At 31.8% G+C, this 72,089-nt stretch overlaps 2 protein-coding genes and 1 pseudogene across 2 annotated transcripts in view; all 3 read left to right on the top strand.

Moving 5' to 3' along the window:
• Positions 1-11,560, top strand: part of LOC124355994 — a 22,120-nt gene extending 10,560 nt beyond the window's left edge. The window contains 7 exon segments of the mRNA XM_046807140.1: positions 4,407-4,575; positions 7,696-7,797; positions 8,591-8,743; positions 10,002-10,187; positions 10,322-10,513; positions 11,090-11,271; positions 11,365-11,560. Of these exon segments, the coding sequence (XP_046663096.1) occupies positions 4,407-4,575; positions 7,696-7,797; positions 8,591-8,743; positions 10,002-10,187; positions 10,322-10,513; positions 11,090-11,271; positions 11,365-11,560 (1,180 nt within the window).
• An 8,349-nt stretch (positions 11,561-19,909) lies between these two features.
• LOC124355993 (procathepsin L-like) lies at positions 19,910-57,267 on the top strand. Its single transcript, XM_046807139.1, has 8 exons — positions 19,910-19,993; positions 26,936-27,037; positions 29,627-29,779; positions 51,006-51,191; positions 51,333-51,524; positions 51,889-52,054; positions 52,149-52,352; positions 57,263-57,267. Exons 1-8 carry the CDS (start codon positions 19,910-19,912, stop codon positions 57,265-57,267), a joined length of 1,092 nt encoding a protein of 363 aa, XP_046663095.1.
• A 10,870-nt stretch (positions 57,268-68,137) lies between these two features.
• The window catches only part of LOC124355992, a 4,186-nt pseudogene continuing 234 nt past the window's right edge, over positions 68,138-72,089 (top strand).

Here is a 72,089-nt window from a genome sequence, read left to right as displayed (position 1 = left end):
TTTATTTTCAATCTCAGACGTTATAAGCATGTGACTCCATTTTTCAAACAGCTATCGCTTCTTAAAACTTCATCAACTACGCCAACTTCAAATTCTTTCAACTCTACATTCAGTTATAAAAAAAAGTCACCTGTTTACCTATCCGAAAATTTCAAATTTATTTCCGATATAAGTGAGCGACCTACGAGAGAAGGGGATCCACGTTACTTTCAATTCCTGTTCATCGATTCGAACTTCTTCAGTAAGTCGTTCACTGTTCATCAGGCATGTCGCGTCTGGAACTCTCTTCCTGATAATATCCGTATTATAGAAGGTCGAGCTCGTTTTGGGGCGGGGTCAGGGACTTGTTGCTAGGCGGTCTGTAGGGGTGACGGGTGGCGGTGCTCGTGGCGTGCTTGTGGTCAGGCTGTGTGTTTGAGAGAATGAATGTAGCAATAACAAGAAATTCTTTAAAAAGTAAATTGTTAATTATTTAAGTTTTAATTTATCTTTGTTTGAAATTTTTTCTACATATTAAGCTAATAAATTTGATTTTTAATTACTACATAGTAGTATATATTATTTTGGTTAATTTAAAATTTTATTTCAATATGTAATTTGTTATAGTTTTAAGGTCACTAAATTTACATATTATATATATATATATATATATATATATATCTGTATATTATGTTAGGTTGAGTGGTAGAGATGGCTAAATAACATTAACTCCGCCTCTTGAATAAAGGCATATTTCATTTCGTTTCATTTCATTTCATAAATATAGAGCTAATGGTAAAATGTTCTCAATTGTTTCTATGATATTTTTAGCATGTACAATTTTATAAAACTGTGAATCCTTAAAATCCTCTCATAATTAAGTATTTATTACTCAAATAATCCTCAAGAAAGTAGTTAGTTCTGCTGAAAAATACAAAAAAATTCAATCATTAAAAATATTTTTCTACTTAAATTATTAAGTGGTTAAAACTTCTGTCATATTCCAGAATATATACACCTTATTAACCTCAACAAGGGATCTTCATAATTTTTGTCACACATTAGCTTCTTATGTGTGTAATATGCTATTTTTCCTGTGCACGAAGGATATTGTTACTGTTGTTTTTCATACCTCATTATTTATTTCTGCCTACTTAAGCATACTGTAACCAGTCTCGTTCCCCCGACTTGCTGCTCTCCAACGAAATGGCGTCTGTATTAGCGGAGAAAACCTTCTGCATTAATTGCTTCAAAAAAGTAACCGACAGAGGCGTGGTATGTGATAGGGAACTGCAAAAGATGGAGTACAAAAAATTGCCGATAGAGTTTTTAAGACTTGGACATGTGAAAGAATGAATTGTGTTGACAAGCCCTCCGATGAGGGCTCTTAATGATCTCAATGCAAAAGTTACAGCTCTTCTGAATCAATTTCAACAGCTTGCTACAAAAAATTTAATCAATGATGGATGGGATTTCGTCTATCAAGTCGGATATTCAAACTTTGTCTGATATATTAGATGCAATGGAGCCTAGAATTGTTAGGTTTCAGACTAAGACTTTAGAGCTTGAAAAGAAGATCGAGAATCTGAATTTTTGAGTTTCTGATGAGAACGATCTCATTGCAGAAGTCAACGAAGCAACCGAGCTCGAACTATAATCATCTATAACATACCCGAATGCTCTGGCACTTCACCTGACCTAAAGATAAAGCATGATTCAGATAAGCTTAACATAATTTTCAATGATATTGGACTCGGCCTTACGTATGTAAGCTTTTTCCATATTGGTAAACCTTCTGGCTCTTCCCCTCGTCCTATCAAACTGATGTTGTCCTCTAAAAAAGATGAATTCGTTGTCTTCACAAAGTTCTCACAACAAGATGGCACTAAACAAAAGATCATTGGCTTGTGACCGTTTCGCGTGACAGAACTCCTTAGGAACGCAAACATCTAGAGACACTTAACTTGAAGCTAAAGCATAGAATCGCAGCAGGTGAGAAGAACCTCACGATAAAGTTCGTCAATGGTGTACCCCGCATTACTGAAAAATCAAAATACTAAACTTGTCTCACGGTAAACCCACATGTTTAAATGTTTATTAACAAACTGTAGGTGGTCTGCGGATTAAATTGAGATCCTCTTTTGCTACATGTCTGCATGACATTATTATCTTCACTGAGTCTAATTTGACTCCTGAAATCAATAGTGCTGAACTCGGTGCCTCAAACCATAATGTATTTCATAAGGATCGCTCGGTTGAAACTAGTGACAAGCACAGTGACGGAGGAGTACTCATTGCTACTAAGAAATCCTGCCCATTGCATCCAATCTGACTCTTTCGTTACTGAAGACAGTGTCTTCGTTTCCTTAACAGTTGGTCGTGAAAAAAACTGCTTCTGGGTGGAGTCTATCTTCCTCCCGGCCAGTCATCACAACTGTATTCAAGATTCTGTTCAGCTCTAAACGTGGCCGTTGCATCAACTGAATACTCAGAACTCATTGTTTCTGGCGACTTTAACTTGCCGAACCACTCCTGGTCCGAAGCCAATGATTCTAATTCGTCTCCTTCTGCCAGTTAAATTCAGGAAGCTGCTGACTCTTTCTCTCTTAAACAAATAAATACTTTACCCAATTAGAGAAGAGTTCTTCTCGATCTGGTTTATTCTTCTTCCATTGAGATAACCACTGCCCGTTCCCTGGATCCAATATTGCTGGAAGTTCCCCATCATCCAGCATTGGATATTTCTTTGCCCATAGGTGATATTTCTAATTCGTTTAGTTTTGTGCGTAACTACAAGAAATTTGATTTTGAAAAAAGTATTATTAGAACTCCATTCCCTTCCTTTGCACCATGTTTGCAGTACCTATGGTGTTGATGTTAACAGCTGTTTTTAGGGAAATTGGTTGACATGATTGGTGGTTGTGTCTCCAAATTCACACCGTTGAAGAGAGTTGGATTTTTTCCACTTTCTCTCCTGGTTCAGCAAAGAACTTGAAGACTCTATTTTTGAAAAGAAGATACTGCATAGACGCTACAAGGAAACTTTCGATATCAAAACCTACAATCTATTTTCCAGAGCTCGTGCCAGATGTAAAGAACTATCCCAGAAGTGTCTCAATGACTACACCGGCTTTGGTCAGGAAGCCCTGCCTCAAAATCCTAAAGTCTTTTGGAACTATGTGAAAAATGTGAGACGAAGTTCTGACTGGCCGTCAATAATGAAACTGGGGAGCAAATATGCTACAAATCCCAAAAATATGTGCTGTCTTTTTGCAGAATCCTTTTCTTCTGTATTTCCTGGATCTACATCTACTTCTTCGACTTTAATAGCTGGTCCACTAGAATATATTTCTTCGTGTACCTTCTCTCTGCAAGACGTAACTAGTGTTCTGGAATATTTAGATGTGTCCAGGGGATGTGGACCAGACTGCATACCCCCCTTAATGCTAAAGCATTGCTCATCGCTATTGGCTGCACCCTTAAAAAATCTTCAACAGATGCATTGTATGTGGTACTTTTCCTGATGTCCTCAAAGTCAGTTATATTATCCCTATTCATAAGTCTGGATTAACGAGTGATGTCGGAAATTATAGACCCATTGCAACCAACCAGTACTTGCCAAAATATTTAAGCAGCTTGTTCTTTCTAAAATTAATCCTTTCCTGCGGAGAATCATCACGCCAAGTCAGCATGGTTTTATACCCAATAAATCTACTGTAACAAATCTGGTACTCTTTCAGAATTAGATAATACCTTCTTTTAAAACTCAAGCTCAGACCGATGCTGTTTACCTCGATATTTCGAAGGCGTTTGATAAGGTCAGCCATCCGCATCTTTTAAAAAGCTGTAAGCTCGTGGAGTATACGGGCCCCTCTTGGAATGGTTTGGAAGCTATCTGCAGAATCGATAGCTCCGTGTTCAATTTGCTGGTGCATTCTCCGAGGACTTCGTTGCAACATCTGGTGTTCCACAGGGTTCCCATCTTGGCACTACTCTCTTCAACATCTTTGTTAATGACATCTCTGAAGTTATTAAAGTGAACCACTTATTGTTTGCCGATGATATTAAACTGTATACTTCTGTCTCCTCAGTTGACGACTGTCATCTTCTAAAAGAAAGTCTGTCAGCTATCGAGACTTGGTGTGTGGATATTCCCATGATCCTTAACGCTGACAATAATGTGTAACAGTCTCCTTCACAAGACCTCATCAACCGGTTGTGTTTGATTATATACTGCACCAGAAGAAGTTAGAGAGACGTCTGATGGTTAGGAACCTTGGGGTTGTTTTATCCCTTTCCCTAAGCCCAGCTCTTCATGTCGAGCGTGCCTGTGCTTCTGCTTCTCGAAGTCTTGTAATGATTTTCCGCTTCTCAAGAAATCTACACTGTCCCTATGCTCTAAGATCTCTGTATTGTGCTTTTGTCAGGCCCCACCTTGAGTACTGCAGTACTGTCTGGTCACCTCATCAAGAATTCCTTATTGACGACATGGAACGTATCCAGAGGAGATTACTACATCTGGTTGGACTGAAACTTGGGTTTGGATACCGGGATGCTCCGCTCAATGGCATTGCTGCTCTGCTCGGACTGATGACTGTTGGTGTCAGGCGTATCGCTCATGGTGTTCTCTTCCTGTATCGAATTTTGAACGGTTTGGTCAACTGTCCAGAAATCCTTGGTTCGATCAATCTTCGTGTACCGTCTATCACTAGATCAAAGTGACCTGTCTACTAACTACGAGATGAACTCCACGATTAAAAGAATTCAGAGACTTGGGAATCTTGTTGCTGGGAACGTTGACTTCTTTCATGATGGTATCGCCTCCTTTTAAAAGAACTTCCTTGGCCATCCTAGAACAGCGTTACCCTCCTTAACTCATTTTAGCATCAAGTATCATGCTGTTATTTATTAATTTATTTTGTAAAAAATAGTGTATTATTATAAATATTTATATTTTTAATATTGTTATGATATTGCTTCATTTTTATGTTATAACGTTGTTACTATATTATTTATTATTGTATTGTTGTAATATATTAATTATTTTTAATAAGTTGTTGATATGTTATTATTATTACGTCGTCTGCATTTAAATTATTATTACTATGCTATTAATTCAAATTATTCTTGTACTATAATCATAATTATTTTGAACATCTTTACTATTGATTATTCTATTCAGCTTTTTCCCCCAAATTGTGCAATTTGTGTATGTAAAGAGTTTACGGTGAATAAATAAATAAATAAAATCTTTCTTCTTTACGTCAAAATGTTTTTGAGATGTGTGGGTAAACCTACTTGGACAAGCACACTGGGCAAATCTCTCGGAAGCTCCAGACAAAACCAATGTGGGCATTAATGTTTATAGGAATTGTCATATTTTACTAGAAAGAGCTTGGAATCGTCATTGCAAATTAATTGATAATCCGGTGCTATAGCAAGACGTTAATGTTATACCTTTACTTGTTAAAAGTTTTTTATATGTCGCTATGCGCAAGTGCACTTCTAAATCGTAATAAGTAATATATATTCAACACCATGTTTGAGTCTGCCTTGTTTCATCTATCAATTATATATATATATTATATATATATATATATATATATGCACATGTCTGAGAAATCTACTTCTGTCACAAATCGTCTAATATTAGCAATTGTAATTTACTTTCCGGTATAAGGTTGTTTCCGGTGCTATATTTGAGGTTGCTTTGTTGCCCCAATCAAGCCACCATGTACATACAAAGTACTAAGAAGCTTATTTCTGTAAAATATAAACTAACAAGATTGTTTTTATTTCGGTATTAAAATTATATAGAGTACAGGCTAGACAATAACTTTGTCTTTGACATATGTACTGCGTATTAAATGTTCTTAGAAAGTGCGGTTAAAAGTATATTTTTACTGAAAGTTTCCAATATTTTATTATCAGGTGAAAACGTTAAAATAATAATAAGAGTTACTTTAAACCTTACTGTATGGTTTGAAGGCTATAAATAGACACACATTTACAGTTAGCAATATTGAAATTAAACGTACGATAGTGTTTTCATGGTTTAATGTTTAACTTAAATAGAAGAGCCCATTACATTAAACAGTCTCTTAGAATGAATATTTATTATCTTTAGAGACCAAGATTGAATTTTTCGATATAGTAATATTCTTAGTAGAGATCCTAAGAATGATTTTCAGCAGGTCGTTGTATTGTTTAATTGAAGCAATCAAAGAAAAAGTCACTTTAGAATATATAATTTTAATTGAATATCTTCATACTGTAGAGTATATATATATATATATATTATATATATATATATATATATATATGCAAATAAACATGCAATGAAGATGGGATTGAGAACTAAACGTATATATGTTTTATAGTTACAAAAAATAAAAAATAAATACGAATGTTAAAAAGCAGTGTTATATTCTTATTTAATTAGGTCATATTGTGGTAATAATGCTCAAGTTCAAAAAACATTTCTATGTTTATATTTTAGAAGTAAAATATTATGGTTTCATGGAACAACTACAAAACTACAAACCTTGTATCAATATTGAATTGTTATTTAAATAAACTTATATATATATATATATATATATATATATATATATATATATATATATATATACATATATACACATGTTTTAATGTGCAAAAAACAGTATATAGGTTAAAATAAAACTTAAAATACATATTTTCAGATAATCAGAAATTTTTAAGTTACACAAAAAGAAGGACTAATTTCTACAAAAATAATATCTGAGTAATGGTTTGTTGTCAGGTTTTATCATAAATGTTCTGTTGGCTATAATGGTAAAAACCATGAGGAAATAATATATATATATATATATATATAGACAATAAAGAAAATCTTAAATCATGTGTATTTTAAAAATAACGCTTGAGGCATGCCTTAGCAAATCTATAGCGTATTCCCCCCGAGAATCTTGTATTCACAAGATTCAGGGTATAGATATATAGCAAATTGGTGAAGTGCTCTTGACTGATGTATTTTCAACGAACAACTGGGAATGTCCATCGCTCTTAAGATAATGCTTGGAGGCCGTCTGACCCAAACCTGTATATAAAACGGACGCTCGAAAGAATCCATACTACACATCGTTCACACAGTCTGGAGGTCGAGACAGTTAACGGTAAGTGTTGTAGATTTCTTCGTCGTAATATTTATACTGTTACTTTTTTCTAGCATTGTAATTGTTTCATGAAATTTTCGAAAACAAATCTGTATTACCTACTATCTGAGATGGATACATATAATGGTACATTGGTACATTTTGTATTCAGTATTAATTAAATTGCTTGGCGTCTTAAGCATAAACCTCAACAGAATATACTTAATAAAATATGATATTATTACCTTTTATTGTACGAGATATTATCATTAAATTTAAGTTATTCATGTATTTCACAAGAACATACAAGTTGTAGTGACAATGATTTCTAAGTTTTATGATAAATATAAAACTCCTTTGAAACAATTTGGACCCGATTTCAAAATTTAATATTTGCATTCTTAGTTTTAAATACCATTGCCGGTACCAAACGTTTTCAAATTTAACGTTTTAAAAATACATTTATTAAGAAAAAAAGGTTTTCATCACGATAAAAATCGTGTATTATTTAAATCAATGCAATGCGATAATGTAGTGGCTGTTATCTAATAGCAAATTGAAGACCAAACCATTTCTCTAGGTAAGTATGAAAGTCTTACTTCTCTCTGCCCTGGTGGCCGTCGCCCTCTCCCATCCTCTGGAAGTGTCCGAGGAAGATCATGCCCAATGGGAACTGTTCAAGGTAACATAGAACACATTTAGACCACGAAGGTTATGTCGAATTGTCTAGAACGTAGTGAACTCTTCCCGACAGAGCATGATTATGATCTCGTGTTCATAATCAGTAAGAACAAATATCTCGTTGCCGAGAGTTGGACGATATACAGCTGTCTAAAACTGTAGTTAGATTATATTAATAATTTATTAAAGTTCTTAACTATATTACCGTAACAGACCTATCATCAAGAACAGAACAGATTCATTAGATAGATAACACTCTGAAAATCAACTAGGTCAATATAAAATGTTTATGTCTACTAAGAGTAATGAAAACAACTACTAAAATAATAATATTATAGTATTATAGTATGTAGCAAGTAATAATATTAAAAATACTTAGTGACAAATTATGTATTTTTAGGATAAATTATTCTATAAATATATATATATATATATATATATATATATATATATATATATATATATATATATACATATATTACTCAAAATAATCCCCATTTATACACTTTAAATAAAATTAATTAAAGATAATAGCTCATGATACTTGTAATTTTTTTAAATCTACTTTACTTATACAGTTTGTTTCATCAGAATATTGTATTAACTTAATATTTATCTAATTTTTTTAAATGTTATTTTCATTTATAAATGTACGTTTCAAAAAAGCATCAAACATTTATAAAAATGTCAAACTAAGATATTAATTTACTGCTATAGACATTACAAATGGTATATGTATATAATATTACATTGAGACGTTAATATTTCAAATCTAAAAGTAACTTGTAATTTAGGTGGCCCACGAAAGAGAATACGATACACCAGAAGAAGAACTGAAAAGAAAGAATATTTTCCTGGAAAACCTGCAGTTTGTACGAGAGCACAATGAAAAGTTTGAAAATGGCGAAGTTACTTTTGATGTTGAAATCAATAAATATTCCGATTTGGTAAGTAAATAAACGCTCATAGGCTTACAAGAAACAATAATAGGATGCAATATGATATGATGATATCTAGACCTATATGAGACACTATGTTGATTACATTTATCGCACAATGTTGTTCATAATTTTTCAACATATTGACCTGTATTTAAAAATTGTATATACCTGAGATATTTATTTTTAATACTTTTCTAAAAAAAGTAATATTTTTTTAATACCGTGCAGTTGAAGTATTTAGATTTTATAGAAATTTTAAAGTTTCTATGCACGTAACATAAAAAAATGGAATAGAATAAAAAAATTACGTTATTAAATTATATGAAAAATTCTTTTATTAAAGAGGCAAAGATAAGTCTATCAAGTCCTCTACCACTCAAACTCACACGGTACACATTAAACTTACATTAATATCATACATTTGCGGTAAAATTTAACTTATACTTTATATAGCAAATTACAAAATTGCTTATCGTATATTAAATGAAATGAAGTTAAATTAAAAGTCTATGTATAAAATGAATAAAAAACTTAAAATACAAAAGAAAAGTTTCTAAGTATTTCAATAAACACAATACAATTCAATAAGAAGAACAAGAATGAAAGACACACTGAATTACTTCGGAAGGATTTTGAGGGTTACAAGTTTTCTTCAATGGGAGAACCATGGGTGGGTCCAAACATCGGGTAATACAAAAGAACTCAAAGATCACTAAAAAAACAACTATAATAGGCAGTATGATTGGTAAGATGACGTTTAAAATGCGTAGGGGTATGTTATCACTCTTGACGGCTTTGCTAGTCATCCTCGAAAACGCGGCATATACGTCAGCCTCACTCATAGAAGCAAACGAGAACCAACAGACGGCCGCATCCCGACGAGCAGGCCTCAACTCGGTGACATAATTGCGTGCTGAAGATTTATCTGTTGGTAAATTTACAAAATAGTCATTGATTACATTTTTATAAAAAACTTGATTTTCCAATATCTAGGCTCTAAACCTTTTTCCATGTTTTCGATCCAGGACAATTAGGATAATGATCTATCTTATTCTAGTATTTACAGCAAATAACACTTGACTTAAACTTAAAGCCCTTTTCACTAATCAAAAACTCCCACTCAATGCAAGACAAGGTTTTAGATTTTGTAATTATAGACTACCACTCTGAAGTAAAATAGATTAAGTTTTACCAATAGCTAGTATTATTTAACTGTTATTTTGTGCATAATAAACATATATGAATACGTTCATCTCCCACACAGACCACCAAGGAATTCGTGACCATGATGAATGGCTACAAGCGCCCAGAGGGACACCAGAGGCCTGGAGATGCCTTTGACGACTCAGAGAACGTCAGACTGCCTAAGAATGTGGACTGGAGGAAGAAAGGAGCTGTCACTAAAGTCAAGAACCAAGGATTTTGTGGAGCTTGTTGGGCTTTCAGTGCTGTAGGTCTTTAAATGGTCATAAAAAATGTACTCTAAATTATTAGTCATATATTGAAATCTCAGCTGTATGAAAGTAAGCAAGTAGATCTAATTATCTATTAAAAACTGTTTTGAAGTGACGTTGTGTTAAATAGACTGGAAGTCTCGAGGGTCAACAATACCTGAAGTCTAAGAAGCTGGTGTCACTCAGTGAACAGAATCTTGTGGACTGCTCAACTGCTGAAGGAAACAGTGGATGTCACGGTGGTTTCATGAACAGGGCGTTTTCTTACGTGCAAAAGAACAATGGCATTGACACAGAGGCATCTTACCCCTACGAGGGTAACGTACGTAAATAATATTCCTTGCTTCTTTCAATAACTTATATTTTGTCCTGCTAAAAATGCACTCTAATGTTGTGCAAATATCCTTTCTAAAAACTGATAGAATGTGACTGGAATGATTTAACATTTGTTGCTATGTGTCTTAGTTAAAAAATAGCACATTTTGGGCTAATGTTTTTACGTAGTACTTAATTATAACAATGATAGAAAAATTCCAGATCAATTTTGTTGTCATTTTATAGTAAAATATTACGCCAATGTAAAAATTTGTCTATCCTCAAATTTTTTTCATTTTTAATACTGCATTTCAGATACCTCCAGTTACACAGTAAAAAAAGATACGTGTTTTACTTAACAGTGCAAATATGTACTGAAGTATTTTTGCAGTCTTTTATGTCCCATCCTTATGTTAACAGAACATTCCTTCGTTTCAACGACATTTCTTTCCTTCAGTTTGAACACTGGATTGTCAAATGCATCTAGAAAAACATTAAAACAAAACAACGCGCTTTAATTTACAGCAACACACCTGATACCTACAGTTCCACATTTAAAAAATGTACGTATTTTAATTTACAGAGTGGCACTTGCCGCTACAACCCCAAGAACAATGGAGCCACCGACAATGGATATGTTATAATCACCTCAGGCAGCGAGAAGGCTCTGCAGAAGGCTGTGGCCACGATTGGGCCGATCTCAGTCGCCATTGACGATGAGGACGTTGCCTTTCAACACTACAAGAGTGGTAAGTTCATACTGCAGTAACTAACTCCACCTGTGAGTTCAACTCAACTAATCTTGCATTTGTCTTCCTCACGTAATATGCTCTCATTGATTTCAGGAGTGTACCAGAGGGGCGACTGCTCTTCTATATATCTAAACCACGCTGTTCTGGCTGTTGGCTACGGCTCAGCCAAGAACGGCGGTGACTACTGGCTGGTGAAGAACTCCTGGGGACGTAACTGGGGCATGAACGGCTACATCATGATGGCCAGGAACCAAAATAACATGTGCGGTATCGCCACAATGGCCAGCTATCCCAAGGTTTAATAACTTCCTTTGTATATGATATATGGACGAGTTATTAAACTTACCTGAGCATTGAGATCTTAGTTATTTTTTAACCTTATATAAATATGAATAAATTTTTATTGTAATATATATTCAAGCGAAAACTCTTTATAGACATGCAGAATAGTTATGCTTTTTATTTTTTTTGTCAAGGGATAAACATATTATGATGTTTCGTTTTCTTAAAAAACAGTGAAGTTTATAAAAGAAATCATGATTAAAATTAATAATACCAACAATGTATAGTTCTAGTAAATATTTTTGTATTATATATATATATATATATTTTTTTTAAATTGGTAATTTTTGAAATTTTTACACAATGAATACAACACTCACAAAGTTTATATTGAGGATTTTTTGGGTTCAAATACCACAGGGAGTGAATAATATCCTTTAATAAATATTTCATATTCTAAAATATTTGTGTACGCGAAATTAAACAGTAACATGTAATCATCAGAAATATGTGACGGATTTCCCGCAGAACAAGGTAAAGTTGTAAGCAGAGCCGCATCTAAGGGCGGTAGGGGAATTCGTTTGCTCCGGGTGGCAAAATTGTAGGGACGGCAAAATCATAAAAGTTTGAGTCGTTGCATTGCAACCACTGTTATGCATAAGTTTACGCATTTAGTTAGTCTACGCGCGATTCGCTTTACTGTCGGGTCAAAAATACAGATACCCGTGTTTGAACCAACGAGTTAATCGAATTTTAATCACAAAATAACTAGCAGAACTACAATTTCAGGAATTGATTCAAAATTTAGATCGTTATTTTCTGCATTTATAAATATAAAACAAATTATTTACTAGTAATAAATTCCAGTTATATCACTGGAACTGATTTTGGTAGTTACCAACCAAATTAAAACTTTTAAACTTCATAACTGGGAAACTTGAGATCCTCCAATTAAGACCACATTTTCATACAAGATAGGTACAATTAGACCGTTCTTTGCTAAAAAGGCCGTAGACCATCATTTAACTCATTTGTGGGTATATATATTTCCTTAATGGGACAACATATATACATATATAAGACAACAAACACTGGAGATGTCTTCAAGGGATGTAAATTGAAAGGGCCGGAAGTGTATGTTTTTGACTAAAACAGGTTTCTAGGACCTTTATTTGTATGCATTCCCTTGATTGGGATATTGGGAAAGGGACTTGAGAAATGTAGTTTAATTAAACCAAAAATGTATACTTCGACACGCGCAAAACCTAAAATAAATCAGTACAAATTTTGTTTAACTTTTAAATCTCTTAAGCACGGGCATTAAAATAATCATTACCAGATATATGCCTACATTTGAGTGGAAAAATTGTCATAATATTTCATCATTACATTAATATTATTATATTACATTATAAATGATCTCACTAAGTAGAACGCTCTTAGATCTTGAAAATTGCTTGCGAAGTCGCGGGTAACTGCTGTAAAAATATAATAATAATTATTAAATACTTCTGGATTATTTACATGCTGATTTAGATGCAGAAAAAAAATTGGAGTGGTTGAAAAGGGTGGCAAATCTACGGCTTGCCCCCCCCCCCTGGAAAAATGTGTAGCTGCGGCCAAGAAATGGGACCATTACATTGTATCTCAGAAATAGGAAAATTAGGAGACCTCTACAAATTCTACTAGTGACTATTACGAGAGAACAAATCATTAATTTAACAGTAATTAAATCTAAATTTACAAATAACTAAATTTTCAAATCCCCAGCAGGTTACATGATCTTCAAAGAGATAAATAAATAAATAAAGAGATGAAATATAAATTTGGTTATATGTCCCTCACTCAATATCAGTTCTGTTTTTAGTAGGCCTATGTGTGTTTTAATTGTTGAAAAGGTTTTTATTAGTACATGTTTCAATAAATACTTTGTTAATTCTATTTATCACAGCGTAAGGCAGTTTACAAATAATTTGTAGATTAAAAATAACACTATTCGTCTTTTGGAAGTAATTAAATAAAAATGATTTAATCTTTAAATTAAACGTTTAATTGTTGTTTTTTATAATATTCAAAATTTAAATCCGGCTATGAACACTAAATAAAATAAAATTTTACGTATTTAAAACTACATTCCGCATAAATATGGAGCTAATAATAAACTGTTTTCAACTTTGTATATGTTATTTTATCATGTACTATTTTATTAAACTCTGAATCCTTAAATCCACAAATAATTATGTAATACAACTCAAATAACCGTTAAGAAAATAGTTATTTCAACTGAAAAATATAAAAATATTTAATGAATAACAAAAATCATTCTACTAAAATTATGTGGTAAAAGATTACGCTATATTCAAGAACACATATCTCTTATTACCCCCAACATGTGATCTTAATATTCTTGTCATACATTGGCTTCATATGTGTGTAATATTATTGGCTTATTTTTACAGCCATTTACTTTTTTATGTTCAATTTCAGTCTGAATCGGAACTAAACATATCGTGTGACGCTCTTGTTGCGCTTAAGTTTCTAAGAACTTGCAGGTATCTTTTACAGCAATACCATTTATTACCTATTCACTTATAATTTATTCTTTTTTGTGTGGTAATAACCTTAAGGGAAACTTCGTTTAAATGTATCGTGTGGCTTTCATATTGTAAATGAAGAGCTCAACGGTGTCTTAACACAATACCTGTTGAGTCACACCCGCTGTCCACTGATGATAAGAACAAAGTCCATTCCTTATCTGTACCGTTCGGCTCCAGCTCAAATACGACGATGCCAACTGATAAGAGCTTTGACTCTGTTTTTATTGAGAGTTGCGTCAATAAATACTTATCTGGTGAAGAGGTTTTAATCACTTAGTTGCGAAGCTGTCTGAAGTGATGAAGACATTAGTCGAAGCAGCGGTGCATGCGGCTCTCCCAGCTTTAAATTAGGAAATTAAGCAGCTGCGTGACGAGGTAACTAGTCTAAGGGATGAGTTGGCTGATAGAACGGGCGAGCTGGAGCAATACAAACGAAGAAACAATATCAGCATTTTTGGCGTCAAGGAGGCAGAGGGTGAGAGCACCGAGTGCGAGGTGGTGAAGTTCTGCCGAGAAAACCTGGGCATCAAGTTGCCAGCAGAAGGCTGGCAGCCCATCGTGTCGGTAAGCAGCCAGGACCAGCATCGGATGGACGAATATGACATCGGTCCATCATTGTTCGTTTCATTAGCTACAGGGAAACGGACCAACCGGTGGTTGGTGTATGACGCAAAAAAGAAGAACACAGGAGTTACCATTCGCGAGGACTTAACATTTCGTCATCTGAGCTGTACCGGAGGGCTGTGGCTCTGTATGGTGGCAGCACTTGTACTAGAGATCGCAAAGTGGTGGGTTGACGGATCTGTTGGAAGGGGTTCCGTTCTACGACTCGGCTATCGGATCTACCGGCAACAAATCAGCGCACCTCCAATAGCTTTTAAGTTGTGACATATACTAGTACATATTAATGTAGCCTGTATATAGCCTAAATAAATCGATATGTTTAGTTCATTTTATTACGTGTTGTATATATATATATATATATATATAGTTATTTAATAATTAAGCGTATTATTAATTTCTGTAAGGAAATATTAACTGCTTATTTAATCAGTTTTATTTTTTTATGCTGAATATTGTTTATTATTTTGTTTATGGGTATATGTTGTAGAACTGAATTTTCAATCTAATTACATTTTATATTTTATACTATTATAATTCATATTGTATATTTATTTTCCTGTCGGAACATTTATAATTGCTTTTAGTTTTATGATTGCAAGATATTTTCAATTTATTCTATTAACACTGTATTTATTAAAATATAAGGAGCTGATATTGTCATGCCATGTGGTTAGTTAATGTATTGGACCTATTGCGTATAATTAGGGTATTGTATGTGTGTGTGCATGTGTATGAGTCTGTCAGTGTCGCGGCCGCCGTCTGGAGCGGGTATGTCAAGGCGCCGTTGATTGTGGACTCGGGATAGTGGGTCCACATAGCAGTTGGCCACACCGGTCGCCTCCATCCACAGCTCATGCCCTCTCTCTTTCCTTATCTCCCTATCCTAGACATTTGAAAGCCGCTCATAGCAATGCGCAATCGATGAGGGGACATGTTTATGAGGTTAGAGAAATGTTTGGCCTTCAACAGTTTGATTTAAATGGAATTTCCGAATCCTGGCTTAAGCCGATTGTTCAGTCAAGCGAAGTTATTCTTCCTGGTTATGTTTTGCAACGGAACGATAGAACAAGAAAAATGGCGGTGGTGTTGCAGTGTATATTTGGGAGGGCTTGAATTTTAAACCGCTTCTTTTTTCGCATTCTGTGTACTCGGCTGGGCCAGAGTTTATGTTTATTGAAATTGACCTGTCTGGTTCAGATGTTCTATTACTGGGAGTGTGTTATCGCTCACCCAGAGTTGGACATATGACAGATTTTGAAAATACTCTCTTGCACCAGATGCATAGATATATGTAGTCGTATATTGATCGTGGGCGATTTCAACACTGATTTTATGTAAAATAATCAAGACTATAACTTCAGACAGCTGACTTCCATGTTTGAATCGTGTAATCTAACAATACTGCCTCTGGAACCAACTCATCACACTGCCGAGTCTGACACACTTATTGACCTCATGGTAGTTTCAGAACCACAAGATATCGTCCTTTTTAGGCAGCTTCCAGTCCCTGCCATATCAAAGCATGACCTCGTGTATTGTGTTTATTCATTAAATATACCTAAGAATAAAGCTAGGTTTATCAAGTATAGAGACTTTAAAAACATGAACGAGGCTGAATTTATGTCTGATATTTTATTGATCTCATGGCATAACCTAGACAATCTTGACTTTGTTGATGACATGGTGGATAGTTTTAATAAACAAATTTTATCTGTTTATGATAAACATGCTCCTTATGTGACAAAATGAATAAATAAAAGGCACCCAGTGCCATGGGTAAGAAAGAATATTCTTAGCCTAATGGCCTATGGTGATAGCTTATATCGAAGAGCGAGGCGCTCTAATGATCAGATACTTATGGATCAATATAGTTTAATTAGAAACAGGATTAAACAAATTCTGCGTAATTCCATGCTGAGATATACTAGAGGTCTTTTTGAGAATAGGAAACAGTCGTCAAGCGACTTGTAGCGTAAGGTTAAAAGCCTTGAAATAGGAAAACACAACGTATTTCACAACCGGTTCTTATACCTTTGAATGAGTTAAAACCAATTTTTTTTACATCTTGTAGTCAAATTTTCCGTCAGGAGAAAGTGGAGGACTACTTAAAACATCTTCAAAATCTACCTCACCCGTGATACAAGGTGACGTGTTGAAAACTATACGCCGTATTCGCAGTAATGCTGTTGGGTACAATGGTATCCCAATACACTGTATAAAGAATGTTTTATTTGCTGTCCTTCCAATAGTTTTGTCATCACAATGGAAGTCTGCTTTTTTTGCGTTGGGGTATTGGGGTGGATTCACAGATCCTCACACGTCAACCTGAGCTTATTGTGTGCCCCTTTGATGTTAGAGGGGTAAGCCTATCTTTGTGCCTTTAATTAGGCTAAGAAGCTTTTCCCCGATACTAGCATCTGGTTCGTCGCCTGGTTGTTTATCACCGAAAACAGCCCTTCTCCTTGCTCCCAGTCTCTCACAGTCCAGTATTATAAGTCTGCTTAATAAGATTTCAGCACCAGCATCATGTTCATATTATAGGCCGATAAATATTCTTCCTGCATTATCTAAAAGCCTAGAGAGAATTGTGCACTGCCAGCTCAATGAATATCTATCTTACAACTACATATTAAGTGACTATCAATTTGGTTTTCGCACTAACAACAGTACGGAAACTACACTTTTAAAAGTGACGGATGACATTAAACTCACAGTCAGGGACTAATTCTCAATATTTTCAATTTTCAAAAGCTTTCGACAGCGTATTGTTAGCTAAACTAAGGCTAATAGGGTTTTCTAGTCATTTATGAGCCTTACTTGGCTGAGATCGTATCTGTCAGAGAGACAGCAATGTGTAAAGGTGGATGAAATGACTTCGGACTGGGAAGTTGTTACTTGTGGAGTGCCACAGGGATAGATTCTTGGTCCTGTATTATCCGTGCCGTACGTGAACAGCATTCATTCTCTACTTAAACATAGCTCATATCACATGTATGCTGATGACCTGCAAATCTATTTACACTTTAAAATTGACTCCATTAATGAATGTATCACCAAAATCAATAGTGACATTAAAAACATCGTTATGTGGTCAAAATATCATGGCCTGAGACTAAACCATACAAAAATGAAACCAATCATTATTTGTCCCTCTCGTATATGAAACTCAATAAACTTGAATACTATTGAAACGTTAACTGTAAATGGTAACGCTCTGCCGTACTACAAGGTGAAAGATCTTCGTTTGACTATAAACTCGACTTTGACTTGAACTAACGCTGTTCCGGAGATTTTAAACGGGTTTTCCCATCTATTCACTCACTCAAATGATTAAAGCGATTTTTACCAAAACATATCAAACTGCTCTTGACTAAATCACTTGTTCTTCCACATTTAAATTACTGTAACTCCGTGATCAATGATATGACCATAGTACTTAGTGAGAAACTGCGTTTACGATTTGAGACGTGAGCAACACATCACACCGTTTAATATTCAGTCAAATATTATAAAATTAAAAGATCAAAGATCCATACAATTCTAAAACTAGTTCATTCAATATTGAAATGTGGTTTTCCAAGATATTTTTCTGAATATTTTAAATCTGGGTCTTATGCAGGTGTAAGAAGCACTCGCTCTGGCTCATACATTTTGAGAATGCCTCAGCGCAGGACTGCAGTTGATAAATCAATCTATGTGATGGCTTGTAGGTTACAAGCCAAACAATTACTTCCACCCATAGCTGTTCCCGGTTTGTGGCGAAAGTGAAAAATATGTACCTTAAGCGGTTAGCTTAGGCAAGTCCGTTCTGAGATGCTGTGGGCGTGACATTGGCAGAGAGATGAATGTGAAATTGTGTGTGAAGTATTAACAATAAATACTTTAATTTATTTGTATATTAAAAGTATAATTTTATTTTATGTGTTTTAAGAATAACAGAAGTAGTTAATTTATTAGTTAGATAAATTTTAATTTTAACATGTTAAAGTATTATATTAATTTCACCACATTGTTTAAATGTAATTATTTCATTTTTTTATTCTAAAGGTAATATTTATATAATGTTTTAAATTTTAAGTTGTCGCAGGTTAAGTGTAAGAAGAGCCATGCGGCCCTAACTTTGCCTGTATAAATACAGGAATTTCTATTTCATTTCACTGAACCCTGGCAGTCCGGAGCTCAGTCATTATCTCTCATTGGCCTAGATAACCTTATCCCTGACCAATGAAACCTATTCAATGAATAATTAATGACTAAATATTCTGTTCTTTCAGTAAATTATTGTTCATATTATGATACTCTGTTAGAGATCCACTGTAGTGCTATTCCTGAGGGAGACGTCTCCATATTTTCACTTATGGGTCATTTCAGAAATACATTTGCAGTGATGAAGACCCTTCGAAAAATGAGTAATTTCATTATATGTATGTATATATTTATATTTATGTATAAACGTGTGCATATTGATCAAAATCAAGAAATTAGGGCAACAAGATCAACTTAACTTATGTCACTGAAGATATCTTAACCGGACGCAGACGCTATTAGACCGAAATGGGTTTCCGAGTCTGCTATATGTTTATATTCTATTTATCAAGAATCAAGAATCAAGAATCAAGAAGATTTATTGTCGTTAAATACACACAGGTACAATAGACATTGTCAGACAATATAAATATATATAATCTATTAAAGTTCTATGGTGGTTATAACACAGTAATAAATGTTATCACAGTAAAAAATATTATCAGAGCATTAGAGTAAACAAACTAAACTGCGGCTTCAGAAATGTAATTGATTTAAACTAGACATATAAACAAAATCTGAATCAATAATAGTTTAATTTAACTTTTGGATCTCTTAACTACGGAACCTAAAATCATAAGTAGGACTAGATGAATTCCTACTATCATATTGCTCTATCATATTATATCATAGATGCATTTATTAGGAAAGCTACGCCCTTCGATTTTATAAATTGCTAGCGATGCTGTGGGTAACTGCTAGTCTAATAATACCAGTATTTGATTGTATTTGGGGTTTAGAACCTGGTGTGTTCTTAATTTATTTAAGTGTTACTTTGTTCTTAAATTTAATCTAAATTAGACGAAAATTAAAAAGTTTTATAATTCAGCGAAAGGATTATCCATGTTCTTTAGACACCCTGCTCAAGACAACTATGTGCAAATCCTGAAAAGAAAGCGCAAGCCTCGCGCCGCTCCATACTCCCACGTAAGACAGTAGGACTCCACATCGGGTGAATTACAAGAGCCAGAGTGCGACGCGGCGTTGCCAAACTCCCGGCATCCAGACAACCGCAAAGATTTACAATAAATATACGCTGAGCAAATACGAGACGATAGCAGCGCCGTTAACGTCAGGTGAGCGGGAATCCTCAGAACTAAAAAATATACGCCGTCAATATTTTAAAACTATCTGGCGGCCGAGTAGATTTGTAAATTTTCATTTATTTGAAACCTCTTAATATTCTAGAATTATTTGAAGTGTCGTAGTTAAGGGTAATAATGTAAGGTACAGAATGGTATAGTTTGATCAGGCTTACAGTATGGCAAGTAAACATTGACACGGAATAATCATTTGGTGGCCGTATACGGCCGCTGCATGCACAGGCCGCCAGATACAATGCAGTTTCACACATGTTCGGCTGCCAGTTGCTGTCAAAGATTTATATATATATATATATTATATATATATATATATATATATATATATATATATATATATAATTTCAATAAACATTGAATCACAAAAAGTATTAATTTATTGAAATTAAATTAGGCTATTGCCACTTATACAAATTTAATGAATATAAATAAAAGTCATTTGACAGGTATTTGGTCTCCCGATCATATGTTAGTTTGGTTATTTAAACACACATTGGAAAGAAACGGCCCAAGTGCAATATAATTGAATCGTATAAAGGTAGGGCTCTGTTGTGTAATGGTAGCACATTCACCCGGCAAATGAGAGATCCGGGTTCGAGTCCCGGTGGAGCAAGTACTTTTTGTGATTCAATGTTTACTGAAATTAAATTTGGCTATTGCCACTTACTCTAATTTAATGAACACTAAACTATGTTTAATGGTATAAATATTTGATATGTATCTCTCCTTACTGCAATGAATTGACGAGAAAATAATTAAATATATTTAATAATTAGGTATGTAGTTTGGATTAACTAAATATATCTCCGACATCCACCTTTTTAAAATTGTATTTGCTTTTGAGTTATTAAATGATACAATTAATATTATTAATTAAATATACTATTAATAAGAATAAAAAAAGAATAAACGGCAATAATTTATTTCATGGCAAAATATATGATTGATAACTTCTGTTGTATGTATATATAGAACAGTATGAAATATCAAAAGAGAGAGAGAGCAAAAGCCAGATGTTTCTGAACAAGGGCGATCGCGATCACAATGAAAGGACAATAAGACGATGATTGATGACTACATCAGGATGTATCAGATCATAAATCAGTCAAACTCATGAGAAATAGATGACATTGTTTAATATCGTCTGGTATTCATTTAATAATAGGTTGGATTTACAGTCAGAACCCGAATAAACTAACTTAGTGTAACACTTAGTTTACAATACGTTTACAGCAAAGCCATGATACAGGTTATTTATTAGGTTAAAATATATTTAATACGTTTAATACACTTGATTACTATAAGAAGCATGATGTGCTAATATAACGTGGCTGGTTGCAACTTGTACGTTTATCAGTGGGCTCATATATTTACCTACAGGTTGGGACACTCATTGTAAAACATACTATGCATCGAATACGCGTACATTATAAAACTAGGCTCTAGGCATTTATTTAAAAGTAAATTTAATTTTAAACCATGGTAAAAGCCACGCAGAGGGATTGATATTACTAAAATCCGGCATGTGTAATAAATATACATCTCGTACTTTGTTAAATGTTGTATTTCTTGATGTAACCATCACAGTATATATCAAACTCCATGTCCAGTTATCCTTCTTTCCCTTGGAGCTGATCTTCAGGTTCCCTTTCTATTCTAAACGTAGCGTCAATTCAACAGTAGACACGTTCAATTTTAATTTCAGAACATTTTCGAATAACTAGTTTTTTATTTAGTGTTTTACATTAACACCAACAGCCTTAATACCTTTTGATTTTTCGAAGCTTGATGATGGCAAAAAGTTTCACCAGAAAAGTGGCATAATCAGAACCTTGAATCGTGGTGATACGCTTACTCCATATTAATCAAAATAAATACATCACAAACAAATCATAAATATAAAACCACCATAACAAAAAATCTTTCCGTTAGAAGGTTCGCGAGATTAACTGAATTTGCAACTGGATCTCATTTCTCTTTTTGTGTGAGATTTAGCAGTACTAGTTTAAAGAAAATGTTTAAAAGTACCTTAGTACGAAATACTCTGTTTGTACACATATGTGGGTTTGGGAAGCCTATTTTTGTCAAAAACTTTGTACCAAATGGACAAAACACATTGGGGTGGACATCTCTGAGGTCGTAGTAATAAAAAATCAGTATGCAAAATGTATTTACAAGTTTAATATAGTAAATATTAACTACAAGCACTATCTTATATGTTAAATAAAAGTATGACTTGTCACGTTGCTAAAATTATATGTGGAGGGTTGCCGTAATGGTTCCAATATTCTTTGGGAATTTGGCATACGAACTTAATAGTTTAATAAAACTGGACAGGTGATTTCCCTTCATGTCGATGTAAACCCACACGCCTGGCTCGTCATCATTTTGGCTCGATATTGCAGCTGTAGTCACAAAAAGAAAGATAAGAATTAGAGTAGTCCTCAAAAACGAATCGCTGTAGGTCTAAAGATAATACTTTAAAAACTCATCTAAAACTAAATCGAGACGGGATTAAGTATTTATCGAGAAAACTTATAATAAAAAAGTCTCGTCAGAAACACAACACTGCAAGTTTTATACATTCAATATGGGTAACTTTACATTTACAATTTTACTAATATAATAAATTTAAAATATAATATTTCGCGTGGAAGGCCTCATTTATATTAAGAAAGTTTATAATTTTACTTAGGGATAAGGCGCGCCTGGACTTGCTCGGCAGCTACCAGTTTAGCTATTAAGATCAATATGGAAAAGATTACTTCACGTGTCATATAGGTTATTATTCTGCCAAGAATTAAAATCCAATTACACCATAGAAGATTAATACTAACCATTAACGAGGAACAGGTTTAAGAAAATATATGTTCTACATAATACACCTAAATAAGGCTACAACTTTGTACATTTGATGCTACTAATACAAGGTATTTACTTTGGGATATGTGGGTTTGATTTCCTGCAGTGATCAAGAAACTATACACACGTAGGACTAAGAGGCATAGTTAAAAAAGCGCCCACTTGCGACTGTTGAAATTTACTTTCCGTTAATTTTAATTGTATTTACTTTGATTCGATGCTCTAATCATTAAAATATGCACATGCTTAGCGCAGAACATCCTATTTCAATTAACAACCGACTAATTCCAGAATGCTTAATCTACTTTCAGTACACGGAGTTTCTTTGGAACATTACACCTCTGGATATGGATCCCTAGTCTGCAGAATAAAGTTGGTATTAGATCTAACACCTTTACTTCAAACAGTTATCCAGATGCGTCGGCAAACCTACACGCATGTGTGGACATTCACAATGGGTGAATCTATCAGAATGTTCCGACTAAAATAATGTGTGCATTCATTTTATGGGAATTGTTGGATTTCACTAGAAAGAAATTAGAACCATCATTTCAAATTAATTGCTGATCCGATTCTATAGCAAAAGAACTAACTATATTTTAATCGAAATCGCGAGTGTTTTTTTTTATTTTTGGCTACACGCATGTGCACTTCTGATTCGCAACAGTTAGTACACATTTCACACCATCGTAGAATCTTCCTTATTTCATCTATCAGTTATATACTCACACAGGTCTGAGAAGTCTACTTCAGTCATATAGCGTCTAATTTCAACTATTGTAATTTACTTCCGGTGTAAGGCATTTTCGGTGCTATATTTAAGGTCGCTTTGTTGCCCCAATCAAGAAAATATATACATACACAGTTCTAAGAAGCTTACTTCTGTCATGTAACAACTAAGATTGATTTTATAAAGGTCTTAAAATGTACAGTATAATCTAGACAGTAACTTTGTCTTTGATATATGCCCCGCGTTCCTAATGTTGCGAAGATGTGCGGTTTAAAAGTATATATTTACTTCAATTTCCTATTTCAATATCTGGAGGAAACGTTGAATCAATAGTAAGTGTTACTTTCAAGTTTACTCTATGGTTTGAAGACTATAAATGGACATACATTTACAGTTGGAAATAAATAAATAAAACAAATTAAGCGTTGTCACAGTACAATTTTTATATTAAATTAATTGTGTTCAATTATATTTAACAAACTTTGTAAATGAATATTTCTCAACTTTAGAGATTAAGATGGAATTTTCCTTGACCTATATTCATAGCAGGAACCCTAAGAATACCAATGTAAAATTTTAGCAGGTCGTTGAATTGTTTACGTAAAAGCAAAACAAACCAAAATGTTCCTTTCAAATTTATAACATTGATTGAATGTCTCCATATTTTAGTAAATATGTGTTTATTTCAATGAAAATGTGAATGAGAATATAAAAAATATGTTTCAAAACGTTACACAATGAAAAATAAATGGTTACTTATATTTTCGTTACACTTGGTTGCCTGGTGGTAATAAAACAAATCTCACAAAACATTTTACCTTTATACTTTGGAAAATTAATATTATGGTTTCATGGAAGAACAACTAAAAAACTAGTAGCTTTGTATGAATAGTGAATTGTTATTTAAATAAACTTAAATTGAATATGCTAAACCGTGTATATGTTTAATGTTTAATATATTTATATATAAAGTAGATATGGATATGGGGATTCTAGCGCACTTTAGGTGGTAAACAGAAATTAAGAATAAAATACTCTTCAAAGGACCATACACGAATCTGAGAAAATCAAACAATAAAGGCAATGAAAAAAATTAAGGAATCTATAACTGTTCAGGTTTGGTTATAATTTCGCTTAACCTGTTTTTAATGAACAATCTGAAAATCGAATGAAAACTCTTTAAAATATTTTAACAATCAATTAAAAATGGATATTCTACGAGGTTAATAGTGCCGCATTCTTTACCTTTAATAGTTTTTTTCCAGTAACTTTTAAGTATAATTTATCATTTCTTTTTTTTATCATCTGGAACTTTTAGAAATTAATTTGGCAAATGAACTTTGAAATCAGTTCTGCAATGATCGTTAGTTAATCCATATGTATCTTTGGTTTTCTAGAAATTCACAATGTTATATTTCTTATAAAACAATTAATTTCTTTTATTCTTTAAAATTTAAATTACCAACTTCATTCAAGTCTTGTAAGTCCATTTATTACGAGAGACATTTATATTAGAAAATATTTGTTGTGTGGAATAATTTTATAACATCAAGTAAATATAAAAAGTCAACAATTTCTAAAAAAAAACAATGAAAAATCTGTTACTGCAAATCTCTTATATTTAGTGTAAAATCTGTTTAGAATCTAGTCTATAAAGAAAATTATCAAATCTATATGGCATCAAAGAATAATCGAGTACAAATGTTTTTCAAATATGCTTCCGATCAATGTACTATCTATTACATACGATGTCAAATCTGTTTCGAGAGAGTGCTTCGTAAAAGAGCTTCGTAAGAGAGCTTTGTGAGCTTGCTTCGTAAGAGAACTTCGTGAGACACTGTAAGAGTGCCTCGGAAGACTATTTAGAATCAATGTAAAATCTATATATGAGTAGAATATTTTATATTCATTGGAGATACATATACGTTACACTCATTGATTGAAATGAGTCAAAAATGTACTTATTTAAAAAATAAATAAATGATCATTTATAATTTTTGGGATAATTTTATTACCTTAAAAAATAATGTAATTCATGTAAAAATAATAATTTTTAACCTGTGAAAACTCACAGGTTAAAAATATATATATATTTTTTCAGCTTATACAATACAAAGTTTATAATTAATTTTAAAATTATATTTGTGTAAAATATATTTTGGAACAATTTAGGAATACTAAGCAGTCCTCTCTCTCAAATAGTGCAGCTAGATAATATGTTTCAGTTACGTATACTGAAAGGTTTAAAGTAAAGTTGGCTATGGTCTTATAATGAAGGACTTCATTCTACGAAATTAAATATCTGAGTGTTGGTATTTTGTCTGGTGTTATTATTAGTGTTCTGTTAGCTGTAATGGTAAAAACCATGAGTATGTTTATCTTCCTAGACAATAGAGGAAATGTTAGATCTTGTTTACTCAACACTTTGGTCACACCTTAGCGAACCTATAGCGTATTAGCCCAGAGAATATCGTCCTCACTTGTCAGGTCCGGTACAGATAAAGAGTAGATTTGTGAAGTGCTCTTGACTGATGTATTTTTAAAGAGTATTTGGGAATTTTCTATCGCACTCAAGATAATGCTTGGAGGCCATCTGACCCAAAACTCAATATAAAATGGACGTTCGATAAAATCCACTACACATCGTTTACAGAGTCCTGAGGTCCAGACAGTTTACGGTAAGTGTGGTTGGTTTCTTCATTGCACTTTTCATACAATATTTCTCTACAATATAAATCCAATGAAACTGTTTTTGTTTGTTTGTAGTGTTGTAAAGGTTTCTTGGCGATTAGCATAAAACCTAAATAGAATATACTTACTCGTAATATAATTTGATATCACTAACTTTTATTACATGACATATATTATAATTAAAGGTATTAATGTATTTCACAAGAACAAACAATTTGTGGTGACAATGTTTTTTAAGTTTTATGATAAATATAAAACTACTTTGGTAAAATCTGAACCTGAATTCAAAATTTAATTTTTCTTCTTAGTTTTGTTAGTGTTCAGGTTCAACAGCGATCGTTTTAATATATAAAGTTCTAAAAATATATTTCATAAAAAGAAAGGTTTTGTTTTCGACACCAATAGCGTATTATTTAGACCAATAGAATAAAATTATGCAGAGGCTGTTATCTGATAACAAATTGAAGATCAAATTGTCATTTCCAGGTGAACATGAAACTCTTACTTCTCTCTGCCCTGGTGGTCGTCGCCCTCTCACATCCTCTGGAAGTGTCCGAGGAAGATCATGCCCAATGGGAACTGTTCAAGGTAATACAGAATACATTTAGACCACGAAGGTTATGTAGAATTGTATAGAACATAGTGCACTCTTTCCCTCAAAGCATGATTATGATCTCGTGTTTATAATCAGACGGAACTATGCCTCGTAGGAGTAGAGTAGGACAAGAGTTGGAGGATATACAGCTGTCTCCAACTGCAGTTAGATTATATTAATAAAAATTATTAAAGTTCTTAACAATATTACTGTAACAGCACTATACACATACTACTTGCTGTAGTTTCATTGGATAGATCAAAGTGAAATCAACTAGGTCTATATAAAATGTTTCTGTTTAAAGAAAAAAAGAAATACATTTATTTCCAGCCATAAACAACACATTAAACATCCATAGTAACTGATTATAGGAATAAGATGCTCGCATGGGTCGTAACCTGTGCGCGACAGTCGAGTCCAATCAGTCCACATTCATTTAACTAAGTGATATATTTAAAATAATGAACAGCAACTTTTACACATTCTTTGGTTTTGAAGTGGAAATAATAGAAGCAATATATCTGGCCGCACAGACTGTGGCTCCAAGTATAGCAAGGTACAAATATGTAGTAGAATTATAATTCATTAAGGGCATAAATAGTTTGCTCTGCGTAACTTATTTCCAAATAGCAAACATTCCACGCATGATTGATTTCAGAAACAGACACAATCACAAGGTTTACCTAGTACCACCTAATTTGCGATACATCGACACACACACACACACACACACACACACACACACACACACACGTACGCACGCACAACACACAGGCTCTATATAATAAGTGTCTGTAAAATTTATAGATTTATTGATTCTTGTTGTTTTAATACCCGAGTTAATCTGTGTTCTTGTAACGTATAAGTGGTTGGTTAAAAAAAATATTTTCTTCAATTTTAAAAATATATAAGATTATTGTTCTTGCATGTAACTGAGTTATATTAAAAACCTTGAACTCATTAAATAATAATTCAGAAGAGTAATTAGTTGGTTTTTGTAATGCCGCTTTCATAATGGCTTTCAGTGAAGTATATAATGGTAGACGAATAGTTTTATATGCTCCACCCCAATAAAATAATACCAAATTGTAATAATGATTGTACATATGCGTGATAAACTGTTTTCATCAAAGCTCTGTTGAACTAGAGTAAGGAAAACAGTAATCAACCACTACACTAATAATATTATAGTATATAACATAGTTTTATATGCATGTAGTACGTCTTAATAATAAGGTTATGAAGTATTTTTTGTAGAGTAATATGCAATTTCTTAAAAATAATACAAACATATATAAATAGCTTTAAGAAAATTTATATTGTATATATTTTTTTCAACAAAATCTTTCTTAATTACGTGTAACAAGAGTAATGTAAACAGTAAGAAACCACTAGACTTATAATAATATAGTATGTAGCGTAGTTATACACAGTGGCGTAGCTACCTTGGGTGGCACCCGGTGCTGAAGTTGGTGGTGTCACCCTTTCGAAAGTAAAAAGCAATAAATTTTATATGATAAAGGTCAGGATGTAATTTTTTTCTATTATCTATCACTATATAATAATACACGTTTATCAATTCACGCCAACCAATCACAACACACTTCACGAAACAAATGAGAAATGTTTCAACTGAAAGGTCAAAGATCACAAGTACTGGACGGGGAATCCCCCACGACAGCGTCAGCCTCTTGCGTGGGAATCCCCGAATTATACATAGAGTTGAGCTAGTGCTAGTGGGGGAATCCCCGAAAATGACATTTTTGTGCTAGAGATTTATTTTTTGTTTGTTTGTACATTGTTCTTAAAGTTGGAAGACTAGGTGGGTGTCACCCCAAAAAAGGTAGGCACCGGTGCGGCTAGCCCCCGGCCGTCCCCTTTTGCTACGCCACTGGTTATACATGAATTTAAACGTTCTAATAATAAAAATATATAAGAAGAAAGCCTTTATTATGTAGAATAATTTGTAAATTTTTATTATTCTTATAAAATCTTCATACAGAGTATCGATTTGGCAGAATTTAACATCAAAATTTATAATTGGCCGCTATTTTGAAACGGTTACAGATAATTTGTTCATATTCTTTTCTCAAATGGGTACACAAAAGGTTCACACAACTGCAAAGTTGCATAACTTTATCTTTACTGGTATAAAAAATATAACTTTATTGGTAAAAATCACATACAGGCAGATAGACGGAAAACTAAAGAACAAAATACTACAATATTGGAACACCTTTAGTAAACACCCTGTGAAAATATTCTATGAAATAGTTCTCCTTTTATTACTTGAAATGAAATAAATTAGCAATATTAGCTTATGATATCTGTTACTTTAAAAATCTAGTTAGCTTATACTATATGTTTCAACAGAATATTGTATCAAATAAAGATTTAATACATTTTTTAAATTTCAATTCTATTGCATAAATGTACGTTGCATTGAAGTCACATTTGTAAAATATTCAAACAAAGGTATTTATTTACAGCTATAGACACTAAAAATGGTATATGTAAAGGTTAGGTTATATTAAAAGTTCAAATTGTTGGTATTTAAAATCTAATAGAAACTTTTTATTTAGGTGGCCCACGAAAGAGAATACGATACACCAGAAGAAGAACTGAAAAGAAAGAACATTTTCTTGGAAAACCTGCAGTTTGTACGAGAGCACAATGAAAAGTTTGAAAATGGTGAAGTTACTTTTGATGTAGAAATCAATAAATTTTCCGATTTGGTAAGTAAATAAACACTCAGATGTTTTCAGCAAATAATGATAGGATGCTATGAGATATGATAATATCTAATTTATGTGAGATAAAATTTTATTAAATATCTCAAACCAATGCTTTATGCTTTTTTAATACGTTGATTTTAATTTAAAAAGCGCATATAACGACGACATTTTCAGTACATGTTTAAATTAAAAGTAATATTTTACAAATACGGTGGAATCGAATTACTTATATTTATAAGTAAGTAGATATGAATATGGGGTTTCTAGCTCACTTTTGGGACAGACGGTAAATCAATGTAAAATACTGTTCAATGTACCATAAAGGAAGCTGAGAAATAACACAGCAAATCTCAATGAAAAATTAACCGAATCTACAGTCGTTCGTCTCCAAAAGCGATCGGTACATTACTATCTACTCTGTGGAATGAAAAATTAACCAAATCTACAGCTGTTTGCTTCTACTTTCTTAAGCTGTGCTTTGTAAAATGTTGTCAAATCTGCTACGAATAAAGGAAAAATCTTCGAAATCTTAATAAAATTTAATCAATTTAAAACATTTTTACTAAAAACATACTGTACTTTAATAAAAAACTTTTCTACTAAATAAACAACATGAACTCACCAAAGTCTCTACAATTTCTAGCATTAAAACAGTGCAACAAAGATGAATTCAGTGAATTGCCGGTTTATTTTCAACAACAGTTGATACCGTCTTCGATACTTTCCTTAAATGATACAGAATTCAAAGAACTTGTAGAGTCTTTTGCAGAAAGAACGAAAACTGCACACGTGTACACACAAAAAACGAAAAAAAATAAGGGATTATATATTTAATATAATTACGAAAGATATTGAAAAGAAAGTAAAAAATAAACAAACAGAGAGTTTTCATCGTTTTTTTATGAAATTTTTCCCATATTATACGTTCTTTCAAGATAATCAAGACTTAATTGATGAATTTCTTAGGAATTTTTGTAAGTATCAAGATTTATCAACACAATTCATTAAAGAGCATTATAGAATTTTTCTTATAGAATATAGCCACATTTTGTGTGAAACAAAACGTATTACTGTAGATAATATTCCATGTGATTCCTATGAAGAAAGACACCAACTATGGTTATCAAAACAGTACTATGACGTGGGGAGGGCCTGCAAGTTTTAGAGTTAAGACTTTATTCTACAAAGTTAATTGTTATAATTTCTTTATCTTTAATAGTCTTCTTTCCAGTAACAACCAAGTGTAATTTTTCATTTTTGTTTAATTCTTTAATCTTTTTCTCATCCAAAACAGTCAAAAATCTGTTCGGCAAGTGTACTTTACAATCTTCCAACTCGGCAATTATTGTAAACCCGAATTTATCTTTCATTTTCTCCAAATTCAAGATTCTATGTTTCTTCCTTTCTTCCAATTCATTTAACTTCTTATACTCTTTAAACTTACATTCTCCAATATCATTTAACTCCTTCAAGAACTCCATTTAAATAGAAAAAATTCAAAGTCAAAAAGTGCAAAACCATTTCTCGGTCGACCTTTTCTCCTCCCTCTGTCTCTTTCTCTCTCCCTCTCTTTTTATGCCTATGACACGATCACTTCTGCCGTTTATATGCTAGGATCTATATTCAGGCTAGAGAGAGAGAAGAGCGAGATACGGATAGAGAAATGGTTCCGGAATACGATCTGAATACTTCTGAACTTGGTGTTTCTCCGCTATGGCCACTCGCATTGAAACAGTTCAGAAGTAAACTTCCTAACCGACCAAACCGAATTCGCGGACATATATACTCAGCAACACAATACAACAGCCCATCGAGAAGTAAAAATTTAAGAAATTAATTTAAAATATAATTTGAAAATTACAAGTAACAAAATGTACGCATATTTAAAATAGGTAAAATTATTTAACATTTTGAAAAAGAAAATGTTATAATAGTAAACGGGAACACAATTTTTATTCTTAAAAGCAAATCTGCATTACCGACATTTTAGTTCCGGGTGTGCTACTACAGACCGACCATCACGATAATCGCTTCGCCTGCGTCATATCCGTAGTGATATCACGCCGTGAGAGGCGCAATCGTTGGTTTACAAGCACCATTTAGATAAATAAATTTTTCTATTTAAATGGAGAGGAAAAAGGTGTCATGTCCATACTGCAAAAAAGACATTTTTGAACACCATTATGATAGACATTATAATTCTAAAATTCATCTAAAATACAAAGGCATTTATGAGAAAGAATTGAATTATTTGAGGACTTGGGCTAAAGAAAATCAAATTGTCGATCATGAAAAGATGTACAATATAGAAAAATTGCGTGAATTAAAGAAAAACTTTAAGGAAGATAAAAAAGATCTCAATCTATTTAATGATGAAAAAATTCAATCAATCGCTGAAAAATTGTCCATTGAAACAAACGATAAAACTAAGTCTGAAATGATCGAAGAAATTGACAAAACTCTTAACGAAAAACCTGAAAATATCATAGATGTTGAAGTTTTATCCTCAATACACGGTCTTTTCAAGCAATACATTTTAACAAATTTAAACGATAATTCCATGTCAATTTACAAATATCTATCAATTATGAGGCCAGAAATTAAGAGTTTAATAGAAAAATTTCAAGAGAATGTTAAAAATATGAAAGGATATCTCTCTTTGGAATGTGAATACGAAAGAACTTTAGTGAACGGTGAAACACAAACGTGTCCAATGTACTTTACTATAAAAGCAGATGAAATCTTTGACGTAAAACGACTTTATTACTAAGCAATTTAATAAATTAACACATCGAGAACAGACAAATCATCCAAATAGAGGTTCTGGATGGACATTCAAAAGTTGTAAACAATTAGTTTTGAGCCTTAATAAACACGAATTTATGAACGCAGGATCATATATCGATTTACCACAAGAGATCAAGGTAAAGAAAGCTTGTGTAAATATCAAAAATAAAGATGATTTCTGTTTTGTTTATTCTATCCGATGTGCTATTGGAAAACCTGAAAAGAATGCTGATAGAGCAAAGCAATACGAGAAATTTGTAAATGACGAGATATTTTCGGGCTTTGAGTATCCAATGTCTTTAAAAGATATACAATTATTTGAAAAACGAAGTCACAATTCCAAGTACAAATATCCAAAAATGTCTATAAATATCTACAGTTATGATGAGAAACTCAATATTGTTCCGTTACAAATTTCTGAAAAATATGATGCCGAGTTAGAAATCGATTTATTGTATGTTAAACAAGAAGACAAATCTCATTATGTTTTGATAACCGATTTAAATAAACTCGTGAGTTCTCAGTTATCCAAGCATAAGGAAAGAAAATTTCTTTGTAGAAGATGTTTAAGCCATTTCTACAAATCTGGAGATTTAACAGATCATTTAGAAATTTGCAAGCAACATGAAGTTTGTAAACCAATTATGCCATTTCCAGGTCAAACAACATCATTTACTAATTATCAAAAGAAGTTTAGCCATCCTTACGTTATTTATATGGATTTTGAGAGCATATTAGAAAAGATTCCGACATGCAAGAACAATCCACAAAGATCGACTACAACCAAGATTCAGAAGCACATTCCTTATGGTTTTACTCTATATTTAGTGTCGAATGTGACCAATCGTATGTACAAGCCGATATGTTATCGAGCAAAAAATGAAGAAGATTTGCCAAATGTTCCTACAAAATTGTTTGAAGAACTCAATAAATTATCGAAATACATAGCGAAAAAATATAATTCTAAGAACATGAAACCTATGAAATTGACAGAAGAAGAAGAAATTTCGTATCAAAATTCAAACGTTTGTCATATCTGTGAATGGTCTGCTTATGATGTTGAGTCAATTCAGTATGGTTTTACTCCTGATAGTTGGAAAGATAAGAGTTATAATAAAGTAAGAGATCATTGTCATTTGACCGGCAAGTTTCGAGGCGCAGCTCATGCATGTTGCAATCTGAATTTGAAATTTCCACAAAAACATTCCAGTTTTCTGTCATAATATGTCAAATTACGATACTCATTTGTACATAAAAGAATTGGCAAAACAGTACGGTAATGTTGATTTGATTGCAAACACCGATGAACGATATATAAATTATTCTGTAAATTCTGGATACGGGTATGAGTTTGATGGTGACAAACCTAGAAAGTTCATAAAATTCTCTTTCGTGGACACATTTAGATTCATGGCCTCGTCTATTGAAAAATTAGCGAAAAATCTAAAGAAAGAAGACTTCAAACATACAAATCATTTTATACAGGATGGAAGAATATTGAATGAAATTCTAAAAAGACAGCCAAATGACGAAGAAGAAATCTTTAAAATTCTATCTGGAAAAGGCATATTTCCCTATGAATTTATCGACAGTATTGAAAAACTTGATTACACAGAAGAATTGAGAATTCAAGATTTCTATTCACTTTTGACAGACGAGAGCATATCTGAGAAAGATTTTCAACACTACTTAAATGTTTGGAACAAATTAAAAGAGAAAAATCTAGGAAATTACTCTGATCTCTATAACATTCAAGATGTTCTATTGCTCGCTGATATCTTTGAAAATTTTAGGAATATTTGTTTGAATTGCTATAAGCTTGATCCAGCACACTATCTAACAGCTCCCAGTCTTGCATGGGATGCTATGTTAAAATTAACTAAAATCGAGCTTCAACTGATACACGATTACGATATGTATTTAATGATCGAAAAAGGTATTCGCGGAGGCATTTCTCAATGTATTAAACGATATGTGAAAGCAAATAACAAATATTTAAAAGATTTTGATAAGACAAAGCCCGAAAAACTATTTACTCTATCTCGATGCTAATAACCTTTATGGGTATGGCCTCATGCAAAGTTTACCATACGGCGATATCAAGTGGATGGATCCTAAAACGTATACAAAAGAAGAGTGGCAAGAAACAATTTTAGAACTCACTGGCGACGAAGATTATGGCTATATTCTCGAAGTCGATCTTGGATATCCAACAAATTTACTCGAACATCACAAGGATTTACCTCTTGCTCCAGAACATTTTAAAAACAAACTTTGCACAACTCTACTGGATAAAACTGAATACGTTGTTCATTCGAGAAATTTGAAGTTCTATTTGGAACAAGGTATGATTTTGAAACATGTGAATAGAGTTATTGCATTCGATCAGAAGCCTTTTATGAAAGAATACATTGATTTTAACACAAACATGAGAACCAAAGCTACAAGCGACTTTGAAAAGGACTTTTATAAGCTGATGAACAACTCAGTTTTTGGAAAATCTATGGAAAATGTGAGAAACAGATGTGATATTAAGCTTGGAAATGAAGAATTTTCAATGAAACAAGCTAAGAAAACAAATTTCATATTCTTTAACATCTTTGACGACAACTGTATAGCGAGTCACATGTACAAACAAAAGGTTAAATTTAACAAACCGATTTACATAGGATTTTCAGTTCTCGACCTCTCAAAATTGCTAATGTACGAGTTTTATTACAACAAATTAAAGAATTTTGATCCAGATTTGAATCTGTGTTACATGGATACAGACAGTTATTTCCTAGAATTGAAACGAGATCCTTTTAAAATTATTAAAGAAAATATAGATGACTTTGATACAAGTGATTATCCAAAAGATCACGAATGTTTCACTACTAAAAATAAGAAGGTAAAAGAGAAATTCAAAGATGAGTTAAATAGCGAAGTTTTAGAAGAATTTTGTGGTTTAAGGTCTAAGATGTACTCGTACAAATATCTAGATAAAAACCCAGTTAGGTGTAAAGGAATTAAGAGAAGCGTTGTAAATAAAACAATAAATATCGAAAACTTGAAGAGATGTTTGTTCGAAGATAAAGAAGAATTTAGGGAGATGACAGTAATCAAAAGCTATAAACATGAGTTGTACACCGTTACTATAAACAAGTTAGCACTGAACGCTAAAGATGATAAGAGAATTGTCCTAGAAAATAAGATCGATACAGTACCTTATGGCTATAAAAAATGAAGCGGAATCTAATATATTAGATGAGTTAAATAAACTTTGAAACTTTGACATGTAAATGGAAGATGATTTGATTCACTGCCACAAATGCAAGAAAAAAACGAAAAGTATAGATTCAAAAATCGTTCAAACTCAAAATGGATTGTATAGAATTGCTGCAAAATGTTCAAAATGTAAGACAAACAAGAGTAAGTTTATAAAGAATCCAAATCCAAAACCTGTTAAGCAAGAATTGAAGACTAAAGATGAGATAGAGATTGAAGCTCGAGAAATTCATGCACCAGTACGAAAAAAGTTTAAAAAGAGAAAAATTATAACTTTAGGAATTGACGATTTATGGGCAGCAGATTTAGTTATAATGTCTAACTATTCAGATCAAAATGATGGATTTAAGTATATGTTAAATGTTATTGATACTTTCTCAAAATATGCTTGGTCAAGAGCTATCAAAAGAAAAAACGGCAAGGATGTTTCAAAAGCTTTCGAAGATATAGTAAAAGATGCTATAAAGATCGGACATAAACCTCCGAATCTTCTTCATACAGATAAGGGTTTAGAGTTTAAAAATAAAGAATTTAACGATGTTTTGAGAAAATACAACATTAAGATTTATCATACTGAAAATGAAGAGAAATCAAGTATTGTAGAGAGATATAACAGAACTCAAAATGAGAGAATGAAAGTAATTTTTGAGATTAATAAAAACTTTAAATGGATCGATATTCTTCAAAAAATCGTAAACAATTATAACGATACAGTTCACAGCACAATCAAAATGAAGCCCAAAGACGTAGATAAAGATGCAGAAAGGAGTTATTAGAGACCGTTTTCAAGTATATTCCACCAGAAATTCACATAAAAACTAAATTTAAAGTCAATGATCATGTAAGAATTGTTAGTAAAAAACAAACATTTTCGAACAAATATAAGAACAACTGGTCAAGAGAAATCTTTGTGATTTATCAAATTAATAACACAGATCCTGTAACTTATAGTATAAAAGATTTAAATAATGAAGAAATAACCGGAAAGTTTTATGAATATGAATTGAGAAAGTCAAAGATTTTTTCTATATAAATGGAGGCCCAAAAGAAATGTTCAATGTGCAAAGAATTAAAAGGTTTTGAAGAATTTTATAAAGATAAGAATAGAAAAGATGGAATTAATTATAATTGTAAAGATTGTTATAGGAAGTATCATAAAGAGCTGTATGATAAAATAGAAAAATTAACTTTGGAAGAGAAAGAATGTCTTAAATGTAAAGAAACTAAAAAAATTTCAGAGTTTAATAGTCATCACTATAGTAGAGATAAGAAAGACTCATATTGTAAAGATTGTGTAAAGAAGAATCACCATAGATTATATTATGAAGATACTCAATGTGAATGTGGAAGAACTATAAAATGGTTAAATAATTATCAAAAACATTTACAAACAAAATATCATAATTCAAGAGTTTAACATTTTCATCGTGTAATAATTTGTTCTATATAAATGGAGTCTCAAAAGAAATGTACAAAGTGTCAAGAAGAGAATAGAAAAGACTGTTATTGTAAGGAATTATATGATAAAATGGACAAATTAACTTTAGAAGAAAAAAGTGTTACTTTTGTAAAGAAATTAAAAATATTTCTGAATTTAATAACTGGCAGTATAGTAAAGATAGAAAAGATGCTTTTTGCAAAGATTGTGCTAAAAAAATTTTCAGCGAAAGTTATAAAAACGAAATGCCTTGTGAATATGAAAAAAAAATTCTACGATGGTTACCTAGTTATGCTAAACATTTACAAACAAAATATCATAATTCGAGAGTTTAATAAAATGTAGTAACATTTTCATCGTGTAATTTAGATATTCTATAAATCAGTCGAGATTCAGTCATATTTGTAGTAAAATGATTTCCGTTGTATAAAATATTCAAAGATTCTTTCATTTGGTTATACAGATTGATAGAATTTGGTTCGTCATCAATGAACAAAATCTCTAATTCAGGATAATTTATTTTTAGATGTTTTAATCGGTTTGGTATTTCTCGTTTCTGAGCTCTGATAACGTAATAAGGATATTCCCACATGTGATTCTTCTTAATTAATACAAAAACATGGTGTTTTTTCTTATCAAAATCTTTACATACCATATCTCTCTTCATTAATTCCATTCGCAAATCTTGATTCTCTATTTTCAATGATTTCATTTCATCTTTAATTTGTAACTGTTTTATTTCATCTTTTAACTGCTTATTTTCGTTTTCAAGTTTGTACTCGCCATATTTTCTAATACTCGGTTAAAACTTCTTTTGTAACCCAATTTTTGAAGATTTTTGCCTCTTTTTTATGTGATCTTAAAATTAAAGAATAAAGTCCAGATTCATTGATAAAAACAGTGTCAGGATGAAGATTGTTAAGGGGCCATTCGAATAGCCCCTTGTTTTTTAAGTAAAAATATTGAATTTTGTCATCATCTTCAACATTTAATTTAATTGCGTTTTTTGTTTTTTCATAACCTAATATTTCACAAACATCTTTAGCCTTAAACCAGATTACATTGTTTTCGTCAACAATCGTGCAAATGTCTTTATTATTGAATGTAAGTTGATTATTGAGTAGGTCTACAACTGACTCCATTTAGATAGAAAAGAAATTTAACTAGTAATTTTTATTTCAGTATAAAGTCCAGATTCATTGATAAAAACAGGGTCAGGATGAAGATTGTTAAGGGGTCTATGGGATAGACTCCTGTAATTTATACATTCAAAAGTTGTTTTCTTGAAAATTTGAAGGTAAGAACGATTCGTTCCCCCTTGATTCATCATTCTTTCGACAATCTTAAATATATTGTTGTTTTACTCTCATTATTTAATAAATTTCCCTCAGAGTCTTGAACAGTTAAGACGATTTTTTGAATTCTTTTCATATTTTTTCTAATTGGAATATAGTCTATTTCATTCGGTTTTTCACTAATTTTTGATCCATAAGCAACATTTGGAAAAAAAGTGTACAAAATTTCAGATTCTTTGTGAAGATGTTCGGTATGATTTTCAAAACTAGGTTCAACGAGATTACAATGTACTTCAATTACATCGAACGGTCTAAATTTTGGCGTTTTATTTCCTAAATATACCTGATTTGGCTCAATAGTTTTTTGAACAAACCCTAATAAATCTACAATAATTGCTGAAAACATTATTCTTACTGGTGATTTTATTTGAATTTTATTAGAGAGATAATTTTTTTGGATTTCAAACTTGTTTTCGTCAAAGTTTAAAGATTTATCTGATTGTTTGAATGTTTTCAGATAATTTTTAAGGGAATTTTTTATTTGATCGAAAGTATAATATCCTTTGTTTAAACCATAATATTTTGTTACGTTCTTCTCACTAAATCCTATACAATAAGGAAAACTTTCACTAATATTTATTACAAAATTATCAGAATAAAAGCCGCTTAAACCGATAAAATAATTTGATTCTTCCTCTAAGTGTATAGGATGTTCCAAGTTTAAAAATAATTGAGAGCTTTCTGAAGTCAACTTGAACAGCTTCATTTTCGCAAGCGTTGCTTCAAGATGAAAATCTTCTATTTAAATGGAGAAATTTTTAAAGCAAAAAGATCAGATAAAACTTCAAACGTTTGAAGAAAATAAGAAAGATCAACCAATCAGATTGTTAATTGTTGGTTCAAGTGGATGTGGAAAAAACAACTTTATTATTGAATTTTATCTACAATAGGTTGATTCCTTATTCCAATTTGTATGTTTTTAGTAAATCTTTAGAACAAGACGCCTATAAAAAATTACAAGAAAGATTTGAAAATATTGAGAAAAACTTAAACAAAAAAATATCACATTTTTATAATGCTTCTGAGGACATAGTTCCATTAAGCGAATGTAAACCCAATTCGTTAATCGTTTTTGATGATTGTATTTTGGAAAATCAGGACGTTATTAAGGAATATTTCGTAATGTCTCGTCACAAAAATATCTCTTGTATCTATTTTTCTCAATGCTTTTCAAAGGTTGATAAACACGTTATAAGAAATAACCTGAATATGTTGTGTGTTTTTAAGCAAGATGATCACTATTCGAGAAAAATTTACAACAATTATGTGGGATCTGATATGAGTTTTAACCACTTTAATGAATTATGTGATAAAATTTGGAAAGAAGACTATGGATTTTTAACTATTAATCTAACTTTGAAGCCTAAAAATGGAAAATATTTGAATAAATTTTCTAACATAAATGCTGCTCAGTGGTCTGACAAATCTACTTGATAAAATATTTGTTACAATTATTTTTACATTATCTTTACTTTTTATTTACATTATGAAAATAACAGAAAAAACGGTAAATCTGTTCACGTTCCACGTTTTACGTTCCACGTTTTCACGTTTCGTGTTCACGTTTCACGTTTCGTGTTCACGTTCTCGTTCACGTTTTACGTTCTACGTTCACGTTTTACGTTCCACGTTCACGTTTTTACGTTCCACGTTCAGGTATTTACGTTCCACGTTCACGTTTTTACGTTCCACGTTCACGTTTTTACGTTCCACGTTCACGTTTTTACGTTCCACGTTCACGTTTTTACGTTCCACGTTCACATTTTACGTTCCACGTTCACGTTTTACGTTCCACGTTCACGTTTTTACGTTCCACATTCACGTTTTACGTTCCACGTTCACGTTTTTACGTTCCACGTTTCAAAATTTTCCTAAATAAATGGCGAACGTAACTTCTGAAGAAGCGAAAAAACTTGATCAAATCGAAAAGAAATTAATCAAAGAATTTAAAGAACAGATTCGAATAAATGAAGAAGAACAAGAACTTATTCAAAAAATCAATCAACCTGTAACTTCTGCAATAAAAAACGTTGAGGGCAAAATTGAAAATGTTTTAAGTGATAATCAAAATTTGATGAATTTGGTTCCAGTTGTACGACAATTTGCTGATATTTCGATTCCAGAATCTGAGAGTTGAATTGCCAAAATTACCATCTTCAACACCATTTAGACCTCGAATCATTGAAGACTCTACCATAGTTGAACCAATAAGTCCTGGAACAACGGATATAATAATTGGTGAAATTGGTAAAAAATTCCTTCCTAGAGTAAAAGATGATAAATTTGGTTTGTATTGGGATAAAAAAAAGAAAAGTTTTATGATTGGAAACTTACCCGTTAATTTTGAGCATAATGATATCATTATTAATGAAAAAACATATGAAGGAACTCAAGGTTTATGGAGATTATTAACAGACCATAACGCTCCAAAAGATAATTTATATTCTGAAGAAGATTTGAAAAAGTATACAGAAATTTTATGGGAATCTGACTCAATTTACAAAAATAATGATCCATCAACTAAGAAACCAAAGTCAAGTAAAGGTAAAAAATATCTCAATTTGATTAAACCAATTTGGGAAAAACGAATCGAAGGATCTGGTATAAGAAAATACAGTGATAATAAGATTGAGTACAGATATATCGACGATTTGACAAAACTCGATGGAATTATTAATTATATTTATGCTCAAGAAAAGGCTGGAAACAACAATTTTTTGAACGAAAAGAAAGCGATTAAAGATTTTATTTCGAACAAACTTGATGAAATTATTGAAAAACCTGATGGAATTAAATATTTAAAACGAGTTTTGCCGGCAATAAGTTCATCTATGATTGAAGGTAGCGGACTTTTGAATGATTTTATCAACAATTTACCTTTTGAATTACACGTAACAACTTATCAGTATCTGGGGCCTGGCACAAAACTCGAAAAAAGACTAAAAAGAGGAGATCCTGGTATAAATAAATTAGATCAAGCTGCTATGGAACACGATATTTTTTATGCAAAACATAGAGACACAAATTCCAGACATATAGCAGATAAAGTTTTGCAAGATAAAGCAATGGATAGATTTTTATCAAAAGATGCTAGTTTAGGTGAAAGATTTGTTGCGCTTCCAACAGCTGGAGCAATGTTTTTGAAGAGAAAACTAGGAATGGGAATCGAAGAGAACTTGAAATTTTAACTATATAAATGGAGGTGAACGTAAATTTCAGCAAAAATCAGAAAGAAAAAAAAATCCGCTTTTAAGAAGAAAATACCCGTTAGTATTCAATTTAAAATAGATCAACTAAAAAATGGCGAAGATAAGATATTTTTAACAAATAGACAATACAATAAACTCGAAAAACATAAGAAAAACAATAAAGGAACCAGAATAGAATTTTCTTATAATCAGTTGAAAGAACTTAAAAATGGTGGACTTTTGAAAGATTTATTAGATTTTGGAGAAAATATTCCAGTTGTTAAAAATGTTGTTCCTTATGTTCGTAAAGCTGCTCCAATCGTTAAAAAGGATGTGATTCCTATTGTTCGAAACATTTTAAATTGGTTAGATAAAGAGTTGGAAGATGTTACAGGATCTGGATTAGATGAAAAAACTTTGAATTACGTGAAATCAAACATTGAAAAAAAATTTAAACCTTTAACATTCGGGGAATTGGAAGAAATCTGCAAAAATATTAAACATTTTAGAGGAATCTTCATGAGAGATACATTACCTGAAAAAGTTAAGAAATTTGAATGTGGAATTGTGAATTTAGACTCGATTATGGGAAGTGGAACACATTGGATTTGTTATTATAAAAATGATAAGAATGCATGTTATTTTGATTCGTATGGAAGAATTGAGGACAAACCACCTATAGAATTGATTAAATATTTGAAAAAATCAAGCGTCTACTACAATGATTCTCAGATTCAAGACTATAAAGATCCCCCAATTTGTGGTCATTTATGTGTTTTTGTTTTGAATGAACTGAGTACTGGTAAAGATTTTAAAGAAGTTGTTAACAAATTATTACTTAATAAATATGGATTCACAAAATATTTTTGACGTATTTGGAACACAAATTATTCAAAATGTAGATAATAGTTTGAATTTTGATAGTTTGAGAAATGAGTTTGATAACAAGTTAGAAAATTTATTACAAAACCTTCCAGATTCAGATATGTTTGCTGTCGAGATTGAAGATTTTAAAGCAGAATATGATAACAAACTTGCAAATTTCATGAGTTCAAATGAAGTTGCTGATAAAATAAAAACATTGGAAAAAGAAGTTGATGATGGTGTAAAAAAATTATTTACCAATTTAATGTCTCATATCGAAAAAGCTGATAAAATTACTGAAGCGATCAAAGTTGAAAAGAATTATGTTAGTTTGGCTAATAAAAAAAGAATTGTCGGTGTTCGACCTGGTATTGACAAACATGATGTTGTTGTTAAAGAACAAATTTTAAAACCTCTAAAATTATCAGAAAACATCGATATTGTTGATTTACATGATCCGAATGTTAAAAATGCCTTAGATTTTAAAGGAAAAAGAATTAGCAGTGTTAGTAAAGGAATTAATCCATTTGATGTTGTTGTAATGATTCAATTAGAAGATCCTATTAAAATGTTTAATGAACTAAAACAAAATTATGAGAATCATAAACAGCATGTTAAAGATTTTACAACAGAAGTCTATGACAAGTTAGAAGCCAGAAATAGAAGATCAGTAGACGAAGTTGGTGAATTACTTGATAAAGTAAATAAACTAGAAGAAAACTTTAATACATATAAAAATAATGTTAATGAATTAGTTGGTGTAACAATTAACAAAATTCTGGAAGATTTTGATACACATTTCAATGAGAAAAGTAAACTTTTTTGAAAATTTTGGTACACGTTTCAATGAGAAAGTAACACATAATAATGAATTACTTAAAAGAATAGATGATCGATACTCTTTATATCTCGATAAAGTAAATAAACTAGAAGAAAACTTTAATAAATTTGAAGAAGATGTTAATAAATCTTTTGAAAACATTGATAACAGATTTAATGGATTAGGCGGCTATGATGACTAATTTTCCTTATATAAATGGCGCTCATATATTGTGTGAGATGTAAAGAAAAAACTGCAACAAATGATATAAAATACTATGCAAACATCAATGGAGTTAAAAGAATTTCTGGAAAATGTGCTGAATGTAACGCTAAAAAGAGCCAATTTATAAAAACTTGATTTGAAATTTTTCCCTAATAAATACAGATGGCGGGACATTACAGTGCTTTCGATCTTTTTATCATGCAACACGAAAGAGATTTGAAAAAAAGAACATTGGGATGACATTTCTCAAAAATATGAATTATCCGAAGATATGATGAGATTATACGTAAACAAATTGAATTGGTATAACATTGCAAAATATCAAACTCTGTCCCCAGAGTTCATTCAAGAAAATATACATTATCAATTAAAAGATCATATGTCTGTTCTTTGTCTCTATCAACACTTGAGTATAAAGTTTTTGGATGAAAATAAAGATACAGTTGATTGGAACAATATTATAGATAGCGGTTACTATCCTGTGCAAATTTTATTGAAATATGTGACCGAGATCGCAAAATTTAAGGAAGAGAATCCTGAATATGACGAAGTAGATCATTAAAAATGACTCTAATCTTTTTAATTATTTTACTAAAATTTATATCTTTTCTTATAAAAACGTACATTAGATCGATGAAAAAATGATATCTTTCTTATACATGATGTTTAAAATTTCTAAATTTTCTCTTATTAAATGGCGGACTACAGAAAATATGCTAGTGATATTGAAAGGGCGGAGTTTAAAAATTTCTATCCAATTAGTAAACAACATTTGAATGAACCGAATAAAAGAACTGAGTTTAATATTGATTTTGGAGATAACTTTTGCTCGTCTAACTTCCAGTTTTATATTTCTGTAACTTTAACAAAACAAGATGGTCAAGCATATCTTGGAACTGATAATGTTAGATTAATCGATAATTTTATACCGTTTTTATTTTCTAAGATTGAAGTAAGAAAACACAATAAATTGATAGAAGAAGTCGAAAACTGTGGCCAATTAAGCACAATTAAAGGAACTATTTCGTATTCAAAAAGTGATGTTATTTCTCAAACTTCTAATGGCTTTGAATCAGATTTTAAATTTGGTGTTTTTGAAGCAGCTGGAAATTTATCTCATTTTGGATTAGGATTTTTTTGAAAATGTTACTATTCCGATCTATAAAGGAGGATTTTATCTAAGTTTTATAAGAGCAGAAGACGATGATGTGATTCTGAAGACTGCAACTGGAAATGTTATGCCTGTTGATGGAAAAATAACAATTACAGATTTTTTTATTAGAGTTCCAATGATTGATTATAAAACCACGAGTAAAATTAGGTTGATTGATGAAATTACAAAAAGTCAAAACATTATGTTTAATTTTCTAGATTGGCAATGTATTGAACAAAAAGGTATTTCCGGAACAACTTATTCGTTCGATATTACAAATATTTATAGAAATATCTTCAATCCCAAGTTCGTTATCATAGGTTTTCAAACAGATAGACAGAATAATCAAGAAAAAAATCCTTGAAAGTTTGATAGTTTGGATGTAAAAAATATCAGAGTAAAATTGAACGGTTCTTATTATCCAGATGAATTACAAAATTTAAACATTTCAGGAGGTCTTTTTCAGAATCATGTATCAGATGTATCAAGATTTTAAGAAAGTTTACTGTAATAATAAGGAAATGTATTACAATCCTAAAGAATTTTTAGCGAATAGACCTGTTTATGTCATTGATACAACAAAGAGTTTGACAAATATTTCTGGTTCAAAGAACGATATAATTATCAATATGGATTTTCAAAAAGCTGTTACAAACTCGACATGTTATGTGGTTGTGGTTTCTGAGAAATTTTTAGCCTATGATGTGATTAAGAACGATATTAGAGAAATTCAGTAAAAATCGCGTTATTTTCACTATTATTCGTCGGATAGTTTTAAAACTTTACAGAATTGTTAAAGACATTGATAAAAGTATTCATTTTAAATTGCAGTAAAAAACTTTGAAAAATAGTGATGATATTAGGAAAAAACTATTTCAAGGTCATGGACCGGAAGTGATGATTTTACAAAATACTTTAATATTTACTGAACATATATACCAAATTTCATCAGAAAAGCTCCAATAGTTCTCTAGATATAAGAGTTTAAATATAAGGGATGATTGGGGTAGATTTTGAACATTTTGTTATTTTCATGAAATTTTAAGTAGAACTCGCTTGTTTTTGAAGTTTCAGATTTGTCTGATAATTTTTTATATTTTTTATGAACATTAAGAAATAGGGGATGATTTCACCCTTATGGATAAGTTAAGTCGAAAGAGTTAAGTATTTACTATATGTGTACCAAATTTCATTAAAATCGGTTGAGTGGTTTTTGAACAACAAGGTTTGAAAGAAATATTGATATATACTTATTTAATATACATTGGAAACTATAACAGTTCTAGGGAATTGAGACATTTCATTTTAACATGTTGGTAACACTACATCTCGTCTTCATCTCTTGCTGGGCGTTGGCCACGTATAGCTAGCCATGTGTGATCCTCCTCTATTTTAACGAAATTTAATAAGATATATCATTATTTAGAAGATTCTAATGTATTTGCAAGTTGAAGAAAGAAGATATGGACTTTATAAAGTAAGAAGATTGCTGTGAAGATCTGTGTTTCTTGTTAAAAGTGAAGTGAAGTGTTCCACTGGGCGTTGTCCTTCATATTTAATAAGTTTCTATTATATTCTCGAAGAAAGACATTACAAGAAGATTGTGTGTTGAATTTGTGTAGACATTCTAAACTGTGATAAAAACATTGTGTGAAAATAGTGTTCATTTGTAATACAGAATTAAGTGTTTTTTACAGTGATTTCATTGTCGCACACGGCGTGTGCAAAGCAAGGTCATTGTTTGGTGTCACTACTGTCCTTGTACCACACACGGCGTGCGCAAAGCAAGGTCAAGCGTTAGTGGTACAAACGCTCTCAGCAGACGTCAAAAATCTAGAGTTGATTGAAATAAAACATATGATACCTTTCTTCTTATCCCATTCCCAATTTCTTAGAAGTTAAGTAGATATCGCAAAAACACGCACACTAACAACACTCATTTTGTATGTCTTTAACAATAATTGATGATGTTCATATTATTCTCTTTCATTCCTTCTAAAACTTCAAAAATATACTCTTTCGCTGATGAAAAATCCCGATTTCTCCCGTAATAATCTTTATAATCGTACACATAATATCCTAAATAGTTGTACAATAGAATGAAATTATTTCTATTTATCTCTGTTGTAGAAATGTAAACACAAACATTTGCGCTGAAAAATTTATATCTCGGCAGACTTAGTTCCATAATCTCCATTTATAAAAAAATCTTTTTGTTTAAATGGAAGAGTATAATGCCAACTGTTACAAGTGTTATAATAGAGGAGAAATTATTGATAAAAAATATTTAGTTTGTAGAGATTGTAATTTAATTTTGTACGAAAGACCTAAACCTAAGAAATTTCGAAATAAACTAACACATTTGAATAATCTGCTTACAAAATTGCAATATGGAGACAAGAAGCAAACAAAATTTGTTACAGAATTTAGAAAACAGAATAAAAATTTTTACTTATCTCTTGGAACCATTGACAAAATTATTTTCCTTTTCAAAGAATACATTAGGTTTGTAGGTATCGATACACACGTTTATTATGAAAAGATATTACCTGTATTTTTTCATTATCTGGATGTTGAATTTGTTTATGATTTTGAACCAGAAATCCTCGATGATTTTATAGTACATTTGGAGAAAGTAAATGAAGAACCTCGTCAAACAATGAAGATGTTGGCAATTCCCTCGACTTCTCGAGTGATTGTTAGCAAATTTCATTTTTTCCGTCTTTGAATTTTTTCTATTTAAATGGAGTTCTTGAAGGAGTTAAATGATATTGGAGAATGTAAGTTTAAAGAGTATAAGAAGTTAAATGAATTGGAAGAAAATAAGAAATACAAAATTTTGAATTTGGAGAAAATGAAAGATAAATTCGGGTTTACAATAATTGCCGAGTTGGAAGATTGTAAAGTACACTTGCCGAACAGATTTTTGACTGTTTTGGATGAGAAAAAGATTAAAGAATTAAACAAAAATGAAAAATTACACTTGGTTGTTACTGGAAAGAAGACTATTAAAGATAAAGAAATTATAACAATTAACTTTGTAGAATAAAGTCTTAACTCTAAAACTTGCAGTCCCTCCCCACGTCATAGTACTGTTTTGATAACCATAGTTGGTGTCTTTCTTCATAGGAATCACATGGAATATTATCTACAGTAATACGTTTTGTTTCACACAAAATGTGGCTATATTCTATAAGAAAAATTCTATAATGCTCTTTAATGAATTGTGTTGATAAATCTTGATACTTACAAAAATTCCTAAGAAATTCATCAATTAAGTCTTGATTATCTTGAAAGAACGTATAATATGGGAAAAATTTCATAAAAAAAACGATGAAAACTCTCTGTTTGTTTATTTTTTACTTTCTTTTCAATATCTTTCGTAATTATATTAAATATATAATCCCTTATTTTTTTCGTTTTTTTGTGTGTACACGTGTGCAGTTTTCGTTCTTTCTGCAAAAGACTCTACAAGTTCTTTGAATTCTGTATCATTTAAGGAAAGTATCGAAGACGGTATCAACTGTTGTTGAAAATAAACCGGCAATTCACTGAATTCATCTTTGTTGCACTGTTTTAATGCTAGAAATTGTAGAGACTTTGGTGAGTTCATGTTGTTTATTTAGTAGAAAAGTTTTTTATTAAAGTACAGTATGTTTTTAGTAAAAATGTTTTAAATTGATTAAATTTTATTAAGATTTCGAAGATTTTTCCTTTATTCGTAGCAGATTTGACAACATTTTACAAAGCACAGCTTAAGAAAGTAGAAGCAAACAGCTGTAGATTTGGTTAATTTTTCATTCCACAGAGTAGATAGTAATGTACCGATCGCTTTTGGAGACGAACGACTGTAGATTCGGTTAATTTTTCATTGAGATTTGCTGTGTTATTTCTCAGCTTCCTTTATGGTACATTGAACAGTATTTTACATTGATTTACCGTCTGTCCCAAAAGTGAGCTAGAAACCCCATATTCATATCTACTTAAGTATATATACATAACTTCCCTATGCACATACAATATGAACATGGAATGGAATAAACAATTATTGTTTTGAGATGAAATGAAACCTAAATGCCTTTATTAAATAGGTGCAATTAGGGTATTCAAGCCCTCTATACCACTCAACCTCATATCGTATACAGTAAATTTAAAATAGTGTGATGTAATTGCGATAATTTATAACTTACATTTAAAGGGAATATAACTTATTAGTTAACTTATTTTTATTTCACAAATTGTGAAGTTTACTTTTTGTTGCTGTGTCAAGATTTATTTATTTTAACTTTCTAGGCTTACAAACTATCATAGCCTGATTTTTTTCTTTAATTGAGTTTCGGTCCTTGTTTGAAGCCTAAATGTTAAAGGCTTCAATATCCATGTTATATTAGTAACACAAAAGGAGCTGGTTAGTTTGGTAACAATAAACGTAGACTTTTATATGTTTGGCGTTAAGTTAAACTTTTGATTTTTTTAATAATTGAAGTGATATTGTTTAAACAAAGTGAGAATAAAGGGGGCCCGAGTGCAGAGCATGGTGGAACACCACATAAAACAGACTATTTAAAGTTTAACATTTTATTTCCCTCCTTCAAAAATTACTGTCGTCCAGTAAGTTAAGAATCAAAGCAATTAATGCAACCTTCGGATAAACCATATTTATTTAATTTCGTAAGAATTAGGCAGTTTTTTTCGCATTCGAAGGTCTTGAAAAAGTTAAATAATATTAAAATGGTCACTAGTCTCTGTTCCAATGACAATCGGATATCAACAGTAATCTTCGATAAGGCTGTAGTGGTACTGTGATTATATCTGAATCGAGATAGGTAGAGGTTTATTATCACTCTTGAAGGCGTTTCTAGTCATCCAAGAAAACGCCGCAAACACGTCAGCCTCACTGACAGGATCAAACGAGGACCAACCGGCGGCGACTGCATCCCGAGAAGCAACACTCAACTCGGCGACATAGTCGCGCGCTGAAGATTTTTCCATTGGCCAATGTACAAAATCAAATCAAATCAAATCAGATTTTTATTGCCGGAACATTCTATAATGCATGGCAAAAGTCAAATTTTTACTTGCTAGAATTTTGTCATACACCCCACAATAGATCTCATTCAGACATACAATTTACAAATTTACATACATCAATTCATTCGCCAATGATTCCCACTTCCAGCGACGGATTCAGTCAGTCTTTTTAATTGGTGGTCTCCCAATCAAATGCTAAAAACTCGTCTACATTATAAAATGCTTGTGACACTAAAAAGCGTTTCAAACGAGTCTTTAACACCTTGGGCGTTGGAGCGTTTTTTATTGAATTTGGTAATTTGTTGACGAAATGAACACCTGCCTGTGAAGGCAAGCGTTCATAAACCACCGTTCTGTGCCTACCAGTTCGGTAGTTATCTCTGCCTCTAGTCTCATACGCATGTATGTCCCGGCCATTCGTCATGGTACATTTAGACATAAAAAACAGAGTTGTTTCCAAGATGTAGAGACTGGGCAGCGTCAACAGTTGTAAATTTTTGAAGGCTTCCTTGCACGACTCTCTAAATTTCAACAGAGCGATAATGCGGATCGCTTGTTTTTGCAGCTTGAACACTCTAATAAATTGATTGTTTGCACAAGCTCCCCACAACACCAACCCATAAGTGAGACGGGGGTAAATCAAGCCAAAATACGCCATCATTAGAACCTGAATAGGGCAGTATTAGGCTAGAGACCTCAAAACATAAATGCCTGAAGCCAATTTGGAGCAAACGTGATCGATGTGATTATTCCATTGAAAATAGTCATTGATTACATTAGTGTCAAAGAAAACAGGTATAGACTTTTGATTTTCAAATATCTAGGCCTTTAACCTCGTTCTAAGTTTTCGATCCAGGACAACCAGGATAACAATCTATCTCATTCTACTATTTACAGCAACTAACCACTTGACATAAACTTAGAGCCCTTTTACCTACTTAAAAGCTCCCATTCAATGCAAGCCTAGGTTTTAGATTCTTTATTAATTGACTACCATTCTGAAGTAAAATAAATTACGTTTTACGAATGGGTAGTATTTATTCTAATTGATATTTAGTGTAAAATAAACATATATGAATACGTTCAACTCCCACACAGACCACCGAGGAGTTCGTGACCATGATGAATGGCTACAAGCGCCCAGTGGTACACGAGAGGACTGGAGATGCCTTCGACGACTCAGAGAACGTCAAGCTGCCTAAACACGTGGACTGGAGAAAGAAAGGAGCTGTCACTGGAGTCAAGGACCAAGGAAGTTGTGGAGCTACCTGGGCTTTTAGTGCTGTAAGTCTTTGAGTGGCTTTAAAATATGTACTATAGATTAATAGTGATAAATTTTAATCTCAGTTTTGCTGATAGCAAATACGATCAAATAGATCTAAAAATATATTAAATCTGTTTTGAAGTGACGTTGTGTTTAAACAGACTGGAAGTCTCGAGGGTCAACACTACCTGAAGACTAAGAAGCTGGTGTCACTCAGTGAACAGAATCTTATAGACTGCTCAACTGCTGACGGAAACAGTGGATGTCGCGGTGGTCTCGCTGATACTGCTTACATTTACATACAAACGAACAATGGCATTGACACTGAGGCATCTTACCCCTACGAGGCCAAAGTACGTAAATAATGCAGCTTAGTTCCTAATATAATATAATTTCTCCTGCCAAAAACTCAAGCTAATATATTGTGCAAAAAGGTTTTATACAAAACTGTTTAGATGTAACTGTAATCAGTAAAAAATTATTGATATGTGTCTTAGATAAAATACAATAGAATATTTCGTCCTATATTTTATACGTAGTGCTTAATGATAACAATGCAAAGAAGTAATAAAGGATTTTTGCAGTTCTGTACGTCCCATCCTTATGTTAACAGAACATTCTTTCGTCTCTATGACTTTCCTTCCTTTCAGTTTGAACACTAGAGTGGCAGATGCAACTAGTAAAACATTAAAACAAAAAACGCGCTTTTATTTACAGCAAAAAACCTGCCGCTACAACCCCAAGAACAAGGGAGCCACCGACAATGGATTTGTTGCAATCCAATCATTCAGCGAGCCGGATCTGCAAAAGGCTGTGGCCACGGTTGGGCCGATCTCAGTCGCTATTGACGGTAGCCACACTTCCTTTAAACACTACAAGAGCGGTAAGTTCATACTGAAGTAACTAACTCCACCTGTGGCAACTCGACTACGTTTGTACATGACCTTGTCACGTAATGTGCTCCCATTGTTGTCCAGGAGTGTACAAGCAAGCTGGCTGTTCTACTATGGTTGTCGGCCAAGCTGTTCTTGCTGTTGGCTACGGCTCAGTCAAGAAAGGCGGCGATTACTGGCTGGTGAAGAACTCCTGGGGAACTGGCTGGGGCATGAACGGCTACGTCATGATGGCCAGGAACGATAACAACATGTGCGGCATTGCCAGCATGGCCGGTTTATCCCAAAGTTTAATTACTTTCCTTCTGTGCAGTATAATAATATAGGCTAGATATATAAGTTTCTTGAATATTGAAACATCTGTTAATTGTTTTAACCTTATATATTATTAAACAAAATCGGAGTACGCCACACGCCCTAATAATAACTTCGCTGAGAAAGCGTGTTAACTGATAACTTTATAGCTTATTACAGTCTAGAGGTGCTCTACAGGTAGATAAACAGACAGACAATCGTTGAAAAAATATATTTTATCATTCCTCCGACAAAAAAAAATTTGTCAGAGATGTGATGAGTGATGGGCCTTAATTATGTCCATGTTTGGAAATAAACTGTAATCAAAATTAATTTCCGAATGAAGAAATGATGTTTTGCCATAGTTAACGCCTAAAATGAAAACTTTATGTAGATATCTTACAACCTGATACGTTCACGTTTTTGTTCACTAAGTAGTGTATATAGTGGTGTTTAAATTTGAAGTCTACACACTAAGTCAAAGTTGATGTATGTGTTGCTATTTTCTCGTTTCTACTATAGCTAACGTTAAGATCATTAAAACTTCAAATTCGAAGGAGTTACACGCATTTACATAGCAATCATGCTGCATGTATAGTAATGAACCTTCATAAAAAAATTCATGTTTTTAGATCAATTTGTTTAGGAAATATTGTGCAGACAATGTGATAGATAGAAATGGAATTTCTTCCGAAGGCTTCACAAATATAAAAAAAATGCGGAAATGTTTAAGATAAATGCGCGATTGGCTGATTAGTCTTTGAGTTAGACTCTAATTTAGAAGTAAACTGTAAAATCTAACTTCATAGAAATTAGTAATACTAAAACTTTGGTCTTTACACATTTGGTTTTAAATTGTAAACATAAAGTCTGTATTCCAGAATCGTTAGTAAAATACTACAATTAGCGGATATGTCCGTACAAATATGTTATATTTTAAGTATTGTTGTAAGTACGGAATATTACATCTTACAGCACAGTGTTTTCTTACTCAGTATAGACCAACGGTGCAGGTGCTAACTCCAGGTATTGTACAATAGTTACACTTAATTTTAAAAATACCCCTTAAGCAGGTAAGTGACACGAAAAGGTTAAAGTTTGAAGCCGTATTTATAAAATGGTCATAAATCAAGTCATTAAACAAAAAAGACGTTCTAGTGGGTAGTTATACACTAGTACATGGCCACCGGCAGAAAATGGTAGAGAATGAAAGTTAATTTTAACTTTGATATAGAGACCAAACATGACCAGGACACAGACTTTGACGTTACCTTCCACGCTGATTAAAACCAAATACAAACATAAACAAAATTAACTTTCATTCTCTACCATTTTCAGCCAGTGCTCATGTAAAAATGTATGACTACTCTCTAGAACGCCTTTTTTGTTTAAAAATGACTTGTTTCACGACCATTTTTTAAATACGGTTTCAAAATTTAACCTTTTCGTGCCATTTATCTGCTTAAGGTTTATTTTCAGCTGATGATATATTTTTCCAATTTAACAATCAATTCCTAATTTATTCAAAATATTCAAAACTGTAGCAGTGCTTAAAGGCGGCAATGCTTACCTTAATGGCATTTTAACAACTAAGAAAACAGTTTTTTTAATTTAGATGTATTTATTGAAAACTTTCTTCATGATGACAAATATCTTGGATAAAGGTAAGAAACAAAATCATCGATATAGTTACAAAAACAATTTTGTCCTTGAATAAATTGCCAAATAAATGTGGTAAGTATAAATATTCATATATAGATAAATTTATTAATACATCCCACATGTACAAAAATTTCGAGCTCAACTCCTCAAGCTTGTGTAGTGAAATGTAGTACTACTATTCATAAAAAAAACTAAACATCAATAAGGAATTGTAATTGAAAAATACCACTAATCTGTAACAAATCATAAACAATCCGAAAAAATTCACTGCTGAAATTGCAACTCTAAATATAAATGAAAATACAGAAATCGTCTTTGCTGAACCATAAATTACGGCGAACATCTGGAAGTGAATGATAGCGTCACGCTCCAGTGGCTATAGCTGGAGTCTAATCAGCTCTCTCTCTTATCTGAGCACGTTTAAATTGTCTCTTTCAGTAACCACTTTCCTGGAAATGTACTTGTTTGTTTTGTTTTTCTTAGTTCTTCTACAAACCCTACATGATTGTTCCAGGAAATAGCTGTGTTGTGTTGTGGTTTTTTTGTCTTATATAGTAAACCGTTGTTAGGGTTTAATTTATAAGTTAGATCAGCGTTTATAGACTTGAAATTGTGTAGCCTTGCAATTTGTTGTTAGTGTTTGTATATATATCTGGTTAGGCGTCGTCAATTATAAAATTAGTGAAACAATCAAACTGAACTTTCTAATTACCGCAGCGACAATCATTGTAAAAAAATAATATCTGAAAAATAATTAAAACTTTAAAAGTGACAGTACTCTGTGATTAAATTGATTGTAAGTTTATAAGTAAAATGTATTTATTGTGCATTAACGAGCAATAACTACATTGTTCATGTTCATGTCATGTTGCGTGTTCATGCTCGTGTTGTCGAACGAGTAAGAACACTTGCACATTAGAGCAAATTTCTCCAGTTATTATTTTTACTTCACGTCAAATGACTTTTAGTATCAACTGTAAGCGCTTTATTTATAGAATACAACACGTACTGTGGTTTAGCCAGCATCAAACACTTCAAAATGAAAACCTTGAATATAAGAACAATTACAAATACGAGTAATGCATTTAGGAAATATGTAGGTAACCTTTAAAACTTATATTATGAACTAAATAGGGCTATATTAGTTTATCCATTAGGAATCACTCAATATAATTTAAAATAATTTGAAATATTGGTTAGTAACCCATACAAGTAACTAGGCTCAATAAAACTTTGTATTAACCTCTAATTTAGATCACACGAAATACATAGTTGATAGCACAAATGTTCCAAGATAAACAAATATAGAAAGTATAATAGACAAGTCAGACATATTACACATACCACATCGCCGCATCTAAACTATATAACAGTTACTCAGATTGACACAATTTCTAAACCTTAGTTCATAAAATAAACCCTTATGTTACTGTAACAATCTCTGATCATTGTCTAGATGAACATCGTAGAAAAGATATGACCACGTATAACATTAAAAATAGATTTTTATAGTCTAATAGCCAAAGTCCGATTTGTATGTAGAAGTATGCGACATAGTTTTTTAAATAAATAGAGAATTTTACCCTAACAATGAAATATGATCGTAAAAAGCGATAGCTTAGGCACGGACTGAAATGGGACGGTGTCGAAAGGTTAAAAATACTAAACGATATTTTTCATACATCATATTTGTCCTAGCTAATATTCACACAAATTTATAAACTTGGGGGTATTGTGGGGCGCTTGTACAAAAAAATCAAATTTTAAGAACATACAATTATCAAAAAAAAAAATGATTCGTATTATTGGTAACATGAATTTCAGAGAATCGTGCCGACCAGTTAGAGGCAGAGACTACTACCAATATGGAAGACACAGAACGGCAGTTCACGAACACTTGCCTTCGCAAGCAGGTGTTCATCTCATCAACAGATTACCAGCTTCAATTAAAATGCACCAACTCCTAAGGCGTTACAAACTCATAACAATTTTTTAGCATCAATGGCATTGTACAATGTCGGCGAGTTTTTTCCACGTAATTTGGTCACCAACAATTTTGAAAACTGACTCTGGCGTTGAAGTTGAAGATGGTGAAAATTGGTGAGTGACTGTAATGAATGAGTGGACTAGAGAATTCGACTACCAGGTTCCTTATTTCTTTTCATTTTCATTTTTTCTATTATCACGATTTATTAAATGTGTCTATTATGTACGCTATATGCTCATCCCGTATTTTTTCCTACATCTATAACCATCTATTTTCAAATAATAGATTCTGTTGTTTCTTCGCCAACTAGGTTAATTATCAGATATATGTTTAATTACCATAAGCACACTTAGATTATATTAAGATGACTTTTTAATGTGCTTGAATTAGTCAATGTGTATCTAAACATGCATGTTATTATTAGTTTATGTACAAACATACAACTATAATTTTTTCCATGTCGTTTAATGTATATTAATAATACTGTCATTGCAAACTCGAGTGAAGGTGGCCCCTGTTCTCACACAAAGGTTTTTGCCCAAGTGAGATCCTTCTGGTGTAATCCGATGTCACTATATTTTAATATATGTAAACGAGGTATATAAATACCTCTCCCGGCAGTCCCACTTATGTATACCTGTACGCACGATTACTGTCGAAGTTGACCTAGAGTGCTGTAACCTACCTTTATGTCATTACTGAAAATGGTAAACATCGGTACATTAGGAGTTTCGATGTATGTCAGTTGAGTGAGTGACCCTGTCCACATTGGTTTTACAGATAACCATGTTACAAAACGACGGATAAAGAAATAGAATGAACGATTTAGTAAACAAACAGATTATAATATATTGTAAAGGGTAATCCTTTGATGTTTTTCATGATTTAACAACATATGCGATCAAGTTAAATTTGTTCTTCTTATTCAAAGCTTGAATATTTTTGGTTAACCTCTGATATCATCTTTGTAGCAGGCTAAAAATTAAATAGTTTTTACTGATTGGCTGATATCTCTACATAAATGGAATGAATGGAGCTTGGATCTAATTTTATGTTTTGAGGTTTACATCCACTCACTTTACTGTAGGTATATTAATTACAAATACTTTATCTATTTAAAACTACATTTGTGAAGGCTTGGAGTGAAAATTTTGAACATAGGTTATGGAAACAAAGCGATATGGCTACATAGGATGAAACGACATGCGATACTTATTCATTGTACCAACTACACTTAAATTGTGTTTGTTTTCAGGTTAAAACTACAAAGCTTACGTAACCTAATGAAAGAAACACATATATTGGAAACTAACAAGTATTTTATTGATATATGCTCTTGCGCTGGTTATAAGTGTATCTCAATGACCACAACTTATTTGGACGACCAGTCTCTTTGCTAAAAATTCGGCCTTGCTCCAGGGCTGTTACACTGGTGTAAGACAACCAAATTTGCCTGAGTAGGGGTTTACTTATAAGATAAAAGGTTGGCATGCAAAATGTGGGTAGAACGTGATAGATGGACAGGTATAATTTTGTTCTAAAATATAAAGAAGATGCAAATAGTGCTAAAGCTAAAGGGTATCGATACGTTATGTACCACATACTTGTGGCAATATTCTTGATAAATAAATTTAATAATTACAGTCTGTATTACAAACAGTGCATAGTTTAATATTCATCTACTAGTCTGACTATATTGAACATTAGTGAGTCGAATAAAATGCAGTACTCCACAGTATATGTAAAGTGGCAGAAATAATAGAGGTAAAGGTATTCACAAAAATTAATTATAACAAGAAGGCCGTGGCGCTATGTACGTCAAGCACTCTACACTGTACACTCTACATCGGCGCGACGGTGCAGTGCAGCATTCAGTCAGCAGCCGTATTTTGAAGTGCCCACTCTACAAACAGCGGCACAGCGTTTATTGAACACTTTTGTGACCACTTGAACACTTGAACCATTATTTCTCTAAATACAAGTACCTCTTATCCCAACCTTGATAAAACCGAACATAGGATTCAACAGATAATAACATAGAATTAAATATAGTTGTTAAAGATAATGTTGTAAAAAGAGCATCAGTAATAATAACATAACCTACCGTAGAATGAAAATCAAACAAAATTGTGACAAAGTACCTTATCTGAAATTCTCAGTAGTGGATGTGTTTTCTTAGAATCTTCGGCTCCGTTGTAGATCGCCTCTACAGAAAAACATACTACAATATAATCTACCTGTTTTTGTTAGAATATGAGAAATGATGTTATCACTCGAAATTCCTCGAATCCGTCCGAAAAATTCCCCAAAGAACGAAATGATTCAACAACCTAAATATGAGTAACTTTCATTTATTTCTATGTAAGTAATATTGACTTTCATGATAACGCATGTCACTAAATGGAACATCTTTACATTGCTGCTATAGGTAGCCATGAAAAATAGCAAAATAAATACATTTTTAAACAAAATGATTACAATCATACGATATTTTAAAGTGACGTAGCAACATGTGTAGTATATTGAAATAAGTTTCAGAAATTTCTCCCAGCATACCATTCTGTGTTGTTGACAGGCAAGCGTGTAATGAGGGTAGTCTAATATTTTAGCAGTTACTTATTGGAGTAAATTCTGTTTAGAAAAGAAAAAAACCGTAGGATAAGGGGTGGAGCGAGGACACGATTACTTTGAAAGACCATGACTATTCTCGTTTTGAATCATCCAAATGAACAATGCGAGTATATGTAGAACAGGTTCTAACAATACTAGAAGTTCGCAATTTCAAACATCAAAAAAGCAAAAAAACAGGGAATTAGAGTAAAATTAGATATTTTGTTTAGTACAAAATGTCATTTAGAGCAAAATAATTCGGTTTGCTAGCAAAGATTACTAGAAGAGTTCAATTGTAATATGAACGAAGATTTCAGCCCCAGTATTACCGTAAACAAATTATTCATGTGTTGTGGAATTTTGCAGACTAAATGATTAGTCATAAAGAAGTTCATTTGCATGTCTTGGCACGCAATGATGGAGAAGGAAAATGAAATAAGTTAGGAAATGAAATTGCTACTACCATAGCTCTGAATCGCAGATTTTGATTTAATAAGTTTAATAGTAAAGTAATTTAAATAAAAATCAGGCATGTTTAGAAAAATAATAGAATCTCATGAATTCCTAAAATGCTGTTCAAAATATTAGGTATCATGGAGTCTATTAATCAAACGTAACAGTGACTGGGCCAGCCGAGGTGCTATTCGTCTGGTACTCCCCCGCTCATTTCGACTGCCACTATCTAATCAAATAATACAATCAATAGTTTATCTCTAGTGGTTTATCACGTACCGATGTCCTTGTCTCGTGCTTGTATCTTAATGTATAAAACGGATGTGAACGCTGTAGTGGAAATTTGTGTGTGGATTTTTTTTGGTAATAAATCACGACTAGATAATGCCTTATTTTTGATCTCCAAAAGATGAAAGAATTAGGAAAATGTGGATCGAGTGATTTTTCCATTTAAAAGTTCCGCAACGGTGCGGTGCACGATACATCCCTAAAGGTAGTACGTATCACATAACAGAATAAACCTCTAGGGTATCATGAAGACGAATCGGTAATTGCATGTCTGAGACAGACAAGATAAGAACGACAACAATACTGACCAATACTGTTTCCTTTCTACTTCATAAACTGTCCAGTAACTGATATACATCTTTTTATATATTTTAAATAAAGTATGTAGGAATAGTTGAAGAGTTGTGGGGACATGACGGCACATTGTATGTTTATTTCTTATTTTTTGGCAGGAAAATACGTGACTTGGCAACGGGGGTTTGTCTATCGGTATTTTTTAAACATATTGTACATTTCAAATGGAAGTACATAAGAAAAAAATGGCAGATTTATATAACTAAATTGAAACAATAAGTGCGCTAAATTTTCAAATTAATCGTAAATAGATGATAATCGTACTGATTTCAATTTCTGACATTTAATTAGAAAGGCCAACCGGATAGCCTTTGTATTGTTACCGAAAACAGATTTTTGTTATTTTTTAACTGTCATATGTGTTGCATTGGTGCTCTTCATATTAAAAAGGCGGATAGGGAAGAGTGAATTAATACTCGCATACGTCATTGCCACTCACGATAATCTGATATTAATGCGTTGATACTCTAATATCTGCGTATAAAATGCAGTTACACATTTCATAGTGTATTTATAAAACTCCTTGTCAACTGTGCAATATAATTTAAAATTGGATCTGAGTTACAATTCCGTCTTATTAACAGCGTTTGACAACTGATATCATTTGGCGATATTAAAACTTTATCACGTTTTAAAAGACTGCCACATTCCTTAGTTAATATTTTACGCCGTTTCAAATAAAATAGGAAGGTTTAATTTTATCTTTACATAATCACACTTTATGGCTATAAAGTAAACAATTTTATAGCCCCTACTCACTTATTCGTCATCATCATTCGTCATTCTCCATCTTTCAGATATCCTGTAAAGTATAAATATGACTTTTTTCATAAACAAAAACATATATTGCAGTTGAAATAGGGTAAAACCCATTCAAAACTATGTTTCGATTCTCAAATTTTCAATGTCCTAGAAAGATGAAACTTTGAGAGAAAAGATTTACTGCCAAGATTATAACCATGCATAGAGCTAGGAATGAAGTTGCATCCCTTAGAAGATATAACTATATTTTCATTTTCAATCTGGCCAATGTCCAAGAGACATGCATTTTGGCACACACGTCGATAAAAAAGTTGTAGGGTTTCATATATTTACATACTCCGTTTCTGTCAAATGGAACATATCAATATACGGCATATAAAAACTTTGAATTTTGTAACGGTTGTGTTTGGTTTTTTTAATCTTACCTCAAGAATACAATAAAATACGCCCTAATATTTCATTAAAAATTTTTTTATTACTTTAGTCCTTCTAAACTGCCACAGAACTACACCTTGGAATTATTTTTAAGAAATCCAGCAGTTGCTGAAGAAATTGTGAATAAATTAGGTATATATAAAATAAAATGTGATGATTACAATTAAAAAACATAGAACAAAGATTAATAAAAAAATTTTAAAGACATAAACAACATTAATCCCACATTAAATTTAACAGATAAAAAAGTCTGCAATAACAAACCACTGTGTTATTACTTGACATACTATATAAAACTATTTATAGCTGTTAAAATCCAGGATATTTAAATCCATGGGAATTCAGTTACATAAATCAAGAAAACACAGAATATATAATAAACTAAAAAAGATAGACTAATACAAAATTCAATACAAAATTCACTTTCACGAAGATTAAAAAAAACTTTCAAAATGTATTTAATAATATGACAGTAATACTACGTCATTATACTAAATATTTAATTTACATATTACGTCACCAAAGACAAAATTAATATTAAAACCACATGTGTGGAACTCATAATAAGAACAAACAAATTTACTTTTTTATTTTTTGTGTGATTTACCTCAATAAGTTAGTCATGCTAACAAATGGAAAAATTTAACAGTATTTATTCGTATGTTTTTCGATGTAGAGATTAAGTTAAGAAAAACTACATCTCCGGTAAGATCCACTATTAGGCACATGTATACTACTGTCAGCTTCACAGGTCACTTATCCAAATCGATAAAGAAGTATTTCCAAATTTGTATTGCTTCTTTAATGGTTTTACGTGTTTTAGTTTGGGAAATGAGGCAATATTTCATGGCAACAGACGCGCAAGTGTAAGGATTATAATAAATAATTAACCCCATCCAATCCCTGGTAACCCATCAAAGGTAATTGATTTCTGAAAATTTGATGCTGGAATCAAAGGATAACGTGTCCAGGTGGAGGAAAGCTCCCCGCAGATGACTGGTTAGCAGATGCACAACTACATCTCCAAGGCAATGGCAAACCTAATAGAAACATTGCGTGCTGGCTAGCAAATTGATCTTAATGTTCTACCATAAATTTTCCACGGTACATACAACACTTATGACCTGAACATCCCTGTCAATCTCTATCCATATATTTATATATACATACTTTCACTAAATAAAAAAATCGAAATTCACACAACATAGGCAGAGCCTTAGGTTCAGTAACAGCTATAAGGAATCTTAATCTTTAGAGTTCACATTTATGTTTAACTCATCACTTTAATTATCAAATTTGTTTAAAAATAAATTTTGGCATAATAACTTATTTTGACGTAACAACGTCTTAAATTAGGTTGCGGCTCGGAGTCACTCATGAAAAAGTGTAACGCCCGGTAACGTTACGATGCCCGTCCAGTGGGTCCGCCGCACGGGATCCGCACGGGATAAAGCAGATAACTGTGGGTCCGCCGCACGGGATAAAGCAGATAACTATGTTTATTCGTGAAAATGTGGAGTGCTTAGATTCGTCATTTACAACAACTACAACAATAAAGGTAAATAATTGTACACTGATATTTCATTATCGTAAACTATGATTGATTGATTCATTGTTAGATTGACACAAAAGTTGAGAAACTGAGTTTATAGGTTATGTCATACTATTGACAAATGTTGATAGTGTTAGGTAAATTATTAGTTTAAATCACTCTGCAATCAATCGTAATTCAGTCGATTGCGAAGAAACAGTGCGTATTGCTAGTCAAACATTTAAAATAACAAATTATAACCTCTAACCTGTCATAACAGTGCGACCAAACAAACGAACTAAACCGACCAATCACCACGCGCGGAGTTAGAATTTAACTGTGTTTAGCAAGAATTTCAAATTCCAATTTTAGTAAATGTTTTATTCAACTTTACCATTTACAATAAAAAATTTTAATTAATTTCAAATTATGTACAATGTTTTAGTAAACAAAATATATTTCTATAGTTAAAATTTGTGCAATTCTTATTTTCATTCAATTCCTTGTTCCTATTGTGCAATTTAATAATATTCATATCAATAAATATTCTACCGAGAAAAAGACGTCGTCACGTAAAATCTTCGCCCGTAAAACCGACTTTACAGGCAACCATAATTTTTTACAAATATAATTGCTCAGAAAAGCCAATTTGTATAATTAAACCAATTTGTATAATTAAATATTAGAGGTCGGAACAAGTAAACATTTCAAGCCATCCTTGTTAACCTTTCCTTTCAGTTAAAATAGAATGATGGTTTAAATCAGGACTTTATATGCATTTATTGAACTATTTATAAATATTCAGAATGATATTTCGGTTTTGGAATTATATCAAAACTAGGATTAAATTACAAACTGTTATGTCACATAATTAAAAATTTCAGGATATTAATAATTTTTACGTATTTGAGTTACGAGCCGGAAATATTAATTGGAGCCCCACATTAGCAATATTACACCTTGTGCACTTTTGCAGCCTCATTTTAATCTTATGATTATTGGACATGATAATAAAGATATAATTTATTCGCTTCTATACTATTTTGGGTTTTTATTTTTATTACATCGTACCATAAGTAATTAAATTCGGTAAGTCGGCAAGAGATATAAAACAAACCTCAGATGTTTTTGAATGAATCAAAATCAGACGAGTGCGAGTCAACGATATTATAAATTTTGCGCTCCGCTGAGTTAAAAAACATTCAGTTAAACAAGTTGTGGGCTTTGATATATTTACATACTCCGTTCCCGTCGAATGGAAAATCTCAATATGCGGCATATAAAAACTTTGAATTTGTAACGGTTGTGTTTTATTTTTTACCTCAAGAATACATTAAAGTACGGCCCAATATGTAATTGCAAATGTTTTTATTACTTTAGTCTATCTAAAATTTGACAGAACTCCACCATGGAATTAATTAAGAAATATCCAACAGTTGCTGACGAAATTGTGAATAAATCAGGTATATATAACATAAAATGTGAGGATTCCATTTAAAAAACATGGAACAGAGAATAATAACAATTCTTCCAAGATATGAACAATATTACTCCCACATTAAATTCAACAGATAAAAAAAGTCTGCAATAACAAACCACTGTGTTTAATACTCGACACGCTATATAAAAAGACAATCTAAAATGATTTATAACTGTTAAATTCCAAGATATTTAAATTCATGGGAATTCTGTTAGATAAATAGAGAAAACACAGAAGGTTTAATAAATTAAGAAGATCTACAAATAAAAAATTCGGACAAATACAAAATTCAATATTACTTTCACGAAGATAAAAAAAAACTTATTTAGTCATAATACTAAATATTGATTTTACACAGTACGTTACAAAGGGTGAAATTAATATTAAAACCACATGTGTGGAAACTGTTAATAAGAAAAAACCATTTTTTTATTTACTTTTGTGATTTACCTGAAGAAGTTAGCCATGCTAACAAATGGACGCATGAAATAAAAAGCTAACAATATATGTTCGTATGTTTTTCAATGTAGAGATTAAGTTAGGAAAAGCCACTACAAGCTACATATCCATTTGAAAGACGTGGTTTCAAATATGAAGTCAATATAATGACATATTACCACAATATTATTTTGATGAGCCTCCATTCAAGGTGTAAGACAATTCGTCAACGATTGAACATGTAATATGTCTTTGATTTCCATTTTCTAGAATATAACCCTCAAGGCTCTAAAACAATTGCATAAATAGACCTAACAAGAAACTTTCAGCGCACTAAAAGATTCAGTTTCGGATTATCTAAATATAATGAAGAAATAGCATATTCACTAATGTGGAGAAATTCTTTCATATTAATCAGAGTGGGAGCATTTGCGATGTTAAACGAAAGATTTCTGTGATAATTTTGAATTAAAAGTAGACATATTTACGATATATATTATTTCAAATTTCACTTGTAAGAGGTTCAAAAATTCAACAACGTTGGGACTAGCTCATATCTTAGACTCGTAAATGTGATGATTCTTTTCTGAATTAGTTATATTTTATACGCCATAGTAGAGTGTTATTTGTTCCATAGTCAAAAATATGTACATACTCGGTCTAAAAAGCCTATTTTAGTCAAAAATGTCTACTTTTAGTCTGTAATCTTCTTCTTGTCTAAGTTATTCCCGGTATCCCACAGGTGTTTGCATTATTGCACTGATAATGAAAATATATTTATATACCCGTACGTTGGCCAGAAAAGTATACTTCAGTGAAAATGATACTACTTCCAACAATTTTTGTCTTTTTCTGGTCTAACATATTTGTTAGGATTGTTAGCATAAGAAAAAAATATCTACATGCATAGGCCAGAACTGTATTCTTCAGTCAAAAAACGTGTAATACCAGTGTAAAGTATATCCGGTGCAGAAGTAGTGTTCGAATTGTTGCCCTGATCGAAAAATAAGAAAAATATATGGTCTGAAAAGTCTTTGGCGACCGTGAAAGCGTAATCGCCATCTATATCCCGGTAAATATATATATGTATATGTATATATATATATATATATATATATATATATATATATATATAAGTAGATATAAATATGTATATTGTAGCGCACTATTAGAGGAAAATAGAAATTGAGTATAACATACTGTGCAAAGGACCGTAAACGAAGATGGGAAAATCAAACAGTAAAATGACTGAAAAAATCACCGAAGCTATACTATTCAGGTTTGCTTCTAATTTCTTAGAATGTTGTAATGAACAATCTACGAAATCAAATGAATACTCCAAAATCATTTAGCATAAAATTTTAAAATAATCGCATAATTTTGCATAAAAAGTTAATCGTGATGACGCATTCTTTATCTTTAATAGTTCTCTTTCCAGTAACAGTTAGGTGTAATTTATCATTTATTCAATCTTCTTATCATCTAGATATTTTTAAAAATCAATTTATCAAATAACCTTTGGAATCATCCAGTTGTGCAATGATTATTAATCCATATTTATCTTTGGTTTTCTCCAAATTCACAATGATATATTCCTTATTTTATTCTAAGCCAATTAATGTATTATGTTCTTATATTTTAAATTACCAACTTCATTCGACTTTTGTAAGTCTATTTAATACGAAAGAAATTAATATTAGAAAATATTTTGTGTGTCGAATAACTTTATAACGTCTACTAAAATAATCACAAAAATCTATCAATAATTACTCAAAATCAATGAAAAACCTGTTACTGCAAATCTCTTATATTTAGTTTAAAATAAAAAAAAAAATAAAAATAAAGAAATTAATAATAATAATTTAAATAAAAATTTTTTTTTAAATAATAATGATAAAGAAAATTATCAAATCTAAATGGTATTAAAGAATACAAATTTTTTCAGGTGTGCTTAATGTTTTTTAAATATATGAGTAGAATATTATACGCATTGGAGATAAAATTCTTTATACCTTAAACAATAATTTATTTCATGTTACAATATTAATTTTCAATTTGTGAATTTAATGTACACACACACACACACACACACACACACACACACACACACACACACACACACACACACACACACACATATATATATATATATAAATGAAATAAATGTTATGTATGTATATACATTCATATATTTTTGTTCATGCAATCTGAATATTTCAGCTTAAACAATACAAAGTTGATTTTTATTACGTTTAATAATTTGTATAATTTATTTGATAATTATATTTGTGTAAAATATATTGGAAAAAAATAGGAATACAAAACTGTCCTTGTTCTCAAATAGTGCAGCTATATAATATGTTTCAGTTACATAGACTGTATGGCTTAAAGTTAAGTTGCATATTTTAAGTATACTAAAAAATTAAATACCTCAGTAATGGGTTTTTTTGTCTGGTGTTCTGTTAGCTACAATGGTAAAAACCATAAGTTCGTCTTCCTCGAAAATAGAGGAAATTTTAGATCATGTTTACTCAACACTTGAGGCATACCTTAGCGAACATATAGCGTATTACTCCAGAGAATACCATCCTCACTTGACAGATCCGGTGTAGATAAAGAGCAAATTGGTGAAGTGCTCTTGACTGATGTATTTTTTAACGATTATCTGGGAATGTTCCATCGCACTTAAGATAACGCTTGGAGGACGTCTGGCCCAAACCTGTATATAAAACGGACGCTCGAAAGAATCCATACTACACATCGTTCACACAGTCTTGAGATTGAGACAGTTAAAGGTAAGTGCTATTTTTTTATGTATTTCCCAAAATCAAATAATTTGTGTTGACAATGCTTCTAAGTTCTATGTTAAATATAATAATACTTTGATTAAATCTGAGCCTGAATTCAAAATTTAGTTTTTCTTCTTAGTTTTGTTAGTTTTCAGGTTCATCACTATAAAAAAAATATTACATAAAAAAGAAAGGTTTTTTTACTGTGCCGTTTTACTAGCACATAACGGTTAGCTTTGAAATTTAAAATAAAATTGTGTGAAGGTTAAAAATTAAAAGTAAATCTTCTGAAATAAATAAAGTTCAAACTAAAATAAAACTTCTTCTTAAAAATAATAACTGGAATTAAAATTAAAATTAAATCTTCTTGGTGACTTTTAAATTCAAACTTGTAATATATTCTTCACTCCCAAAAATGCACAAAGTTCTTACAGCTTGTCTTTTATTCAATTTTCAAAATTCAAACATTCACACTCTAATTAGATCTGGCAATTCTTCACATTATTTTATCTTCAAAATTCAATTATATTTGTCACTAATTTTCTTTACTTTACTTTAAAAGTATTCTTTAGTGTTAGAGATTTTAAAATCAAATAAATTCTTCAGTGTTAGAGATTTAATAAATCAAAAAATTCTTGAGTGTTAGAGATTTTATAAATTAAAAATAATATTGCTGAAAGCATTCGCAGGTCGATGACAATTAGGAAAAAGATTTACTCAAAGCACTATTTAATCTACTCGTTACAATCACTTCTGATCAACTGAGACGGAGGTATGGCACGTCTACCTCATCCCACCTCAAATTTCGTTATCATACACTGCCATCTGCGATGCGCGCCTCGCCGATAGCAGCCTCTTTTGTACAGTCCAGTCCTTACCATTCATCTGGGCCTACTATAATCGTGTATTATTTAGACCAATAGATTACGATTATGCAGAGTCTGTTATCTAATAACATACTGAAGATCAAATTGACTTTTCCAGGTAACCATGAAACTCTTGCTTCTATCTGCCCTGGTGGTCGTCGCCCTCTCTCATCCTCTGGATGTGTCCGAGGAAGATCATGCTCAATAGGAACTTTTCAAGGTAATACAGAATACATTTAGACTACGAAGGTTATGTAGAATGTATAGACGGTAGTACACTTTTTCCGACAAAGCATGATTATGATCTCGTGTTTATAATCAGATTGAACTATATCTCGTCGACAGGAGTTGGAGGATATATATCTGTCTCCAACTGCTGTTAGATTATAATAATCAAAATTATTAAATTTCTCAACAATATTACTGTAACAGCACTATAGTCACAGTACATGCTATATATTCATCGGAAAGATCAAAGTGAGATCAACTAGGTCTATATAAAATGTTTATGTTTAACAAGAGTGATGAAAACCGTAAACAACTATTAGACTAATAATATAGTATATACCATAGTTGTACACGTATGTAGTACGTCCTAATAGAAAAAATACATGTTGACAAAGTATTTATTATGTAGGGTAATATATAGTTCATTAAAGAAAATATGTTTTTAAGACATGATTGTATTTTTATATTTCTTTGTATTTTATATGGATAGTAATCTACGACATAATTCTCATTTAAATTCTTGAACTGAATATTGTAACAAATAAAGATTTAACTTATTTTGTTTCATTTCAATTCTATTGTATAAAAGTACGTTCCATTGAAGTTACAAAAATTTTTTAATGTTTAAATAGACAAAGAAAGATAGTTATTTACAGCTATATACACTAAAAATAGTATATGTATAGGATAGATTATATTAAAATTTCAAATAGTTGATATTCAAAATGTAATAGAAACCTGTAATTTAGGTGGCCCACGAAAGAGAATACGATACACCAGAAGAAGAACTGAAAAGAAAGAATGTTTTCTTGGAAAACCTGCAGTTTGTACGAGAGCACAATGAAAAGTTTGAAAATGGCGAAGTTTCTTTTGATGTTGAAATCAACAAATTTTCCGATTTGGTAAGTAAATAAACACTCATATGCTTACAGCAAATCATGACAGGATGCTAAGACATATGGTGATATCTAAAATATGTTTGACAAAAGTTTTATTAAATCTCACACCAACGCTTTATGCTCTTTTATTATGTCGACCTTAACTTAAAAAGTAAACATAACACGATATTTTCAGTATATGTTTACATTAAAAGTAATATTTTTAAAATGCGGTGGAGTCGAATTACTTATATATATATAAGTAATTCGACTCCACCGCATTTTAAAAATATTACTTTTAATGTATATATATATATATATATATATATATATATATATATATATATATATATATATATACATTTACATAACTTCCCTATACACATAAAATATGAAAATGGAGTGGGATAAAGAATTATGGCTTTTGAGATTAAATGAAATGTAAATGCCCTTATTAAAGAGGCGGATTAGGGCTATCAAGCCCTCTCTACCACTCACCCTCATATCGTGTACAGTTAATTTAAAATAGTATGATACTGTACAATTTCGATAAATTATAATTGAAAATTTAAAGGGAATATAACCGAATTCATTAACTCATAATTAATACAATGAATTTAAAGTAAAATCTGTATGTAGAAATGAATGCAAATATTAATACAAAAGAAAATTTTGTATGTATTTTAATGATTACAAACAAATTCAACATGGAGAATAAAAAGCAAAGGACACGTTCAAATCGCTTTAATGCGTGGATACCAACAAAGACTCTTATGTACGTTAACGTAACTTGGTTAGTCCATAAGTTTCTGTTCATAGCGAGTCCGATGTTTTCCTGTTGTTTTTCTTATTTATTTCATACATTTTTAAGTTTATGTTTTGTTGCGGTGTCAAGATTTATTAATTTTAACATTCTATACTCACAAAATATCATAGCCCGAGTTTTGTTTTAATTGATTTTCGGTCCTTGTTGAAGCCTAAATGTTAAAGGCTTCAATATCTACGTTAATTAGTAATACAATAGGAGCTAGTTCGTTTGGTGAACAATAAACGTATATTTTTAAATCAATGTCATAAAGTGACAATTTCGATATTTTATAACTCAAGTGACGTTGTTTACAAAATGTGAGAACAAAAGGGGCCCGAGTACATAGCATTGCGGGAGACAACAGGAAACGGGTTTTTAGTCTAACATTTTATTTCCATCATTCACTAATTACTGACGTCCAACTTGAAGAAGTTAAATAATATTAAAATGGTCACTAGTGTCTGCCCCAATGCCAATCGGATATCAACAGTAACCTCCGATAAGGCTGTAGTGGTACTGTGATTATATCTGAATCCAGATAGGTAAAGGTATATTATCACTCTTGAAGGCGTTCCTAGTCATCACTGACAGGATCAAACGAGAACCAACAGGCGACCGCATTCCGAGAAGCAACACTCAACTCGGTGAAATTTATCTATTGCGCGCTGAAGATTTATCTTTTGGATAATTAACAAAATAGTTATTGATGATATTAATGTAAAAGAAAACAGAGATAGACATTTTATTTTCAAATATCTAAACCATTAACCTCATTCCAAGTTTTCAATCCAGGACAACCAGGGTAACATTCTATCTCATTCTACTATTTACAGCAACTAACCACTTTTCCACTACTCAAAAGCTCCCATTCAATGCAAGCCTAGGTTTTAGTTTCTTTATAATTGACTACCATTCTGAAGTAAAATAGATTACGTTTTACGAATGGCTAGTATTTTTTTCTAATTGATATTTAGTATAAAATAAACATATGAATACGTTCAACTCCCACACAGACCACCGAGGAGTTCGTGACCATGATGAATGGCTACAAGCACCCAGTGGTACACTAGAGGACTGGAGATGCCTTCGACGACTCAGAGAACGTTGACCTTTCTAAAAACGTAGACTGGAGAAAGAAAGGAGCAGTCACTGGAGTCAAGGACCAAGGACATTGTGGAGCTAGCTGGACATTCAGTGCCGTAAGTCCTTTGAGCGGTCATAAAATATGTACTGTAGATTATTAGTGATATATTAAAATCCCAACGTAGGAAGTAAGCAAATAGATCTAAATATCTAATACAACTCTTTTGATGTGACGTTGTGTTAAACAGACTGGAAGTCTCGAGGGTCAACACTACTTGAAGACTAAAAAGCTGGTGTCACTCAGTGAACAGAATCTTATAGACTGCCTCAACCGCTGAAGGAAACAGTGGATGTCGCGGTGGTCTCGCTGATACTGCTTACATTTACATACAAACGAACAATGGCATTGACACTGAGGCCATCTTACCCCTACGAGGCCAAAGTACGTAAATAATGCAGCTTACTTCTTAATATAATTTTAATTATTTGTCCTGCAAAAGATCAGGCAAATATATTGTGCAAAAAGGTGTTATACAAGCTGATTAGATGTAACTGTAATAAGCAAAAAATTATTGATATGTATCTTAGATAAAATACAGCAGCACATTTGGTCCTATATTTTATACGTAGTGCTTAATGATAAAAGTGTAAAGAAGTATTAAAGTTTTTTGCAGTTTTGTACGTCCCCATCCCTATGTTAACAGAACATTCTTTCGTCTCTACGACTTTTCCTTACTTTCAGTTTGAACACTGGATTGGCAGATGCAACTAGTAAAACATTAAAACAAAAAAACGCGCTTTTATTTACAGCAAAAAACCTGCCGCTACAACCCCAAAGAACAAGGGAGCCACCGACAATGGATTTGTTGCAATCCAATCATCCAGCGAGCCGGATCTGCAGAAGGCTGTGGCCACGGTTGGGCCGATCTCAGTCGCTATTGACGGTAGCCACACTTCCTTTAAACACTACAAGAGCGGTAAGTTCATACTGAAGTAACTAACTCCACCTTGTGGCAAACTCGACTACGTTTGTACATGACCTTGTCACGTAATGTGCTCCCTTTGTTGTCCAGGAGTGT

The sequence above is a fragment of the Homalodisca vitripennis genome, chromosome 2 (genome assembly GCF_021130785.1).
Source record: "Homalodisca vitripennis isolate AUS2020 chromosome 2, UT_GWSS_2.1, whole genome shotgun sequence".
NCBI lineage: Eukaryota > Metazoa > Arthropoda > Insecta > Hemiptera > Cicadellidae > Homalodisca > Homalodisca vitripennis.
Note: the sequence above shows the minus strand (reverse complement) of the source record. Positions and strands in the feature narration are given on the sequence as shown.

Bases quoted from the DNA above. Each gene is read 5' to 3' on its own strand.
- LOC124355993 (XM_046807139.1), top strand. From the start codon at position 19,910: ATGTTCTTTAGACACCCTGCTCAAGACAACTATGTGCAAATCCTGAAA. The intron at 19,994-26,935 runs GTAAGACAGTAG...TGTCATTTCCAG, and splicing joins GCGCCGCTCCATACTCCCAC to GTGAACATGAAACTCTTACT. The intron at 51,525-51,888 runs GTACGTAAATAA...TTTTATTTACAG, and splicing joins CTTACCCCTACGAGGCCAAA to CAAAAAACCTGCCGCTACAA.